Source organism: Vanessa cardui, chromosome 15 (genome assembly GCF_905220365.1).
Source record: "Vanessa cardui chromosome 15, ilVanCard2.1, whole genome shotgun sequence".
In the NCBI taxonomy this organism is placed as follows: domain Eukaryota; kingdom Metazoa; phylum Arthropoda; class Insecta; order Lepidoptera; family Nymphalidae; genus Vanessa; species Vanessa cardui.
In genome coordinates, this window is record NC_061137.1 from 3,346,041 (window position 1) to 3,418,129 (window position 72,089).

A 72,089-nucleotide genomic window follows, 5' to 3' on the forward strand; every position below is an offset into this window, starting at 1 on the left:
TAATTGAATTAACAAAACAATACACGCAATTTTAATAATGGAATACATTGTTAAGCTTGTTCATAAAAAGGCAAACAAATATTACAAAGTGAACGGCAAAAAGTTCGAAAGAGATTTTCTACCCCGTAGCTAGTTTTTGAGTCAAACTGCGTGCACATACAAAAGCGTGCTTGCTTTGAAGGGAACTCAAACTCGGTAAAAAAACCTCGTCGAGTTTGCATTCAAAGTAAACAGCTATCTGACGTCCGACGCAGTTTTAGCCTTAAAAAAAACTTATTCGATAGGTAATATTTGTGGTTATGGAGTTGATTTAAAAATATATATATCGAAAAATAAATGGAATATTTCGTATTTCAAATTTCAATGTTAATAAAAATGTACGTATATGTTTTTTTTTTTTATTTTGATACGTATTCGATAAAAGACAGAACATGAAACACAATTACGTAGGATTCCGGAGCACTTGTTGTGTATGAGTTAAAAAAATGCAGCACCGAATCATGAAATAAATTGAATTTATTGTAGCACTTCTCAACTAAACATTAACAATATTCTATGAGAACTGACATTGTAACTCACTCGCAAATTATGAAAAGGAACTACCAGAGTTACGCTTTTTTATTCCCTTGACTGATAAAAAAATAATAACTCTAGCCAACGTCTCATATCACTAATAATATTTCACGATCGTTTAGGTTCCGATACAACTAGTATCGAATTTGTTTTTCCTCGTCCTTTCGAGGAGAAGGTTTGAAATATATTACACCACGCTGTTCCATAGCGGGTTGGTGGAATAATTGTAAACTTCTGAACAATCGTGCTTATTTCCTAACTTTCCGTGATCTTCGGTTGATATTACAACATTTAAGATTTCTTATGTAATCGTTTTGTCCATTTTAATTATTTCATGACCAATTAAAATAATTTAAGGGTCCATAATTTTTCTGATGATATTCGAATTTTAAAATATCTGTTGCGTCCAAGTATTGAGCAATTGTGTCTATAACTCACTGACCAATTTTTTACGAATTTTAGACCACGTTTTAAGAGGCCGAAATTTATCATTTAGTTCGCCTAATAGATGAAGCTAAATTTACCCAATAATATTTTTAAAATACTAAGCGTACATTTCCTGTCGAAATAGTAGTCATGTTAGTGAAATAAAAACCTAGAATCTCATAATGTGATTAACGGGATACAGAAAGGATTCAGAAGTACATACACAATACCAATCCTTTGTTATAAAATATAATTATTTAATCCATTATGTATAAAATTTCATACTATCCTCTATTTCTATCGGATTGCATATCAGTATTGTTGCAATATAGTCCTTATTTGTATTGTGATAAGAGTTATAAATATTAAAGGATTAATCATTGATTCTTGTTGGGAGTTTTCTATATCTGATTGTATTTGTCGGTTCATATTAGTTCAGGCGACCATTATTGGGATAGGGTTGTTTTTGACTAGTCTTTGGGCTGTTATATTATCTGTATTTGAATTTTGTTACAAATATATAAATTTTTCTCGTTTATTTAATTCGTTTCTTTAACATTTTTGAACGTTAATAGAATACAAATTTCACACCATAGTTTGGGTAGGTTTTGATGATTTAGATATTTATTGAAGGATAAATACTTAGAAACTAGATTTAGGCATTGTTTGAAATTAATGTTTGCTTGATTTTAAAACCTCGAATTCGTAGTCCTTCCAATATACAATAAATGAATCAGTAAGATCTAATAAGGAATAAATAATTTAGCTCATTAATTTGCAAAATGTATAAAATTACTAATTACAAACAATATAAGATCCTATTAAAAATTAAAACCTTTATTAATGAGATATAATATAAAATAACATTGAGTATAGTTCAATAAAACGTATTATATTTATTTTATTACAACGCGCGTCCGACGATGGGAATGTATAGAAGATTTTTTCTAATAATCTCTTTATGGTAAATGGAACCAAATACCATGACCCCTATTCTCCTATTGCACTAGACATTTCAAACAATTTTGAATCTTATCTCCTTGCAATAGTGGTTATACAACTGTTCCTTTGTATTGCTACAATATGGACTTATTACCATAATTTCATAACGAAGGGTGCAGGGATTGTAATATAACACGTATTTTGATTTTTTTATAGTCTATTCAACAATGAGGATTCTCATTTCGCATTGAGTAGTTATAATGAAATCAGTGTATATATTGAGATATTAAATAATGAATCGAAAAGTAAAATATGTTTTGTTGACCCTACTTTTTCATTATAATGATACGGTCAGTGGACAGGAACCTTTTGCTTGAACTTTGATTAATTATTAAAATAACACAAGCCATCCATTGTCACGTTCTATGACCTAAAGTCCTATATTTTTTACATATTGTGTTCATTTTTAATGATTCAACTACATTGGGAAACTTAATGAGTCGTAATTAATGAAAAACATTTGTTTGCTTCTCTAATTAAAGGTTATTTGAAATGAAATTGTTTGTGTTTTATTTATTTAAGAATATATGGCCAATTGGACCACTTAATAGTAAGTGGTCAGTGGCTCTTTGATATTGGTGCTGTAGAGTATATTAACGATGGCTTATCCTATCACTGCGTTGCCAACCAAGGGAACTGAGGTTCTATAACTCTATAATATTACGAGGTTCACTTCAGACCGAAATAGCTAATATTGATACAAGGTAATGCTGTATAATAATTTTTGAATGAATGGAACAAGTCCAGATCAGTCTGTACGAAGCCCTTACATTAATACTTTTAAATAATAAGGACTAAAGAGTTTTTATTTATATTTTTTAATAAAATTTGTTTTTTTATTATTTTTTTTGACAATTCATCAGCCAGTATTATTCCCGGAGGAATAATTTTGACACAATAGGAATACTTACGTCACAATATTACCTACAACAATGTTATGTATATTCACAATTACATTAATCATTTCAATAGAATGATAATTAATCATTGTTTAAACACGAGAAATAAGCTTGTAATGCCGTATTTCCGACTCCACGAAGTCAATAAATCCTTCCAAGGTATTTGTCTCTTGTACTTTAGACATTTTTAAGTTTTCTTATTCATAAATTCAAATCGTTTATTAAATATCATAATTAAATAAAAAAAAACCTTTATGTAAACTTAATTTTTTTGTTGGTCATAATGTTGTAAATCCTCAAATCTTGTGAAACTAGGTGTTCTGAGTACAATTTACATTAGGACAGTATAAAAGGTATACCTCCTTTAAATTTGATTCAATTCTATAAACGTCAATTCAAAAGTGCTTATAATAGTCTGATATTGAACATGGCTCTATTACTAACTTGATTTTAATATTTTATCTCGATTTCAATAATTTAGTTATTCAAATTTAATAGAGTATAAATTAGTTGTAATATAATACGTCAATATTAGGCCTATGCCTACAAAAATGTTAGTCAAGTATACTCCTTCAAATCTGTATGTCGCAAGATTTTTATTTTGAAGTTCAAACCGTTCGAAGTGTAAAATTTTCGAAGAATAACTCGCAAAAAAACGCATTGTTGCAATCCGTTAGCTGATTTTAGTATATAATTCCGTCTCCATACAGGTTAATTTTCTTTCCATTGAATTAAGACCGAATAAATGTTATTTATTTGTCTTAGAATAATGTAAGTTTCGTTCTGCATAAAAATAATTGTTATTTTTGTTTTTTTGAATGAATTCTTTACTTGTGTAAAAATAATATTTATATGATGTTTTTAACGTGTAGTCGTAGTTTCAGGGAATATGACCTTTAGAAATATCTAAATACTGCAACATAAGGCCAATCAAATTTATACATACAAACTATTCCATAGTCGAGTGGTGTCTATACCGGTTTTCATGAGTTCGCCACTCCGACGTCTGCGGGTCTCCGGGTTTGATTCCCGGCAGAGTTGATGTAGGTTATCATTAGTTTGCCACGGTAACATGCGTGAGCGATCCTGTGGCGCCCGCCGAGGGACGTTAAGGGTACCGCTGGTTTATTAGTGGGTATACCCGGTGGATCTGGGCGCACTCGGCGTTCAGGAAACCGGGGAGTCCCACACACACGTTTTCACAAGCGTTTTTGTTACTTCTGGTTTTCCATAATACAAAGCTACTTACATTGGGATCAGAGTAATGTATGTGATATTGTCTCATATTTTATATTTATTTATTTAAGATGAGACTATTGTCTTTTGTTTTGTTTGTTTTTACATACCTAAATAAATTTCAGTTTCAAATTTTTAGATAAAACTCTATCACAGGTCAGCCATTTTGTGGAAAACATTTAAAAATATCTACATATAATATAAATATCCGTCAATCGATTTAAAAGAATTAAGAGTACCTATTTAAATAGAGAAGGCGACATTATACATTTTTTTTATAGATTACCACCGATTCTATAAACTTTACTCATGATTTTTTTAAATTATTTTAGTAACTCGCACGTGTCTTCATTTGACCTCTATCACGATACACTTTGTATGTTTTACAATACATAACATTAAAATATTTTTTTATTATGTAGGTAGGTTGACTCTCCCGATAGTAGTGGTTACCGAGGCCCATAGACTAAGGCGCTATAAGTAACATTCTTTACATGGCCCATGTCCCCAATCTTGGAAACTAAGAAGTTATATCTCGTGTACCTGTAATAACACTGCCTAGTAATAAAAATGGTCTAAAATAATTCAACTTACTTGTTACCATGTTATTAGTTTAGAGAAACTGCTACAAAAACATAATAAAATGCTAAACCACATAAAAGGAAGCTCAAATGGAACTATTTACGACTAAAATAGTTAGTCAAATAATGAAAATAGTTTATATTCAAACTTCACAATTTGCTTTAAATTATAAAGCTAGTTTAAAGCCTGGGGATACATTCTGTACCGAAGATGTTGCTTGCATGATTAAGATTAATATTTACAAGAATTATTTACAATAAATAAGCGTCATATTATAATATAAAGCTATAACTAATGCAGCTTCATCCTCTTGGGTGATGATGACTTCCAACTCATTAACAGAATCCTACATATCGATATTTATATTTCCAACATATGTACAATAGGAAAAATTTCAATACAAACTTTTTTCATATAAAGTTAATTTTTCATAAATACTTTTTAGTACTCAACAACTTTCGATAACTTCGAAAAAATAAACTAACCAAACTTACTTCTGTATTAATAATAGTCACCCATTTCGCTCAGTATTAATAAAATTTTGGTAACGACTTATTTTTATGTACAAAAAATCAAATTTGTGTTACGTAAAAAATCACTAAAAATTATTTATCCATAACAGAACTAAACCCACAAAACAAAATTTTGAGTATAAAGATAATAAGCACATTCTTAGTCCAAGAGACAATTATGGTAAAATTAATAATTATTACTTATAATTCGGATATTTTATCAAAAAGATTATTATTTATTTAACATCAAATACACGAAAATTCGCTAAGTATATTTTGACGTAAGATATCAAATTATAATAAAAGCAATAAAACAGGTAATGCTATTAAATTAATATATGAGTAAGTAAAGTGTAAAGTCAACAAACAAACATACAATAGAAACATACCGTTCTAAATTTAAATATTAATAACGTTGTATGAGAATGATAATTATTAAATTCTTAAACTTACTTAAAACTCAACAAGAGTATCATAAAATATTTTACCTGAGTACTTGTTAAATTCAACAATGGCGTTAAAGTTTTGTTTTTCGGCTTTTGTCTTATGCATTTACGACTTTTTATTACTCAGTTGAAAGAAAGTTGAGTGTGTACCCGTGTTTTATTGTGTGCTCCAAATTATTGTGTAGCACTTCTCAAGTGCATATTTCAAGACTACACTTTGCATTGTTGTCTCTGTGTATTTTCTTTTATACTTTAAAAGTAAGTCCATTAAACCTCTCTCGAATATTTTATGCTTGATATTTTGCGTGAAATTACGAAGAAATTGCTTAAAATTAATTTTGGACGTTAGTTTAACATGAAGATATTAAAACGATTTTTTACTATAACAAAATAAGTATATCATGAGTAAAGATTTATTTGATTGTAATAGATAAATTCTTAATCTGTAGAACCCAATATCCAATAATAACATTTTATTTTATTTCAGTAACTATAAGACTTACAGTTACAACCTGAAATAACTGCGAATAAATCCGCGGGTACATTTTGTATATGTATATATATATATTTTTAAATATTTGACAACATCACGTACATTACTCTGATCCCAATGTAAAGCAAAAGCTAAAGCACTTGTGATATGAAAAATCAGAAGTAACGACGGTACCACTAACACCCAGACCCAAGATAACATAGAAAACTAATATCTACATCGACTCGGCCTGGAATCGAACCCGGGACCTCGGAGTGGCGTACCCATGAAAACCGGTGTACTCACCAGTCGACCACGGAGGTCGTCAAATAAAAACGTACAATGCTGAAATAAATTACTTGTAATCGTAATATGCGTTATTTGTAACACGAAATAAGATCTGATTAAAAAACATATTACGTAAAAAATAATTGCCTTATAACTTTATAATTTGAGACATGAGAACGGCCTGGGGCGTGCAGTAATTGCGGTAATGCGAAGGTAACTTTGAATAAGGCTTGGTTACATTACTTTATTATTATGTATCTATCAAAACAATTTTTTTTTAATACAAGCGACGCAATGTACCTACATCCAAAAACAATTTGTATTTGTAAAGTATTTTATATTATTCATTGATTGTTATAAATCATATTATTGTGATACAATTGAGGTCACAGACACGGATCCTTCTATGGTAAGATAGAATAACGGTCTTCATGTAAAGTACATTTCTTGATTGTGAAAATTGTTGTTTAGGAGCTATGATGCTACCGACACTTAAATTAAACTTCGAAACCAAGATATAAACGTTGAACTTACACATAACAGTTCTCAGCCAATCTACATATACTAATATTATAAATAGCTATGAAAGTAAGTTTGTTTGGCTGTCCTTCTTTCACTACCAAACCAATGAATCAAATTTGATGAATTTTGGTGTGAAACAAATTTGAACTCCAAGGAAGAACTCAACTTATTTTTTTGCCTGAAAACCAACCAAATAACAACTAGTTTACAATATATTCTTACAGTGGGTGTCAAAAAACTAAAATCAAAATAATTTATAGCGTGCAAAGTCGGGATTATAAACGAGTATTGTTAAATAAAACTACACGGTCAAGTTTAAATAAACTAAACATATTTATTTTCTAATCCATTTGTAATACGTTTGTGATACGAAAGCTTGAGTGAAGTTTGTTTTCGATAGCATTAAACAAACACGTTTATCATCAAACGATGCCGACGAACCAATCGTGTTGAAATCAAAATATTATTCCTTAATATCAAAATAGACAGGTGACTTCATATTGAGATCATCAATACAGTATTACATAAAACAATAACCATTAAACCTTCGGGGAATCTTATCTGATCTATTTTATCGAAACGAGGGTAAGTCCAATGTAAATTAAAAATAAATAAGGTAAAATTGTTCGCAGCTGCGATCATACTTTGGCTACGATAAATAAATAAGGTTTGATTCGTTTCAAAGATAATTAATTAATATTTTTACAAATGTTTTCTGTTCGTAAATAAATATTCATTTGATTGATCTATTAGATAAATTAAATGTTAACAAATTATATCTTTACATTTATTAAACGAATGCCGATTATATAATTAATAAAAAATCAAAATAGTTATCGATATTTTGTGCAATTGTAATCATTATTATAGTATGCTTCGATTAATTATAAGTAAACGATGTACGAGAGGGCCTAGCGATTAGAACATGTACATAATAACCGATGATTGCGGGTTCAAACCCAAGCAAGCATCTCTGAATTTCCATGTGCTTTATATATAATTCGCCTCGCAGTCGGCGTTGAAGGAAAATAACGGAAGTGAGAAAACCTAATTCTATGATATTTAATTTCAAACTTATAGAAGACCAACTACGTTGGGCATATTATGGTGCACAAATGTGTGCGTTATCACAGATGCACTTTTTATTCCATAACTCTCATAATCCGATACGACCAGAAAGGGTTCAGGCGCCGGACCAACGACTTTACGTGTAAACATTTTTCCAGACTTCAAATTGTTATTGAGAACCGGAGAACCTAAAACCTTGGCTTCGAAAGAATTTAACCCAGAACTTCGAGATCAGTAACCTTCTATCAAGTTATTAGAGCAACGAAGCAATCAGTCAAATATAAAAAAATAATACATCCAAAAATCGTTCTTATATCTAAGAATCAACTTGCTTCACGCATGCTTTAAAAAAAATTGGTTACGATAATAAAAAAACCGTTGACAAGGTAATAATTATCTCCAAAAAATATCAAATTTGGAAAGAAAAAAAAAATATATAACAAAAAATAACCATTTCCGTTATGCGCTCTGACTCATCCCATCTACATAACCTTCGTTCTGTAAATAAAAAAAAAAGGTTGATAAAGGAATATCGTAGCCGCCAGAAAGACACCGTAAAAACTAGTTTAAGCTATCAATTTTGGGGCCACCCTATTGTCCACTCCCTCATTCCTTCGCCCCATCGCTCAGTAAGTCAGTAGTAAACTCGTTCGCGAAACGGGACGAACGTCTACCGAAAACGCGGAACTTACGAGCGAAAAGCGTTCGATTTACCATTGGAACTTTTACGCGGACTTGCTATTCGCTAATTGTGATTATACAGTGCGTGCCTAAAGGAGTTTGCAACTTTTAATGTTACGGTAAGTTTATTATTTCGGTTCTCCTTAAGGTTGTTAGGAAGTTTAGCGATTTCGTGTGTTCAGCGTTTCTGTACTTTTGTTATCAAACTTCGTTTCCATGTATGGATGTTTTCAGATAATTTTGGAATATAACAACAAAATTTACGACGAGTGTTCTATATTCTTGTAATCATTATAATATAGCACAATAATGGGCTCGAAGTTCGGTTCACATTGAATTATTAATTCAAAAAACATGTTGTATTAAATATTATTGTTGAAATAATTAATAAGATGAGTTTTAATATAAATTAACGAAACAATTGAAAGTCTAGAAAATAAAATTAGAGAATATCTGCTTTAATGTTATATTTTTTATATTTTAAATTCAAAAACGAATTATAAAAGTTATAAATTTTAGCATAAAACAAAGCTTAGTGTTTTTCTTGATATCTCGTAAATATATTAAATATTTATTTTAGTTTTAAGCAATGATTTAAATTTAGAATCTCTTTATCAAACATATTTAATTATTTGAATAAAATCCTTATTATATATTAATTCAAGGATATTCTTACGATTAATTTTACATCATTATTCCACGATATTATATAAAGTAAAACTGTCACCCGTTTGAATGTACGTAGAATCTATTTACTTAAAAGACACGGAGTACATTTTTAGTAACAATAATACAATATAAAATATAGCATAACAATTTTTTTGACCCATTTTTTTTTCTGTAATAATGTTTTAAAATTAATTTTATATGTTATTAACGTAGGCGTATCGTAATCGTAGCATAGTAACCGTTTATGGTTAATTATTATCAATTTATACATACTAGCTATCCGTCCGGCTCTACACGTATACAATAAGGATTTTTATAGAACATTATAACTGTAAAAACCTTATTAAAAATGTAATGTAATCTACATATATTATAAACGTTTCTTGTATCACTATGTTTATTAATGAAAAAGACATTAAAATCTGTTGCGTAGCTTAAAAGATCTGAATGCAAACAAAGGGAAACGACATTGTTTTAATATATATTCAATCTGACTGTACACAAGCCTCTTATGAATTTGTATATACAAGATTTATTCTTCGAATCATAATATTTAATATCCGAAAATTTACCGTTAGCAATATTCATGAAACGTAAGTGATTTGAGAGCTTTTGACGTTTTTATTACAAAAACCCTTAAGAAATCTATCAAAGAATCAGATTTAGTTATATTGAAATATAAAACGTTAAATTTACATAATAAATTTTGGATACGAAAAACTCAAATGTTATATGATTTTCGACGATTTTTCATACCACATCCGCAATAAATTGCTTCGTTTATTTTACATTTATGGTTCATTTTCGTATTATGTAACGTATTTCGACATTTAAAATTAAACTTGAATATTATTACTTTTTATATCACAGTGGCAGATATTATATAACCGCGAGAAGTAAAGATAAACTTCAAAAGCAAAGTTTTGGAATTCGTTATGTCAATACATCTTCTTGTCGAGTTTTTTGATGAGAATCGTAAGTCTACTTTTTATTCATAAATATTGAGTACCTATTACATTTAAAGTATTGCAAAGAAACATTTCAGGCTAAATAGTGAGACGCACTCCGTTTTATAATTAGTAAGTTTTATAATAGTCTTATTTTAGAAATCGGTGAATCTAAGGATAAATGTAAGAACCCAATGGTCCGCCAATGTGTGTTCCAGTTAAAGACATAAATAGTATATTCTTGATCGTATAATGTGTGTGGTGTGATGGAGACCTTTTAACATCATGTGACCTCCTTATACCTAACATCCTATATATTGTGATATAGGTAGACGTACAGTCGAATGGGTCACTTGATGGTAAGTGGTCACCACTAGCCATAGACAATAACTGTGTAAGAAATATTAACCATGGAAACTATGATGTTAAGTCTCTTTTGACTGTAGTTACAGTAACTCAACCTTCAAACCGGAACACAACACTTCTGATTACCTACTGTTGTTTGGATGTAGAACATGTCAGATATTCTCAGAGTAGGTTCCAACATATAGAGACAGGTTTGAAGTACAAAAAATAAGCGAATGTTAAATGAAAAATTTTCACTTGCCAATTTATTTTTTATTTAACATTCGCTTATTTTTTGTACTTCTGTCTACTACTACTATCTGTCTTGGATCAAAAAGATGTCACACTCAGCATGAATGGCTTTTTGCGTTCCGAAGTAACGGAGTATAAGTACCAATGTCTGTATTGTAACAATTTTACTTTTTGATGGAAGTCGGTATTGAACCTTGGACCTTGATATTTATAACCCTACACATATATAAACTGCATTGCATTTACATAGTTTTATTACACTAGAAAGATATAAACTTACCCAATCTTTTTAATTATTTTCGAACCTATTCTATAAATATTAATACATTATATATAAAGAACTATTATGAATCTTTTTTTAATTTAAGAGTCTATATGTAGTAAAAAAATATTTTTAAGCTTCCGAAACCGCATGATATTTTCAATTAAAAAAATAAAAATAAACAATCAGCATGAACAAAAATTTATCGAAATATTTTAATTGTTCAATATTCTGTACGCCGTTTGTATTTGTTGAAATAATAAACACAAGCTTCATTGGAAAACCGATTGAATAAAGGATTTACAACATATTCATTTTCATATACTTTCCAATATACGCTTGTGAGGTACATATGAGTTCGTATTTTATTCATTTTGTAATATTAATCGATTTTTTACTATGGATAAATAATCAAATATCGATAAATAAGATTATTTTTTTCTGCGGTTCATAACATTGCATATATTTTCTTATCGCATCTCACTTACTTCATGCAAACCTGTCTCTATATGTTGGAACCTACTCTGAGAATATCTGACATGTTCTACATCCAAACAACAGTAGGTAATCAGAAGTGTTGTGTTCCGGTTTGAAGGTTGAGTTACTGTAACTACAGTCAAAAGAGACTTAACATCATAGTTTCCATGGTTAATATTTCTTACACAGTTATTGTCTATGGCTAGTGGTGACCACTTACCATCAAGTGACCCATTCGACTGTACGTCTACCTATATCACAATATATAGGATGTTAGGTATAAGGAGGTCACATGATGTTAAAAGGTCTCCATCACACCACACACATTATACGATCAAGAATATACTATTTATGTCTTTAACTGGAACACACATTGGCGGACCATTGGGTTCTTACATTTATCCTTAGATTCACCGATTTCTAAAATAAGACTATTATAAAACTTACTAATTATAAAACGGAGTGCGTCTCACTATTTAGCCTGAAATGTTTCTTTGCAATACTTTAAATGTAATAGGTACTCAATATTTATGAATAAAAAGTAGACTTACGATTCTCATCAAAAAACTCGACAAGAAGATGTATTGACATAACGAATTCCAAAACTTTGCTTTTGAAGTTTATCTTTACTTCTCGCGGTTATATAATATCTGCCACTGTGATATAAAAAGTAATAATATTCAAGTTTAATTTTAAATGTCGAAATACGTTACATAATACGAAAATGAACCATAAATGTAAAATAAACGAAGCAATTTATTGCGGATGTGGTATGAAAAATCGTATGGAATAAAAAATGCAATGCAGTTTATATATGTGTAGGGTTATAAATATCAAGGTCCAAGGTTCAATACCGACTTCCATCAAAAAGTAAAATTGTTACAATACAGACATTGGTACTTATACTCCGTTACTTCGGAACGCAAAAAGCCATTCATGCTGAGTGTGACATCTTTTTGATCCAAGACAGATAGTAGTAGTAGACAGAAGTACAAAAAATAAGCGAATGTTAAATGAAAAATTTTCACTTGCCAATTTATTTTTTATAGTTTGGTACACGGGCCTTTGAGCCATCTGATGGTTAGCGATCTTCACTGCATATACATAGTACTGTAACAAATATTAATCATATCTTACGTCATCAATGCGTCTCACTCAGAACACCAAAATATTACGTATTATTGCTAAGCGACAGAATATATGATGAGTACATATACCTACCGAAACAGCCTTGCATAAAACCTTACTTTCCTACCAAAGAGGATTATTAAATAATCATTAGATATGTTTTTAATTCATCTTATGCTCCGATGTCGACAGTAAGTCAATTTATCGGCAATTAAACTTTTACCCTTTCTTATTACTAATATTCTCCACATGTTGCTACACTTTTTTTTAAAAAAAAATTTGTCGAAAAATCCCTACTAATACTATTCATGTGTAAGTGATGTTAGTTTGTCCTTCTTTCCACACAAACGAACAATAGATCAACGTAACTTTTTTTACAAAACGAAAGTTTGTACGTACTTTTTATACCGGAAAAATATACATAGGCGAAATCGTATCTTTTATGAGTATATTAAGCATTTTCAGTACGTATAATAAAATTGGAGTAGGTACCTGTTTGTAGTATTTAAACAACCGATTTTTACTAAGTGCACATGACAACATTTTTTTTTTCATTTTTTGCATGACCGTTTGTAGCGGCTAATCTCTGGAAAGGTAGGACCGATTTTGACGGCCTTTTCACTGGCTTTTTGAGTTCCTTTCGCCGATTCTTCTCAGGTCCGAGGTATTAAATTCCGAACTGCTGGTAGATTTTTGACTAATCAATAAGCAATTGCAAAACAACACCTAAATTTTGAATAAAGATTTTTGACTTTCAATTTCACAGATAGCTCATGTAATAAGGAGAAACTTGACTACTTTTATTTTAGAATTATTTATAAAATAATAATAAAGTCGCGCTGCAATTTTATAATACTGTCCAGTACTGCACGCATCCCACCACTGCCACATAACTACGTTTGAATAACCCAAAAGCTGCCTAATACAGAACAATACATTTTTTTTTAAATCAAACGCTCACGAATTCGCGGGAATAACTAGTCATCTATAAAGTGTTTAGATGAAAATCAGAGCTACCTAAATATTAACATTTTTTGGCAATTTCGTTTTAGATCAGAATATAACCGTCTCAAAAGAAAAATAAAGTTCCATTCATTACGAAATCTCTGGCTGAGAATCATAAGGCACGTCTTATAAATTCTAAGACGCATATTCAACGGCTAATCTACGGCGGGATTTTGAAAAGCCTGCCTCGGTGGCTTCTTCTTATTATTTAGGTAATATTTTTAGTCTTGAATAAAAGTACTTATTTGTAACTATTTTTTTTATACTATCTAGTAATTTTTGTGTCAAATTTTAATGTTAACTAATATGTTGAGTACGTTATAATTCAGAGGCTTCAGCAAAATAAAAAGTCACATGTAGACATGTTGATTTTAAATGTGATCTTTAAATTAAACTGTATTATATACATTGTTTTTTTCTTGTTTATTAAATTTTTATGACATCTAGATCAATAATATTGGTTACCGTTAAAAAAGTATTTCGTATACCAATGGCTGGCTACCAATGGCTATAGATGGCCCAGTGGTTAAAACGTGTGCATCTTAACCGATGATTGCGGGTTCAAATCCAGGCAAGCACCACTATATATATATATATATATATATATATATATATATATATATATATATATGTGTGTGCTTAATTTGTGTTTATCATTCATCTCGTGGCGGTGAAGGAAAACATCGTGAGGAAACCTGCATGTGTCTAATTTCATCGAAATTCTGCCACATGTGCATTCCACTAACCCGCATTGGAACAGCATGGTTAAATATGTTCTAAACCCTCTCCTCAATGGAAGAGAAGGTCTTATCCCAGCAGTGGGAAATTCCAAACCCTCTCCTTAATAGGAGAGGCCTTATCCCAGCAGTGGGAATGGGCTGTTACTTTACTTTACTATACCAATGGACACAAGCCCGTCCCGGTTTTATTGTACATATAGATTTTATCTGTTTCTTACGACTTTGACCGTATTGAATACACAACGCTACATCCAATATCGCTTCGAAATTTAACATTGCTAACCCATAATATAATTAGAATATAAAAAAAACCTTACGACCAATATCGGTTACAGTGACATTTCTTAACATATGAGCGTACTGTCCCAGAGAAATAAATGATAATAAAGCACGAATGTAAATGCAAATACCGTCGCACATGGCACACACACATACAAATATAATATATTACTATTATATACAATAGACAAGAGCAAAGATTGTGAATAAACGGACGCGACACTCGATACATTTTGATACATATTTACTTTTTCTTTAACATGTTTTGAATAGTAAGCATTCTTAATTTTGATCCGACATTGGTGCAGTCGATGTGATATCTAGAAAAAAATATACGATAAAATGGGCCTTTTTATTAAAAGAAAATGGCAGCTTAATACATTATCACCAACTTATAACATTGGCAATTAAATTTATATAAACCTTGGCTTAAAACTCCAATGCTCGGTGATTTACATCTTGAAAACAGAGATGTCTGCTGTGAATGTAACAATACTGACTGACTCACTATTCGATCTGAAACACGACAATACTGATTATTACTACCTATTTGGAAATTAAATTTAAGAGGAGTAATGGGTATTTACCCAAATGGCTGATGAACCGATCTCATTCAACTCACCTAGTAAATAAAAAAAATATTCCATTCCTTATAAGCAAAAGTACTGTTAACACTTGATTTAATGATATAACTGAATGATTTATTTTTTCTATGATAATTTTTAGTAAAGATACTATTTTTAAATTATTTTGCCTTGGTTTTTATATAGTTCGGAATCCTCTGTATATTCCACAGGGGTGTAATTTTCGTAGACACGTAGACTCAAACTTCGTAGCATTTTAGCCTCATTAGCTTATAGGTGTCGCCTAGCTAGTTGACGCGGGATCAATTTAGTATTTCAAGCTTCAAGCTTTAATCTCATAGTTCAAATGTAGTTAATTATAAACTCTAGTCACTTATAAATAAAGTCTATAAACAATTTGCAATCGATAAATTGACTTAGCTGGATTTGATACATGTAAGCTACGATATAAAAAAAATTAAGAATACAGTTCTAATATTAAGAAATGAATTATTAATTTACTTTGGCAACATAAAACTAACCCTATTTGAATTTATAATATATAATTTTAATGTTTACGTAAGCGATTAACAGTCCTTAAATAAATTTCGCAAAAGCAAGTTCAAACTGCGATTAAAACAAGATTGAAAGATTATAATGAGTCGAAACTTCTGATATATAAAATTAACATTTACAATAATTGAATATTAACAATAAAATGCTATGAATTAATTAGTTAACTGTTATCACATTTGCATAATAGTATTATCCGATTAATATCGTTACGTTAAATTTCCGATGTGCCTTAATTATCCCTACCATAAATATGTTATTTGATTTCAAAATGAAATGTAAATAAGCCATATAGACGGTATGGGTTACATTGTTATTTTACGTATATTTGTAATCTGTTATTATATTTTCAATACGTTATTTGTATTTTATTGTTGATTGAAATTTGGTTATATGGCTTTGTACACACTAAGGCGAATAATATTCACAATCGAATATGTATATGTAAGAGAGGTCTAATGATGATCGTACATTAGTAGCTTTGATTTAATATGTAAAATGCGGAATGCTGGCCAACCTGATAGTAAGTCACTAACGCCTATATACATTGGTGCTCTAAACAATATTGACCATTCGCCAATGCCTCACAATCCTTGGGAACTATGATGATGATGTTATTTTTTATTTTTGTTGTCTTTGTAGTTAAAATATCTTTATCGATAAAGCTATAGTTGCTTTTTGTCAGTGTAATCTAAAATAAACTTAACGATGAAAAGTGTGTATGGTAATGAATCCAAGAGCGAATTCAAAGGCCAAAGCGAGTTAGTGTATAAACAACTGACAGATTATCATCCGAAAAATACAGGTTTCCTTGCGATATTATCCTCTAGAATTATGACAAAGAAAGCTCATGAAAATGAAATGGTGCTTGCCCGAATTGTACTCATAATCTTCTGTTAGGCTTTCCCGTTTTCCAACCACATCATCTTCGAAACTTAATGTGCAATAAATATTTATGTTCTTGCTAAACGTTCTTATATACAATAAAAAAACTAGAGATTTAATAACATACTACTCAGTTCCATAATGAGGAATATGAATGTGAGGTAAAGGCATGTACATATGTAGGCGTTGACTCATACATTGCTCACGTAAGTTGTAAAGTTGAATGGGTTACTAACGCTTAGTGTGCTCGGCTATTTCAGCGACTTTAAATCCTTTCAACACTTTTATAGCACACGAAATTTGATAAAAATATATAGCATTCCAAAAGGATTTTAGACAGTAAAGCCTATTACACTGTATCAGAATATATATCTGATGAAAACGCTGGACTGACGGATTTTTTACATTTCGCGTAGAAATTCGCCAGTATTAAAGTCATATAAATTAATTCTTTTTTTTTTAATGGAATCACTATTTATTTTCATGGCAACTTTTTAATCTCTTTGGGCATTGTTAACAATCTGTTGGCCTAATTCCCTGTCCATTTACATATCCTATAAAACAAATTTAGACGAATATTTTCCAGTCACGTGATCCATTACGACTGAGATTACCCAACTACGCACTAGAGATTACAGTGCAAATTTAAATAAAACTAATTATAACGGATGAATCGCGTATATTAATTATTTTTAAACATCCCGACGTTTCGAGCACTTTGCAGTGTTCGTGGTCACGGGTAGACTAAGAGAGTCATCTTAGTCTACCCGTGACCACGAACACTGTAAAGTGCTCGAAACGTCGGGATGTTTAAAAATAATTAATATACGCGATTCATCCGTTATAATTAGTTTTATTTAAATGTGTAATAATCGCGAAAATTTAAGACAACATTACAGTGCAAATGTACACCTGGCATTATATTTTCAAAAATTATCATAATCTAATGGAACTTCAATCCGAAAAAGCATATTATTCGATAAAAGATTTTATAGATGATAAAAAAGCGTTAATTGTTGACTTCCAAGCAGGATATATTAATTTAAATAATTGTATTAACTAACATGACTTTATACTTTTTAAATGTTGAAAAAGAGTAACTACTGAATTTCTTGCCGGTTCTTCTCGGAAGAATCTACTTTCCGAACCGGTGGTAGTTTCACTTAATTGTAAAATGACGATTCAAAAATGCTTGTAAAAGCCTACTTGAATAAAGTTTATTTTGATTAGATTAGATTTGATTTGAAAAAGTCCGAAGTTCGAAGTTCTACTGAGTCGGCTACTGAGAATTGCACAGACCCAATAATATTACATCAGTCTAAACTGTTGTTTGATTTTAGGTCTTAGGGCTCTGCAGCCTTAATTCTTGCGAGTAGTCAGACAGGGCAGTAACATAACATGCATATATCCTATACCATTAACATATCACCTACGTCTGCTATTAAGGAAATTAATTGTAAATACAATATGAAACGCTGAACCACTTGTCTAGTAAGAAGTGGGACCCTTACAGCTTTTACATCCGACTTTACATGGAATAATTACTTTATATTTCACCCTCTTCAATTAAGATATACTCCCTAAGGGTGTGAATATATCATATTGCATTAAAATCGCTTTAGCAGATTAAAAGTGGAAACTTAATAGATGGAACGAGGGTTATCTATTCATTAAAGCATTTGGAACTATATCTATATTGATATAATTGTAGGCTGTAGCCAAATAGGTCTACGATAGACCCAATCGAAACTTATCCAAAACTAGTCGGTCGCCCGCAAAACTTCAACTTCATTCAAAACTTTTCTTATTTCAAATTTTATTTTAATTTCATTACATTGTAAATCGATGAAACCTTTTTTAAATGATTTTTTTTTAAATTTTATGTGTATATTTCTAAAACAAAAGTAGCTTAAAAAGCCTTTCTTTTACATCAGCTACCAGGCAGTGAAAGTCCCATCAAATCGGTCCAGCCGTTCCAGAGACTAGTCAGAACAAACAGACAGACAGACTGACAAAAAATATAAAAAATATATAATGTGTATACATACCTAGATACGAGTATGCATTCAGTAAAAAGCGGTTATTTTAATATTACAAAGAGACGGTCAAATTTTTTGATATGTATACACTATAACTGAGTTTAAATATTGTGGTGTCCTATAATTGAAGGTACTCCCAATTTGTAATCCTGACATTACATTAATAGATTTTAAAAGTATGTATTTGGTGTATATCTTTGTTTGGAGACTTGCAAATTAAATATCTAAATTCCATGTAGATATGTCTTAAAAATATGAAACACACTATATTATTTTACAGAAAGCTTTAAATCATTGACTCTTCACGATATATTTAAACGAACACCCACGTTCGCATTCCAACACAACATAGTATTAAATATATGATACGCTTAAATTACAATATGTATTTGACTCCGCAAATTCTCGCAAACAATGTATTTCCACTGAACACACTCAAAGCTTATATTTATTAAATAGATTAAATTGATCAGCCTTGTATGTGTAGTAATGAGATCATATTAGTAATAAAAAGTACTCTTATTATTATTGCATTAAATTGCCTTTAAAAAAGAACTGTGCTTTGTCTTCAGTAGAATTTATTATCAAGCTGATATGATATGATTATACTTGGTGGTAGGGCTTTGTGCAAGCCCGCTTGGATAGGTACCACCCACTCATCAGTACGCAGTATTCTACCGCTAAACAACAGTATGCAGTATTGTTGTGTTCCGGTTTTGAGCCAGTGTAACTACAGGCAAAAGGGACATAGCATCTTAGTTCCCAAGGTTGGTGGCGCATTGACAATATTTCTTACAGCGTCATTGTCTATGTGTCCGCCAACCTATTCCATAAAAAAATTAAATTTCAAAACTAATATACCTAAGGGAGTTATTGCAAATTCCTGTTTGACGGAAGCATAAAATTTTATTTTATTCTTTTAATTTTGTAAACATTCTTGAGCAACTAAACTTAATCCTTGGAATATATATATATGAAATCACAATGGAACAGAATAATAAATAACCAGTGTTATCATCGTAGGGTGAACATACATTTTTGATATTTGTTTATGAATTTTTTTTTTACTTGAACACAAATATGTGACGTCACTATCACAAGTCCTACTAAATAAACATCTCTATTTCGTCTTCGTATCAAGAGTAGTGTAAACCTTTGTGGAATTTACTTTATTACTTCGAAAATGGAATGTATATAATGTTGATAGGTCTGGAAGCTCAGAAGTGAGTAATTAATTAGTTTAATGCAAGCGAAACCAAGTGTTTAATTCAGTTAATTAATATTCTTAATAGCAATGCCATGCTATGTAAACAGAAGCTCGCTACAAAATCAACAAACGACGCTTCACTTAAAATGATTATGTTTTTACTTTAGCTACAATGTCCGAATGAAAATGTATAGCTATGGGTGGTGTATGGTATCAAAGTTTTGATTAAATTCAGGTGTATTGTGTTATTGTGAAAATTTAACGGCAGACAGTTAAAACTGCATTTAGACTTGTTAATCTGTAAGTGGATTTTGTTTGTTGTTAATAATATTTGTAAGTGTTAAAATGTACTAAATAACATTTTTAACTAATTAACATTCGGGTAACTAATTAACATTTTCATTACATAGTATAAAACAAAGTCGCTTACAGATGTCTGGCCCTATGTTATGCAAGCTTAGATGTTTAAAACTACGAAACGGATTTTGATGAGATTCTCTTAATAGATAGTGTGATTTGAGAGGTAGGTAAGAAGTTATCATCTGATATTGTAAATAAATACATTTTTGCGCTTACATTAAAAACTATGAATTGTATTATATACTGTGAACGTTGGAAAACATTCTGTAGCATATTTAGTATCAGTATTACTCCTGTGCGAAGTAAGGGCGGGTCAGTAATAAGTCAATAAAATGAGACTCTAGATAAATTGAAATTCGAATCGAATAATAAGAACTTAATAAAACGTCGCAACGAACAAACGTTTAAAAATGTAACGATTGATGATGGAACAGTACAGGTAAAATCTTAGAATTCATAGCACATAATACATATAAACTGACTTCCGTAAAATTTATTGAACGCGATAAAACATTTCCGTTTCGCGCGAGCGGTTTTACTATAAAATGTTAGACAATTTTCTGCCTCATTCGGGTTTTTGCCGGCTGAAACCGGATAAAACCGGATAAAACCGGATAAACAAACGCATGAAATACCCACCAATACAAAACGACTATGAAAGCGATCCTGTTCACAGTTATCTAAATGTAAAAAAAAAACTATAAACTATTAGTTTACACCGGTCAAATGGAATTGTTATAATTTAAGCCACGTGAAAGATGAAATTGGAAAATTAAAGCCTTTGAATTTAAGGAATTTTGTTTATTTTACATTCTTTAATAAATTAATTAACTAATGAAGATGCCCCTCCACGTTAAATTAATAACAGACGTGCATTAGTATGAGTGACGCTCGTGCTTACGGTATATCTTAGTGTGCGTGAGACTAAGTAAATACATTTATATTTTTGTAAATTAAATTAAAATTACTATATGACATATTTTGTGTCGTGTACATACAATACACACATTTATAAAGATCCGATGCTCATTCTATGAATATCAGCTCCCATGTAGATCTACGTGAAAGTTTAAAATTAAAATAGAATTTACGATGACATAAGATAGTGTGCGGAAACATGCAGAACTTTGTTTGATTTGGTACCATTCGTACCTAATAGCTTACCACCCGTACAGATATAGATATAGTACGACATAACTTAGAAGTAGCATCGACAAAATTCGCCAAACCGAACAATTTGTAATCAAACTTAAACTTTACTTCAGGACCTAAGTAAATCCTTGAACCATATAATGAAATGAAATGAAATATAACATATGATAAGAAATCAAAGCCTTTATCTTCTCGACTTCTGAAACAATTCTCACTTTTCTCTTTTTACGTTGAGTTTTTATTTTATTTTACGCCAAATAACAAAGATTAAAGTACCGTGGTGTCCCGATATCTAAATTAATTAATAATTGAGACATGACATAGTTCTTACGGTTGGCATCTCATTGGCAATGCAATTACTCTATACTAATATTATAAATGTGAAAGTAACTTTGTCTGTCTGTTGCTCTTTCACGACCAAATCGATGAACAGAATTTATCGAAATTTGTTATGAAGCAAACTTGAACTCCAATAAAGGATATAGGCTACTTTTTTGCCAAACACATGCCAACCAGCCAGTAAAACACGAGCGAAGCTGCGGCCTCTTATACCCGTCCGGATACGAATATCGCTTAAAAAATAGCAAATTTTATATTATCGTCATAAGAATTTGTCCTAGTATGTGTCGAATGCTGAGAGTTTTGGTGGAAAATTTTAAAAGTAATTCCATGAGTTCCTGCGACAAAATCTCCGTCCAATTAGTGTCACCCATTTATTATTACGAGCTTTAGTGAATGCCGCTTTATGTATGTGGGTATTATCTATTAAGATATAGTTGCCTTTCTATGTTATTTAGTTGCAGATTATTAGGACTATTTATATATAAAATACTTATGTCTTGTAGTGAACGATGGATACGGTTATAACCAACATTCACATTTTTATTTATGAAGATTTCTTTTCAATTATTCTTCAGGAAGAGTTGCACATTGGTTGGAATTGGAAAACGTCAATCTGAAATAAATATAAAAATTCGAAATTTATAATTTATCTCGAGCTCGTCGGTCTAGATAACAAAATGTCACATGTGCATTCATTGGAGCAAATAAGCTCTATATTTGTCTTAATTGAAATAATAATGAATATTTAATAAAGCAGTGTAACATATACCTATACACTATTATTTTACTTTTTATTATGTTATGGTGACAAAAAAGATATTCACTTAAGGAAATCTATTAGTCGTTGGGTAAATATTATCATTTAATTAAATGATATATGCATATAATTTTAATTTATCGACAAATTAATCAGTATTTTTAGCGATCTATAATTTTGGACAGGTATCGATCGGGTCTATGGTACACCTTAGATATTATTCGTATAGATATTTAACATTCATATGTTTTTTTATCAACAAAACTGAATGATTAAGTAAAGTATTTGCTTAAAATCAAAATCGTAATTTCAGAAGTAACATTCTTTTCTTCTTTCATCATTTCATTTCATCTTTCAGTAGGCTTTTACAAATACTTTTGAATCGTCATTTTACAATAAAGTGAAGCTACCACCGGTTCGGAAAGTAGATTCCTCCGAGACGAACCGGCAAGAAACTCAGTAGTTACTCTTTTTTAACATTTGTGGTACCGTCGTTGCTCCTGGTTTACCATAACACAAGTGCTTTAGCTTCTTACATTGGGATCAGAGTAATGTATGTGACGTTGTCCTATATTGAACTATGTAACATTTATAAAATACAGTCATGTTTCATTTCATTTCATCATTAATACAATTAAACGAAGACAATAGCATCCAAATTTTCAAAGTTTGTTGTAGTAAGGTCAACTAACGATACAAATTGGCGCATGAATGATAAATCTGGCAATGATTGTCCTCTCTAGATGCCTGACTATTTTATGTACGGAATTATTTAGAACACCGAAGTAGTGTTTGACGCTAAAGGTTCTCCCGATCCTTACTTCAGACTAATTTAGTAGATGTAAGACAGAAAAAGCTGGTGATATCTCTGACGGTTCTATGAAATTAGCGAAGGTCTTACGGCTTAATGTAAATAATAAAAGCAAGAAGATAGAATTGGCTAGTATAAGTGTATGATAAACAGTGTAATCCACTTATTATATTAACGTGTTGAATTATATGTTCTTGGTTAATTAAAAAAACACTTATAGAAATAAAAATAACCTGCACTATAATTAAATAAATTTTTATTGCCGAGATTGATCGATAAAGCCGAATTCGCCCAGTGGTTAGAACGCGTGCATCTTAATCGATGATTGCGGGTTCAAACCCAGACATACGACTTATTTCAACGAAATTCGCCCACATGTTTATCGACCAACCCGCAGTAGAGCTGTGGTGGAATATGCTCCAAAACTTTTTCTCTAAAGGGAGAAGAGGCCTTAGCCCAGCAGTGGGAAATTAAGAGGCTGTTAATGTTAAACATGATACTATTCTTTTTATTAAATAAAAGTTATGAGCAAGTACAGACTGATAATAAGATACCATGAGGTTGTTACTGATAGCTTTGAAGACGCTGTTACAATCGATCAGTACATAGGCAGACGTAGTTTCAATATTTGTGTAAAATCATTGAAATGAACTGAGGAACGAATATATACCATAAAATACCTATTATTGATATTTAATATATCACAGGTCATTGAACAACTATAAATGAACATCACTTTTACCTACTCTCAATAAACAACGTAAAGTTTTAAATCGAACGAATAAGACCTTTTAATATTCACGACGACTATGTTATTAAATTTCTCAACCAGTAGAGAACAATCCTTTTCAACTTTGATGCAAAAAATAATCATTTAGATTACCCAAGCTAAAGATTAAACAAGCCTTAATTTCTGAAATTGTTCTAGTTTATTTTATGTACTAAGCGATGCGAACGAAACCATAGCTTAAAGTTCGTGTTATCATACAACTGAATCGATCAGCGAAACGTTATTAAACTTTGACTTCATCTGATTCGAATTCATTCGAAGTTTAACAGAAAGGATAAGACCAATTCTCGTTTTCATGTCCACATAATTCCATAAAAGTTCTCCATTATTGTTCGGACGAGTTGATCTCAAAAGTTGAGACAACTTGTTATAAGTTCACCGGTTCGCTTCTAACTCATCGATGGCTACGGATGTGAGGCATAATTCCATATGCACCATTTCAATATCTGACATCACACTGTCAAAAATGAAAGACAAAATTTCCTAGAATTTGAAAACAGTTCATTTTGTATGTTATTGGTAGTAGGGCTTTGTGCAACCGTCTGGATAGGTACCACCCATCAAATATTCTACCGTCAAAAAACAGAGCGTGGTATTTTTGTGTTCCGGTTTGAAGGATCAGTGAGTCAGTGTAACTACAAGCATAAGGGACATAACATCTTAGTTCTCAAGGTCGATGGCGCATTGGCGGTGAAAGGAATGGTTAATGTTTCTTACAGCACCATTGTCTATGGGCGGTGGTGACCACTTACCATCAGGTGCCCCATATGCTAACAAAAGAATAAAAGTAATATAATAAGAGCGATTATTTCGCGAGATATTTGAAGATACAGAAAAGGAATATGTGACAAAGTATTACGTGATACAATTCGGGTGTCGGAAATTTTGTGAGAATTCACAGGTGTAACGATTTAAAAATCAGATCATTGTCTCTAGAGATGATACCGACGAAATTTTGATGCGACATTTTATACATTTTGAATTCACGTTTTTTTATTACAATCGTACGTATTATAAATGTTTTACGTAGATTTGTCCTTCAAAATTATTTCTTTGCTTGAAAATATTTTTAGCTACATATTACATACTTAATATATTTAATTATTTAAAAAAATACCTAAGTAGTATTTTACGTCATAGTGCTATTCTGTAAAATTTAACAAAAGTCTCCCAGTAATCTAAATTTATGGGAATGAAAACATTTTATCACGATAAGCTGGGAAGTGAAAAACGAAGTGAGATCTTGCATAATAGTATTACTGTAAATAAATAAATTGCTTGCTCAGCACACATAAAGGATGTAAAATTTAGTTTGCTTGGTGTTCAGAGCGAAACAATTTACTAAAATTTGAATCTCAACGCAGTTTAAATTAAAGAAGTTTCACCCAAAAGTCTGTAATATTTATGGTTCAAAAATATTCGAAATTTGAAATACTGCCCCAATTATAAAATTTTATACAACAACTTCAAATGATAACAGTAAGAAGAAACGAATTGTGTAGCAACATGTTGTTACGCTTCTAGTTGAAAAGAAGTAAGTTTCAAACGAGGAGTGTCTCACGATACGACTCCTACACGAGAACTTCTGATATCAAACTAAGCACTTAAGCCTGGCAAGGAGCCCTCTTTAATTTCCATTTGAGAATTGCAAAATAAAATGGTCCCAGCAATATCTGAGCAGCTAGACATTACATAATAAACTTCCGCGAGTTCCCGCAGTACGCTTTCAAGGATTTTATACGGATACGTCTGATGAGGGCTTTATAATTCTTTCCTGGTCTCCGTTTTGTGAACTTGTTATTCACTTATGCGTTTTATTGACTTCGTAGTTTCTTCATTCATTTCAAAGGTAAAGGATATAAGATTATAGGTAAAAATTAAATGCCAAACAGCGACACAGTATTATTCTCTTCCATTTTGAAAGGTATATGTATCGTTGTAACTACAGTCACAAGGGACATCATAGTTCTCAAGGTTGGTAGAACGTTTACGATTGTCAGTATTTCTATGGGCAAGGGTTACCCTGATATAGCACATGTCATAGGTAGAATAAGGATCACACCAAATTAAAAAAATCAACACCATTGACATTATAGTGTTAATTTTGTAACATAATGAAGTAATCATTACCATTGGTACATAGATTAATTATTTGATTAATATATATTATATAATTGAAACTCCAACTAAATATTTTACTAACTCAAAAATTTATTAATAACACCCTTAAAACAAACCATCTATAAGTATAAGCCAACATTTTTTTTTAAGTTGAGAAAAATGTTTAAATCACTGAAATAAAACTAGTTATAACGGATTTGAATCGCGTTTATTAATTATTTTTGGCATCCCGACATTTTGACAAATGTCTATCAAACCGCATTGGAGTGGCGTGTCGGAATAAGCTCCAAATCACCTCTAGTAAGAGGAAGACTGAATTCAACAATAAGACATTTACTTAACATACCTATATAATGTTGAGTAAATAGGTACTAATTACATGTTTTGATCACACCTTTACGTGGATATTTCCATTTGATGGTCTGATCTTAAAACACACACAGACTCTATTTATCCAATGAAGAACAAGAAATAATATGTTTAATATATTTTACTTTTAGGCTATTCCTTTATCTGTGAAAAGTTCTTCAGATATTTGCCGAATGAACACGGCCGCTAGATAGCTTCGTAAATACAGGGTTTTCCTTCTATTTGTTTTGTAAAAACTTAATATTCATCCTTGCTTTAGTTATTTTTTTATACATCGCTAAAATTCAGTTTTATATTCTCTGTGATTGACACATTATACCTTAAAATAAATTTCAAAATTATAAGTAAGTAAAGTAGCAGCCTGTAAATTTCCCACTGTTGAGCTAATGGCCTCCTCCCCCATTAAGGAGAAGGCTTGGAACATATTCCACCATGCTGTTCCAATGCGGGTTGGTGGAATGCACATGTGGCAGAATTTCAATGAAATTAGACTTATGCAGGTTTCCCCACAATGTTTTCCTTCATTGCCGAGCACGAGACGAATTATAAACAAAATTAAGCACATATATATTGGTACTGGGTTTGAACCCGAAATCATCGGTTAAGATGCACGTGCCCTAACCTAACCACTGGGCCATCTCTGTTTTTGGGCCATCTCTGCTGTAATTTCAAATTATAAAAAAAAAACAAATTGAGACATAAGGGTTTTTCAACAAATCAAGGATACATTTTATGACAGTGTATCTATCAACATTAACCAGAAAACGTACCTTAGGAACTAAAATATTCATAATTTTCGATTTTATATTAAATAAATTGCTGGCCAAGTTCACGGCCGTTCACTAACTTTGATAATATATAATATTCTGTTTAGTATCAACACGATGCCTACGTCACTAACGTCTATGAATACAAGGTTGTCCTTGTCCCTTGTGCTAGTAATTGTATTAGATCACATATTCTCATCCGTCTGTATATAATCGTGTTGTCACATGTCACATGTATGTACTTCAGTGTCCGATAGTATATATAAGAACTAGCTATGCCGCGACCTCGTGCGAGTTTCGATTAAATTGAATTTTTGTATATAATTCTAAAATAAAATAGCTTAAGTTACATCATCTACATACATATATACATCACCGTTCCAGAGATTAGCCGGAACAAATAGACTGACAGTCCGACAAAAATTGTAAAATAATATTATTTGGTACATGTACCGTGTTTACATAAATATGAATTTATTAAAAAGGGGTTATTTTAATATTGAAAACAGACACACCAATTTTATTATATTATGTATAGACTTTATGATATTTTGCTTCAACAAATTATGTTAACCAGACCGATTTCGACCACAGCTTATCTCAAGTGTCTCTATAACTAAACCTGCTCTCTCTATTCACTCACTTTTATTATCCAATGGGACGGAAAATTCGACATCACCGGAAAGAGTGCAGGTGCACAACCAACAGTTTTATATACTTTCCAGACTTCAGTCAATTACTGAAAATCTTTCCACAGATACTCAGTTACTTTTTATAGGTCCTTGGGTTTGAAACTTTGAACCAAAACCTCGGAATCTGCCTTATATTTAACATAAATAGTCTCTTTCAAGTCAATACTTATTATTTCAAGTGGGTTTAATTAATTTGTTACTTTCAATTTACTTTTGATTTGATGGTAATAGTCTAGGGTAATATCGACATGCATGCCGTGACAGCGAGCGATCTGTCGCTCTTTTATGATGTCAAGCCCCTTTGAGCTATTACTCTCTTGTTAGTGTTTGCATTGCGTATACTACAAATGATTTGTTACATTATTATTAATTTTATAATAAGAAATATTTTTTAAGTAGTAAACTCTATTACGTTTATATTTTTCATATTTGCCAGGCGTCCTAAGCCACATATTATGTTATTTACCCGACGAAATAAATGTAAATTTACCACTGTTGGGCTAAGGCCTCCTCTCCCATTAAGGAGAGGGTTCGGAACGTATTCCACCAAGCTATTCTAATGCGGGTTGGTGGAATGCACGTGTGGCAGAATTTCGATGAAATTAGACACATGCAGGTTTCCTCACGGTGTTTTCCGCCGAGCATGAGATGAATTATAAAAACAAATTAAGCACATATATATATAGTGGTGCTTGCCTGGGTTTGAACCCGAAATCATCAGTTAAGATGCACGCATTTTAACCACTGCGCCATCTCAGCTCCGATACTACAGACGATAATAACTAAAATCAAATTGTTACAAGAACTTATCCGCCCTCACAGAGATAGGTATTAAACTTACGACGCAATCTGTACCCGTTTAAGGCCATCAATCAAATTTTCACGTAAATACTTTACAACTAATTGCCTTAAGTAGAAACTGGATCTTGAACTCCTCAAATTTAACTTAAACTTTGCAAACCTTCCGTTCAGTGATAAAGTCGACTAACATTAATTTTGCAAGACTGGCTAAATGATAAAATACCCTTCAAAATTTACTATGTCCCCAAGTTTATATTGACCACAAATTGAAATTGCTGAAGATTTCAACTTTCAAAATATGCTCGAGTTTATAATTTAGAACGAATAATTAAATAATCATTGAAATATTTGATCACTTTGATGATAAAATGAAATATTAAAGTCACATCATCATCATCATCACATCATCAGTCCACTGCTGAACATAGGCCTCTCCAAGTGCACGCCACTGTGGTCTTTTTCCGGCTACTCGCATCCAGCTATCTAATACTATCGAAAATATTATAGTAATATTTCCGATTAAAACAATTCCACAAGATAATTTTGCTCGGTACTGTTAACAATTCGTATTTGTCTTACGATTAGCGAGCCGGTGTAATCGTTCCTGTTCTACAGATAAATGAAACTTCAAAACTTCAAGAAAACCAACCATTTCGTAAGCAAAACTAATTGTTTCTTGTACAGTAACTGGACATTTACCGTTCAGACAAATTTGAATAGAAATGCTTCAGCTTATCTTGAAATGGGCCGAAGAAATGCTATCAAATAATATTTCTAACATGAAATTGTCCCTTTTCAGCAAATTGTCGATAAAAGTTAATAAGCTATTTGATGAATAATAAAGATGCTTTGTTAAGTGTTAATATATGAATATAAAGTTCAATTCAATGATAGCAGACAAATAAATGTAACTTTGAATAGACGAGATATCATTCGTGGATTTAATATTAATAATATATAGTATTAATTATGGAATCCTGAAAAAAATGAGTTTTGAATGAATTTGAATTTAAATTAAAGTACGGCTTCGCATGAATGCAATACTGATACTAAATATACTACAGAATATACAGAACCGATGATTGCGGGTTCAATCCCAGGTACGACTGAACATTGTAAACAAAAATTTCATGTATAAACTACGATGTAAAATTTCTCAGTGCAATAAAGAGTATTATACGTATATATATATAACATTCTTGTGCTTAATTTGTTTATAATTCATCTCCTGCTCGGCGGTTAAGGAAAACATCGTGAGGAAACCTGCATGTGTCTAATTTCGTAGAAATTCCGCCACATGTGTATTCCACCACGTTCCAGGCCTTCTCCTCAAAGGGAGAGGAGGCTTTGTCCAGCAGTGGGAAATTTACAGCCTGTTGTTGATTGTTGTTGTATATAGTGATAACTTATATTGAAATGTTCGTACTGCATAATATAGCGGAGCTATCGCATAAAATATGTAGATCTAAAGTTCGTTTTTCTTTACTCCTCTCGTCATTGAAACAAGCAAAGTGTTTGTCTTATTTTGGAGACAAGCATTTGTGTTCATAATCCTAGAACAATGATGGATTTGCGATTGTTTTAGCTTACAAAATGACGGGTATTAAATTTTGTGCCGTTATATGGAGACATTAAATTTGTTTTATATTGTGACATGGAATTTGTTTTACGACTTTTGAATATTTGTTTTTCGAATGTTGTTTTCTTAAAAGATTTAGATTGAACACGGTTTTAATAAGAAACAAAAAAGTGACTTGAAAATAAATGAATATTACGAAAATGTTTTTGAATTTCTAAACTAGGCACTTGTTCGTTTGACATTCAATATCTATTGATTTTTTTATAGTATTGAAACGCGCCCAGGATTAAGTCAGGTACATTTTTTTTTAAGCAAGTGTGCAAATATTATTTGGTATTTGTAAGAAAAAAATTCTTAAACATTCATGTAATACAATTGTCAGGTAAAAGGGATTCAGGTAATTTTGCGACTGGTTGGAATTACCGATTCTTTTGTTCAGACAAAAATGGGTTTCGAATTCTTTTAATTTCCGTGACTTGAAGAAGGTTTACAATTTATTGTTTAATATAATATAATGGTTTATTCATAGAACTTATTTTGTATATACATGTATGCAATACTAAGATGGTCCAGTGGTTAGAGCGCGTATATCTTAACCGATAATTGCGGATTCAAACCCTGAATTTCCATAAAGGAAATCGTGAGGAAACCTGCATGTGTTTAACTTCGACAGAATTCCTCCACGTGTGAATCCACCAGCAACGCATAGGAGCTGCGTAGTGGAATATGCTCCTAGCCTTCTTTTTAAAGGAAAGGAGGCCTTAACCCAGCTGTGGGAAATTTACAGACCGTTACTATACTATACTACTATTTATGCAATAGTTGTCACCATATAAACGAAGACCAATAACGTCAGACTTTTATAATTTAAGTTGGTTATGAATGTAAATTTAACTTACATATAGTTTACATCATAAAATCGTCAAGATATTTAATAAAAAAAAACCTATTTAAGCATTACTCTTAACTGCGTAGACAACAAGGATCTTAAGAGATTAATTTCAACGAGAAGGTAGGCTAGGATCGTCTTCAAAGTCTCGAGATCGGCTTACGTAGCACTGGCAAAAAAATATCTAAACTAGTTTTAACCGGTACTAGCATCGTTAGGATTGACATTTAATTACATTATTATGTAACAGAGTTAGTAAGTCCATTGACAAACTAGTTGATTCATATCTGCATACACCGAGTTATTCTGAATTGATTACAGCTTTTGAGTAAAATGTACCTTTTAATTGCATTTTATTAACTTCTACTTTTTTTTTGTTTGAAAACAGACTGTGTAAAGTGTATAAATATTATTTTAAGTCATTGAAATTTGTCTTTGACGACCTCCGTGGTCGAGTATCGTGTACATCGGTTTTCATAGGTTCGATTCCCGGCCGAGTCGATGTAGAAAATTCATTAGTTTTCTATGTTGTCTTGAGTCTGGATGCTTGTGGTACCGTCGTTACTTCTGATTTTCCATAACACGAGCGCTTTAGCTACTTACATTGGGATCAGAGTAATGTATGTGATGTTATCCATTATATATTTATTTATATTTGAGGATCCATTTTTAATGTAGCCCTCAAAGTTTGAGAAGTTACTGATATTTAACTCGTTTCAAATACATTAACTGTCAAGATAGCGTTATAAAGGTTCCCACTTTGTCACGTGGAACCATTCCTTGAAGGTTTCTCACAGCTTCAATTCCTTTTATTCCTTTTAGACTTACAATGAGATAAACCCTTCAGTTTGTAAAGATTCTTGCAATTTGGTTAACCATGGTGTCAATCTGTTAACCAAAACAAAATAATATAATATAAGTGATGTCTAAGCGGAATTCGTAATTTGTTCTTCTAATAGCAAAGATGAAAGGATATTTTGATCCCTCGCCAACTCATTCTGCTTGAATTCCGCGGCGTAGAAAGTTTATGAAAAAATTCCATGTCTTATGAAAAATATAACGTTTAGAATGTTTGGCTGTGACGTCATTTATACCGCGGTCATGTATACTTGACTTTGACAAAGTTCTATCCTTATTTTTTTAAGAACAAACTGTAGTACAAAATGGTACCTTCTTCTTGTAATTAATTCAATTGATGCAATAAAATCAATCTACAGGGGCATGGTGAAGTGTTCTCCTTGTGAAGATAAATATTTCGATTGTTCCACTATACCGCTCCATAGTGAGTTATTGTATATTACAGAGAATTATTCTGAGAGTAAGACATTAAAAAAACAAATGAAAAATCAGTAACATTATAATTTCCCTAATAAGAACCCATGATTCAGTTTAAATCTACGTAATTTGCGATTTGTTTTCTGTACATAACGCCTTATATTAAATTCAACAGTGTAACACGAGGAGTCAAAAATGCTTTCATGAGCCTACTTGAATAAAGAATATTCTGATTTTAGTATTAATACAATGGTCTATCCATATACATACAAATATAAAATATTAACATATTATAATTGTTGTCATGAAAAAAATAAACACTTTTTAAATAAGGTTTCTGATTTCTAATCGAAACTATAAATTATTATTATTTAATTATTAATTAAACTTCAATACAGAACTTTTCTACTGTATAATTTAATTATAATACGAAGATTTCCCATTGTATTCAAATCAATACTCAATTTAAAATTAGCAAGCATTTTCATTAAACGAAATTCAGACATCAGCTCGCTGAAATCAGTGTATTGATTGATACTATTTTAGTATAGACAAAAACAGATGTATGATGAAAGATGTTGATTTTGAACAGGCAGTGTAGAACGAAGGCTTATCTATACTGATATTATAAATGTGAAGGTAACTCTGACTGATTGTCTGTATATCCATTACTCTTTCACGACCTAACCAATGAATCGAATTTGATGAAATTTGTTGTGAAGCAAGCTTGACTTCCAAGGACATAGATTACTTTTTTTTCCTAACTCATGACAACCAATCCCCTAAAACGCGAACGATAACTAGTTTATACTAAAATATAGCCTATAAAACATTATAGATGGTATTGAAATTCTTTCATTAAGAGATTGAGATAATGATCTTCTAAAATAGTCTTATTTAGCATGAATATTTTTATTTCATATTATTTTCTAAAATAATTCAATCCATACAGTAAATTTAAAAACTATTGATTTAGGTTTTTATTTATAAGATTTCAGATTTAACCTTTAAATTATGAATATTGTTGAATAAAAAATTTTAAAATAACTAAATTAATATATGACATCTAGTTGTTTTTGAAAGATAAACTAAAATTTTGTTATAATTACACATATAAACAATCTTTCATCATGTTTAAGCAGAATGGATGGATTTCGTCCCACTATGTAAATTTATTGTAGAAAGGCAAATTTATATACAAGGCATACGGTTATTGTCAAAACAACTACCCATTTTTTTCTATATAATCTGTAGTCCAAACTGAACATATAAAAGATTTGAAATTAAGAACTATAAAATTTTTATCTGTAATAAAAAATAAAAAATTGTCTTATCATGTAATTATATGAAATTAGATATACACAAATGGCCAATAAATACTTGTTAAATAAAGTATCCTAAGAAATCGCGCAATGTAGACAGACGGCAGAGGGCATTTGTAAATTCCCATCAACCCTCTCAGAACCACTTTAGGGTGTTTGGAATAACTTGAATATTTTAGATCTTCTAATTGAAATGCATGCCCGATTCCAGCTACTGTTTTATTCAATAATGTAAAATGTTTATCTAGTAAGTACATTAAATACTACAAAATGTAATCTTGTTCAATGCTCCTTAATAAGTTTAATAAAAGGGAACACTAAATAAGTAAAAAAGGGTAGAAAAAATGTGGAAGAAAAAGAAAAGATATCCATTAGCAATAGGTTAATAAAATATTCCCTAATTCGTCGTAAATATTCAAGTCACTCACAATGACATAATATTTATGCCTTTGAAAAATTCTGTCTAAAGAGACAAAGTAACAACGGAGACGTTCCGAAACAACTCGATAAAAAGTGGCTCCATTTTACCTGCACGAACTTTATCTACAATCGTAAAATTGTCTCTTCAAACATCTTCAAAGAGAGATCAAACTTCGGCGTCTAAAGGCAAAGCTACAAAGACATTTCAATATTAAAATCTATACATACTTTTCCTTTAAGAATTACGAAATGAAACACAATGGAGACAAAGAAGACAAAATGACCACTCTCAAAGAATCTGGACGTTTTGAAGAAATTAAAAGACCTATAGTCAAAAGTACAAAAAGATTTGTATTATAAAAACGTGACAAAAGTTTTTTAATTAAAACTCAAATCGTGAGGGCTAGAAAAATTCAATACAATAGTAATTTAGGGTAACAAAGGATCCTATTCCATCCGGCCTAGTTGCTTGATGAGATCGTTACTATAAAACAAATGACTTTCTACTTATAGTAAATTATAATATAACCTTCTTAGACTTAAACTTTTTTAAAGACAATTACAATAACACGTAAAGACTTTTTTGCATACAAACAAAAAATCATGATCAATCGTGTTTTAAACTTACATATTAAGTTTTGATCTTGAGAAACATTGAAATATTTGGTCTGATATTTATAAAAAAATATATTTATAAAAATAGATTACTATTCACGATTTGTCTTCGTTATATCGAGATAACTTTTTGAATTGTTTGACTAAATTATAATTCATCTCGTTGTCTATACATTATCCAACTGAAAGCACTTAATCAAGCTAGAGCTACATAAAAGGTTATTTTGCCTAAGGAAATACTAAGCCCAGCAGCTGATCAGCAGGACCTTTATTGGCTAAATACTTGTACGTTGTTACATATGATTTAGTTTTCAAATGAAAAAAAATCATTTTTATTTAAAGTCGATGAACTGCAATCGAAAGCAGTTCAGAAAATGTATACTAAAGCGCCACTCCTTAATAAGTAACATCAGTTTTCAACCGACTTCAAAAAGGAGGAGGTTATCAATTCGTCTGTATTTTTTTTTTTTTTTTTTTTTTTTTTTTTTTTATGTTTGTTACCTCATAACTTTTTACCGGGTGGACCGATTTTGATAATTTTTTTTTTGTTTGAAAGGTAGTGCTTCCCGTGGGGTCCCATTTTTTTTAATTTTTTTTCCGATGATGGTATCCATATGAAAACGACATACGTCTTAAATTTGCATTATGTATATGCGCGACAAATAGGTGAATAACTGAAAATCACGTTAACCAATTTTGATAATTCTTTTTTTATTATAAAATATATACTTCAACGGTAATTTGGTGAAAGTTTGGTAAGGTTCTGAGCACAGGATCCATGACAAAGTAGCGGAACGGAAGGGAGCGGAACAATTCTGAGGAGCGCGATAGCGATATTCAGTCGAATCTTTTATTTATAGGTTATTTGGATATTTGAGTCACCTTCCGTAACGTGGGTATGTTTATGTAATTATCATAGTCGAATATTATAATCAACTAGCTACCCACCCCGGCTTCGCATGGGTGCAATACTGATACTAAATATACTACAGAATTTGTTTATTTACGACGTCACATCGCAAACTTCTAAAATTATCAGTGTTTCTTTACTATATTGTTCATGTATTATATACACAAACATTCCTCTTGAATCACACTATCTTTCAAAAAAATCGCATCAAAATCCGTTGCATAGATTTAAAGATATAGGGACAGAGAAAGCGACTTTGTTTTATACTATGTAGTGATGGAACTCCTATAAGGCTCACAGTTAGGGTGCGATATGGTGCAGAATTTCTCACTATCTTTAATCAATTTTGTATATGTGATGTGATGTCATATGATGTACGAAATATAGTTGGTCTTTTTCAAAGTTTTTTTGCTGAGTTCGATTACAGCTCTTTCGAGGGATCCTTGTGGTTTACGCCGCATGACGTATTAAATCCGCATTTTCGAAAGTCTATTTTTGCTTTATTCGCAAGTTTCCTTTGAAATTGTCCTCGAAGTAGTTTCTGACTCATATAAACGGAACGCTTAATCTATCCATATTAAAAAAAAAATAGTTAGTCAACATCAGCTTCACTTAAAATCAAAAAATAAATAAAATTTTAACAAAAAGAAAAACCGACTTCAAACAAAACACTATTTTAAAACAAATGAATATCACGAAAAAGTAATAAAAATAATTGCGTATTCAACATATTTTTTAGAGTCTTCCTAAGTTAAATGAAATGAAAAATATTAGACTACTTAAAAGTCGATTAACGATTATATCATGTAGTTATAATTATTGTTATATTTGGAGTCGGTGTCAGCCACTAAAACCCTACAGTATATCTATCAAAAAACAATACGAGAATACTTTAACAAACATGTTTTTTACAAATTACTTTTTACACAATAATATACTGGATCAATCAAGGGGCTCGTATCGCTTCTTTCTTTTGATTGTTGGGGCAAGGGCACCGTGGCTGACACCGGCTCCAAATATACCAATAACTATAACTACATGATATAATCGTTAATCGACTTTTAAGTGGTCTAATATTTTTCATTTCATTTAACTTAGGAAGACTCTAAAAAATATGTTGAATACGCAATTATTTTTATTACTTTTTCGTGCATATTCATTTGTTTTAAAATAGTGTTTTGTTTGAAGTCGGTTTTTCTTTTTGTTAAAATTTTATTTATCAAAGAACTTCAATAAGGTCACTACGCTTATTTACTTCGACATGAAAGTCGATAGAAGTTGACTTTTCAAGCCGATCTGTTAGCTTTTGTTTGATCCCCAACGAGGTATTGACTCGATAAACAGTTATAGACACTCAAAGCAAACGAGGGTATTGAATGAGTCATACACACGATACGACGTTAGAAACTCCACACCCCACAAATTAGCTAAGTGCACCGGTTTTTGAACCACAATATCAATGACATAGAACCATGTGTCACTGACACTTCACGAACTCAATTAAATTATGTAACCAAATATTTTTATACCACAACGCGACAAGGTAATAAAATATACATATGGGTTATATTTAGGTTGATAAATGTTAAGAGCTATTTAATTCCGGTGTACCGTAATAAAACGCAATAAGCCTTTTGGTGGATAATTAACATTTAATGGACACTGTAATAAAACATATTCATAGACAATGTTTTAGACTTTCATAATGACATCGGCGTTGATACTAGTATTGTATTATGGCTCATTTCAATGTTGGTATATTTTACGGCTTTATTACAAAAATCATCTATTAGTGAAAATAAAATTTAATTGAAATTAAATTTTATTTAAGCAAATTAAATTTTAATTAAGATAAAATAATTGACGCTCTTAATAATAAAAAATAAACCAAAATTTTGGAAATCACGACTTTAATTTAAATTTTTTAATTAAACTTTAATTTAAATTTCGCCTATAAACGTACATAACAATTTTGGTTCAATAAATTGTTACTTAGCAGTTCCAATGTAGTGCATGGACGCATTAGTCGATTGATCAGGCGCTATTTACTTAAACAAAACAATCCGTACGATTTATTTGCTTATTCCAATAATACAACCAACTTACCGTGTATAATACGACTTCTTTTTTAAATTTCAATATACGTAGTATGTTATACTAATAATGCAGATATGTCGTTTTGCAAGTAATACCGCTGAATGTAACTATTACTAGGGTAAAACTGACTTCATTTCAATTTAAAGTAATGAAGATTTTTTCTTTCAAAACTTTCTCCGTGTCAATAAAGACATCTAAAATGAACTCAACGATGAAAGGGGTATAACTATTTTTGTATATCAAAAGCAATATCGTTTAAATGAATTTTTTCTTTGTTACAGATTACTCTACTAAAAAAGCTAGGGAATATGGAGACCGTCATTCAATATTTACTTCTGGCTCTTGCGCTGACCTCAGTGCAAATATCCTTTACTGAAAGCCGTCTAAATGAAAAACGTAGAGATAAAACTGAAAGGAGATATCATGCTGTGCAGGCTAAGGATAATATGTGCGAAATAACAAACAGAGAATCGAAAGTACACTGCTATTGTGAAAACACAGCCATAAAAACCGCTACACGAGCGGACTGCTGGGTTTTTAATGGAGGTATAGACGAAACCGATCCAATCTGGACGAGTTTTAGTTCGCAGCCGTATCTTGAAAGATTAACATTCAACGTAAGGTCAGACGGTGCACTCAAATTCATTCCTTTACAAGTAATCCATCGTTTAAAGAAATTGCAGAAGCTATTCATTCATTACGCGACATTAAATAAAATCGAGAAGAAGACATTCGCAAACATATCCACAGTTAGAGAAATAACATTGATGAATGATAAAATAATGGAATTGGATTTTTCCTCATTCTCAAATCTACCGGCACTCGTTAATTTAACGATAAAAGGAAACAAAGTTACTGAAATACAGCGGGATGTTTTTGTGGATTTACCAAATCTCAGATACCTAGATTTGTCAGCTAACGCCATCAGTGTTACTCATGATGGATGTTTCGAACATTTAAACGTTCTTAACGATTTAGTCCTTGAAGCAAATTTAATTTCTGTATTAACTAGAGATACCTTTAAAGGTCTAGGTAATTTAACGAGATTGGATTTGAGATCGAATAAATTGTCAATGATTGGAGATTTGACATTTTCAGAACTGTGGAATTTAAACGAACTCCTTTTAGACAATAACGAATTGAAATATTTATCTGAAAGGGCCTTTGATGGACTGGCTTTACTTCAGAAATTATCTATGACTGGAAATCAATTGCAATCCATTAACGAGGGACTATTGGAAGGCGTAAGAGGACTGGAGTTATTAGATTTGAGAAATAATGAAATTGAATTATTAACTTACGAAACTGTTAAACCAATTCTTGAAAATTTGAAGATGAAAACGTCGGTCTTATATTTAAGCGGTAAGTCAGAATCAGCAAATATATTATATACATATTTACAATTTTATATTTATTTATTCATCAATAATTTTTACCATTTATTGTAAAAAATATTCTATGAACTTACCTTAATTCCTATGACGGTTTAATGGTCAACGATGTCTATGATAAATATTTATCAAGAAATATCTTTATCACACTGTCAAACGAAGTTAGGACGATGAGACGTTTTGTATGTTTTTTAAAAGATAAGCCGTCTCGAAGTCATTATTTATTTTGTATAAAAGAATAAATAAAATATTAGATAGAACTAAATATAAAAAGTTGTATCTTTACATTGCTATAAATTATCAAAACTTTTTATAAAACACTTAAAGTATGTCATACGATATTTAAATTTAATACGTATTTTAAATCTCATTTATAACAAATCATTCAGAATTTAATATTACAAATATTATTTTCGTTGTCACAAACGTGTTATTTAAGATTTAATAACACACCGTGATTGCTTAGGACACACTCGCAGAAAGATAAATAACTATATTTTGTGCAAACAATGCCACATTCCCTACGGGGTTCTAATCCCCTACCAAAGAGCAAAAGTACCCTTCGAACGTTAAGGACAATTAATGAGTGTAACAGCTCCCTTTAGCGAGTCAACAATGGCATAATAACACGATTTAGGCACAATGAAATATGTATTATTAAAAATCAACAAACATAACGGGCGTGTTCTCATGATAATTTTATTATCGACTTTTGTTGACCGTTGATATCCGTACGTTGGATAAAGCCGGAGTGTTTTTTTTCCACATTAGGCCCCGGATTATTATTCATGTGAGCTTATTGAAGGATTTAGACTATATCGTTGATAGTAATATATAATATTTTTTATTAGAAAGTTCAGATAAAAATGTAAGTGCTATTCTAATTTTCGTTTTTTTTTTTAACAGGTAATCAATTAAACTGCGATTGTCGTTTATCATGGATTCAACTATTGCGCAATGAAACTAAAAGTGAACCTCTAAGGATAGCACTCGACGAAGTAACATGTATTCCTAATACTGCTAAAAACGTGGGTGCTTCAAACGATTTGAATGGAGATATAGTACAAGATGAAAAATCTATTAAAACTGAAAACTTATTCGAACTGGAATCTAGCAGTGACGTTTTCCAACAAGACGGCAATGATGAAGAACTGTATGGAGAAAGTAATCCATCTTATAAATTTGAAGCAACTTTAAAACCAATCCCTAATCAAATTGCATTAGTTGATATACCGACAGAATCATTGCCTTGTCCGGGAGAGCTAATGCAGAACGGAGAAGATTCTTTAATGCTTTCGTCGAAAGATGAAAGTTATTGGCAGCCAAATTCCAGTTTGAAGATATTATCAAGTTTGTCGTTAGTGCTTACGTTAGTAATAATAAGTTTATTCCATTAAGAACAAAATATTAATTAGAATGGATTTCTAAGGACTTGATTCTTAAAACATCTCGTTGTGTTGCTTATTCGAATAAATAAAGAAGACTGGTTAAGGATATGTAATTAAATTATTATATAGAAGACAATTATTTCGATGGTAATGATGAACTGAATCGCGTGATGGTAAAACGAATTTAGGGCTTACATATGTAACATTATATTTCGTAATCGGAAATAATGAACTATGTTGATTTAAATAATGAAAGCGATAAAGGCATTAAATGTTTCAGTTTTATATTGTGAATGAAATATGAATCGGTAAAAAGTTTGTAATGAAAAAAAAAATATATTAATTTTAAAAGCCTTTTTGTATATATTGAATCGAATATTTGTGAAAAGTACTTGTGTGGATTTGTGCACATTATAGTTCTGGTAGTTTCGGTAGCCAACTATTGATATTTTCAATATTCGAAACCACATTTGGCATCGTTTCAAAGATACGAAAAACTTTCAAATAGTAATGTCATGATATAAAATTTATTTTTAACTTTGTAGAAAATTCTCTTTTAGATTAAAACAAATGTCAAATATACGTTTTTATTTTAGAGGTTCAAATATACCAAATAACCATTAACACATAGCTGAATACGATTTCAATTTTTTACAACCAGAAAATTAAAAAAAAAAATAAACAGATTTTTAAAGTTGGTTTGACAACTAACGCGCATTTCAAGTTAATAACCTTCTAATTTGTAAAATTATCTGCAAAGAGATATTCTCTCACCATTTTAAAAATACATAATAATTATAAAAAAATTCATGGACAGTAAATTTTCTCAACTTGCAATTACTACTAAATATTTTATAAGTGGAATCAAGTAAACGTTTATGTGTGCGTTCTACACACACAAAGACATCATCGTAATGTTAATAAGCCAATGCAACATGTAGCATAACTAAACTGCATCCATAAAATATTTGACAAAAGAATAATCGTGGGGTACCTCAATACAGATTTTTTGTCTGTACAGGATCATAGGAACCTTAGAATGATTGATCGCCATAAAACGTGTCGTAGTGACTATTGTCAACATTTCTATGGGCCACACCGCATATTTTTTGTCCTTGAACAAACCAGCTTATAAAATACTTTATACCCCGTGACCAAAGCAATTAAAACTACATGTAACTGTATAATTTAAGTGACAAGAAAATTATTATGACCTCTTTGGTTCCATTCGAAATTTAAAAAGCCGAAGGTTGTGAGGAAGCGTTTCGAAAAATAACATTCTCTTCTAGTTTAGTGTATTGTGATATAATTAGTGCTCCTAATTTATAAAGAGTGTTGATTATAGTCCAGTCAAATTACGAAATGAATAAACATGAGCGAACACAGTTTGGGCATTTTGAGGATCGAAAGGGGGGTGCACCCTGAGCTTAAATTCCAATTTGAGGGGCTGTAGTGAGGTCAGCTCAAGGTCATTTCGACCGAAACGCGTTTAATTCGATATCTCGAGAATGATCACTGTTAGCCAAAAAATTATAGAGACCTTTTCTTTTCCAAATTAAATTTACCAACTTTTTTATTTAAAACTTTTTTTTCTAACATTAATATTTTTCAACTTATGACTCCCGCAAGGCAAAAATTTCATTTTTTTTCCTATTTTTCGTCGTTTTCTCCCCAACCATTGGATTTTATTGAATTTTACCGATCATCAACGTAAAGATCTTTTAATTATGAACAATTTTGTTCTTAAACTTTTTTCTGTAGTGTCAATACCTTCGTAGTTATATATCATTTTACCGAGCGAAATCCGCGCCACTGTCGCAATATAAAAAGGTCAATCGATGAAACTATTTAAAAATAGGGTATTTAATTTGGGTAAATTTTTCGGTTAATTTGGGTAAGAAGTAAATTAACAATTAAAACTGTTTCACACATTTATTGATAAAAAAAATAGGTTATAAAATTCGGAAAGTTAAGCACCCGAGGTCGATGGAAGTGATTCGTGAATATTAAAGGCCCTGGCGGTATCGGGGCATACGTCGTCCTCGTCCATTACGTCAAGATCATCATCGTCGGTAATCTTGGCCATATTGGAACAATAGTTCTCTTGGCAATTATTGCAAATAACTGAGCAAAAGAGGCCGGCCTTTCTGCATCCGCACGCTTTGCCGCAGTTGGTTTTGCATTTGCACGCAATCGATCTCAGTAAATTATCCGGAGCTGGTTGCAATGACATCGTTATTGGCTCCAATCCACGGGGGGTGCGACGCCAGCCCCACTCCTCGGGTTCCAGATAATTTTCCAGCCAGTATTGTACTTGGTAGAAACACCTCAGCGAGTGAAAAAATGCCGCATCAGAGGTAGGAGGAAGGGATTCTAATTTAACCCTCCCACTGCCTGCCATTTTTTTATATCCCTTATATCGGAGCTCGTTGAGATTTGTACAATTCGTGTCACCCGCCTTGCGATACAAATTCAAAATGAATTGTTCGCCGTTTGAAGCGATAGTTGTTTTATCTGCTTTGTCTTGCAGAAAAACTTCAGTTAACGAAACCAAATCCGGAGATTTTTTCAATGCGGTCATTGTTTTCAGCTTGCCTAGGTTGAATGGTGCCGACGTTGTGTCGCAACCACTAATGGCGTGCAAAAATAATAGGTTTTTTGCGGCATTCGGCCCATATATCGGTTTGAGGCAGTGTGGGCTATATGTAGCGTCCGTCGATTTGCCTCGGCCAGGTTTTCTCAAGAAAATGTTGTTGCACGCGCCGGCTGTTGCAGTCAGCAAAACCAGCAAATCCACGTCCTCACCAATAACAACCGCAGCACTATACTCCTGCGAAATTCTCTTAGCCGTACTGATAATTAGACCATCCGCATCCTCTACGGCTTGCTCCACCTCTATGTCTGATTTGATGAGAACCGTTTTCAGTAGTGAGATGAATCTGGTCTTATTGCTCTCGTTGCCTAAAAACTTATCTTGAGTTGCGGTGACGGTCATATTGTCGGTGAAAATTATATCCACACATGGCTTCAACTGGGATCGGCGCAGTCGTTCGGCAGATTTGGTGCCAAAGTTGGAAATATCTTCGGGATAGCCATCGAATACAATTACTACGTCTGTACCGTAGTGTTTTTTTGTGTATGCTACGTATTTCTGGCATATATCGGAGTAGGTAACGTTGCTGCCCCACACAACCCTGTGTAGAAGAAATCCACCGTCAATAATGAATTTTGGGTTCGGCCCTAAGTCCGGAGGTGTTTTTAACGGCAGGAAGCAATCATACAACGTAGATTTTGTGCCGTGGCGCATTCCTTCCTGTGTGAATAACGACATCGGATAAGGTGCCAGCTCGTGTTTTAAGATTTCTTTTAATTCCGTTGGCAAATTTTCAGACAGAGTCATTCGTTGGAATAATAACAGCGGCTGAACTGGAACAACTGGCGCATTGTCATCCACGCGGATGCTGTTGGTAATTGCAGCTAATGGAAGGACTTTTTTTTTTCGTTGAAACTTGTACGTCGCGAATGGTCTTCCGATCATCTCGTTCAACATTTTCGCGCCAACTTCATCGCAAAGATGACAGTTGATTGTCGAGTCGCCGATGGCACCAGTACTTAGTGACCGCAAGTTGCATGCCTCGATGAAAGGTTGGCGCTCACTCAACCAGTTGTCCAGTTTTTCTGAGTCGCTGTTATCTCGCACAATGCGCGACGGTCTAGCATCAACATGCTGCTCAGTAGTTGCGCTGAATACGCCGCAAAAATTTTCGACTTCGTCACAAACGTGTAGCATTGAGATCATTCCTAGAATCCATCTGGATGTTGTGTGAGAGTTTATCCCACGTCCTTGCGTTAGTCCACCAGCTACTTTCATAGGTCGATTTAATCTTTGCTCAATTACCATGTCGGACATAATTCCTGACCACGACTTGTCCGTAAAGTGCATCGTAAAGAAGCCATTAACAAAATCTTGCAGCTCGAAATCAAGAAATTTATCTTGCAAATCCATCATTCTCTGCAGATATATATGTGCTGCTTTTGCGTACAAGAAATGGCCACTAGCGTGGAAATATGGCAACATTTTTTGGATGGTGTCAAGATGCAAGTTCCAATTTCCCGATCTTTCGGCTTCAATGAAGTTTTTCATGAGCGTAACCATACGAAAGTATTGTATCCAAAGTCTTCCGGTCGGGCTCAGCTCTTCAAGTACTTTCAGTTGATTTTCGAATTTCTTATACGCGGCTTCAACAACAGGATTCTCGGCTTCTGCGAGGATGTAGGATCGTTCGGGCCCGGATAAAATCGAATCAAGTTCTTCTCGCTCTTCTTCCGTAAATTCGCTCTCCATGCTGTCAATTATCATCTTGGCTAGCGATTGGTGAACCAGTGTGTGTCCTCTGACAGCCCGAGAATATGCATGTCCAGACAAAATATGGACGACGCTGTTACCAGCGTATATCGTCTGTAGAAGCTCTGTCAGGCCACTGCCATCCATAATGTTTCCTATTGAGCCTAAGAAGGACATCAATAAATGAAACCCGCCCAAACGGAGGACTATTTTACCGACAGGTGAAGTCGAATCAACGCCAGATATAATATCGTGAGCTTTCATGAAAAGCGGAAGGTCGAAAGTGACAACACATCCTTTTTGCCCGGCATCTTTGCATTTTTCGGTAGCCAAACGTAACGCGGTATAAATAGTGTCTTCTTTGGACGGAGGAGCATCGATGACTGGTAATGGAATCACCCTCGTTTTCTTGAATGATCTTTCAGCTATCACTTGCTGCATGAAGCCATTCCATCCACCAATATCGGGTCGAACAGTCCACTTGCCATACAACCATAAAAAGTCGGCAAGCGTTGGAGAAATCGTCAGATTTATCGGACGAATGGAATTGATGTTGAGGGCACAAAGTTCATTCGGGCCACAACGGTTTTCGTATGTCTCGATAGGGATGTGTCCGAACTTTGCTATCTCCGCCGCAGTTAATTTCGTAGATTTCCGCGAGGCAGGTGCTTCGTAAGAGACGGCTTCGCAAGGAGTAACGCACTGTATACCCCCCATTACATGAAAAGTATTGTGGCCATCAATTGTATTAACATTGAAATCGGAATTATCGAAGACAAACTGGGAAAAACCATATACCCCGATTTTTGGAGAATGATTCTGGATACAGCATGATTCAAATAATAACACTTCATTGTAGGAAGAGCAAAATCCAAAAGCTGACAGTATGTCGATGAGATGTTTTGACGCAAATTTCCTGTACAGAAATGTTGCAACTCCCAATTGCAGGGGAGAATGAAATCGGCGAGGTCGAACTGCAGTCATGATGGCATGTGCGATGGTAGTGCAGATAGTTTCCCACTTATTGGTCGTTGAACACTTGTATTTCATTATTAAAGTGCGAAGAAAAACTTTGAGCGATTGTGGAATTGTCGACTCAATATTTTTCATGAAATCGTCGATCGGAGGAAATTCGTCTTGCAGCAAAAGGCCTCGAATATCTTCTAGTATTATTCCTGCTGCTTCTTCGACAACACGTGATCTCTCTTCTGCTGGATTTCCTTTTTTCGCCTTATAAAACGAATCGCTCAAAATTTTCGCACCTGCATTCGTTAAGCAAATAAATGTGCCAAGACGTGGTCGTTCGAATATCACGATATTATCGCGGTACTTGTTTATTAAGTACTTTTTTATGGTACGGAAGTCTACTTCTTCAGCACCCTCGATTTGGTGGGTTATGTCGGAAAGTTTAAATTGACAATCATCATCATTCGATAGCATGTAATTGTATATTGCGTCGACAATGTCTTCGATATTTTCACAACTGCGTCTTCTTTTTACTCCCCTTTTCGGTTTAACTTTTAAATCGAGCCAGCATTTGTGATGGTATCTTGCGCCAGCACCAACATCATCAGAAACTTCTCGTATACGCGCACTCACCGACTGTGACACTTGATCATTTCGGCCCTCCAATATCGACAATATGGATTTTTTCACCGCTGAAAATGATTTTACCGAACTTATACGAATTCGTTGTTTGAGGCGAACGCGTTGGTTCGTTTCTTGAACGTTTTCCGGAATCTTTTCGGTGCAAATAAAGCACGAGTTTTTGAAATCGAATTCCTCTTCATGTGGCACGGGTAAAGGTGTCGGTGTCCGCGATGACGACGAAGAGTCTGACGACAGACTTCGCCGTACAACAGCCGCCGCAGCTCTCTCGTCTCCATAATGTCTTTGACACGAAGAATGCACCCTAATAAATAATTAATACCAGGAGTAAATACTGGAAAATTTTGTGATGATGAAAAGTAATTTTTATAACGGTCAAAAAATAATGAATATTACCTTATACTCGATAGAGAGGTTAACATGCGCTCATGTTCCTTATTTCCCCTTATCACGCTGGCTTTTATAAGTGTTTGTATCCGTTTTTTTTGCACCGTTATAACTTCTCCTTCACTCAACGTTTTGCTGCATATAAAGCAATGTTCCATTTTTATTTTTTACAGCAGCACAACATTCTAAAACCGAAAATACACGATTTTTGATCCTCACTGCGTAGAAGCCAAGAAAACACTGAACAACTGAACGGTTATGCTCACTTCCACTCCCCTTTACCCCGACCCTTTCTTAGGCTAAAAATAGATTTCATGGGACGAGGGTTACCCCAGGTATAAAAATCGAGGACAGATGTTCCTTACTTGCACTAATACACGCAACAGTGTGTCTGTGGATACACGTTGCGACAATGGCGCGGAATTCGCTCGGTAAAATGATATATAACTACGAAAGTATTGGCACTACAGAAAAAAGTTTAAGAACAAAATTGTTCATAATTAAAAGATCTTTACGTTGATGATCGGTAAAATTCAATAAAATCCAATGGTTGGGGAGAAAACGACGAAAAATAGGAAAAAAAATGAAATTTTTGCCTTGCGGGAGTCATAAGTTGAAAAATATTAATGTTAGAAAAAAAAGTTTTAAATAAAAAAGTTGGTAAATTTAATTTGGAAAAGAAAAGGTCTCTATAATTTTTTGGCTAACAGTGATCATTCTCGAGATATCGAATTAAACGCGTTTCGGTCGAAATGACCTTGAGCTGACCTCACTACAGCCCCTCAAATTGGAATTTAAGCTCAGGGTGCACCCCCCTTTCAATCCTCAAAATGCCCAAACTGTGTTCGCTCATGTTTATTTAACCCGTTTTTAGCCGTAATTTGACTGGACTATTATGTAGATAAGACATACTTGTACATATACTATAACATTAGTCATATTGCTTTTTTGTGTGTATATGAAGACGCTGGTTTACGATTGTGTGTATTTTAATAAATATATTTAGTATTGTATAAACTGAGATATTTTTACATTTTATTTTTTATCTATTTTTAATATCAATGTTTTTTAAATATGGAACACTGTGTTGTGAATTTGGTTTCGTATTGATCATTTAACAAATCGATTCAACATTTTTGTTTCACTCTTAAGGTTTCTGGAAAATGTTACTAAAAACGTTGCTATAGTAACTATAAACTTACTTGATGTGAGTTAATGATTTCGATACATTCTGTATATACTGGTAACAATACGAAGCGAGTACTTCCCAATATTTATAGAGCATTCCTCGACAAGTGATGTAAGTAAAATTCGAGTCATTGTTTATTTATGCAAACCAATCATTGGACCACTTGTTGGCACGCGGTCACCAACACTTATAGACGGTGATGCCATAAGAAATATTAAATATTCCTTGCAAAACCAATGTACCATCAACTGTGAGAACTAAGATGTTATGTGCTTTTTGTCAGTAGATACACTGGCTCACTCACTCGTGATGATAAAACAATACTAAGTATTCCTATTTTGTGGTATAATATGTGAGTGAGTAGGTATTTACTCTGACTCACACTAAAAATTTACGGCCTACAATGACACATAAGTTTAAATGTGATTACTGTTTGTTCTTTACACAATATCTTTGAAATTTATTTTCTGTTCTATTTTCAAATATTTTATTAAATCAAAATTAGCCAATAGCCATCATTCATTCGCAGGATTCTATTTTTAAAAATACCTAAAATGAAACCATAATTTAAATGTATAAAACAATTATTTTAGTGCGAATTCACATAAATTTATTGTTAGTTATAACAATAAACGATGATACGATTTAAATTAATATTCTGTGTTCATTTTTAATTATAATTAATAAATATTATATTTTATAAGTATGCCTGGTTATATTGTTTAAATATAAGCTTTCAGTGATTGTAAAAAGTTTGGATTGTATTGTAAAATAAGGGGTAATAAAATTTTGAAAATAAATGTTTTTTTTTATTATTATTTTAATATACATTCCACTCACACAATACTTATAAATAAATTTATGAAATTTAAAATTACATTGGATACAAAATTAGCTCTTTTTTGTAATGAGGTAATTATACTTAAATAAGTACTAATCTGATAAATATGGACGAGAAAATATTTTCACATATGTACCAACTATCGAGAATCAGCTTGTAACGTCGAATCTGTCTTTCTGTTGGCTTACTAATTTACAGTCATATTGCTGAAACGATTTTGATGATATTTATTTGACCGACAACGACAACCAAACCCTAAATCACAAGCGGAGCTGCGGGCAACCACTAAATATTAATAAATACAAATTATTTTATTGTATCAGTGTTACGAAGATATTTTTATCTTGATTATATATTTTGCGATATATTTATCGACGAATAACATGTTATTTCAAGCCCAGACCTTCACATTAACAACACATGAAAAGGATAAAATAACAAAGAGGGAGTTCTGTAGCGAAATATATATATTTTAACGATTACCGAGAATGAATTATTATTGTAAAACAAATAATATTGTCGTGGATATTTTATTAATATTTTTGCGATAATAATATCATAATATATTATCCCACATACATAAAATTTAAAACCAACACACACATGCTTGCTCCAATTTGCAATTATCAAGAAATAATACTGTTCATTTAGTTGGCATATGAATTGATTTATTTTAGAACAGCACTGCTCTGTACTACATAACTCTGTAATATCCGGCTTGAAGTATAGACCGATGGAATACTCCTTTCTGGTTAATTATATTTGTGACACACGAATTGCTTTGACTATAATCCTAACAAAAATGATGTACTCAAAAAGTAACCACGAGGAATCGTTTATACAATTAACTTACTCAAGTCATTTAGTTTGTGGAAAATTGTGATTACTAAAATCACTTTCGAATTCGATGATTTATGTTGGAGTACGGTTATATTTTTCATATAAAATGATTCGACTCGAGAATACCACGAATGTTATGTAAGTATACATATATATTAATATTGTAAATGTGGAAGTAAATCTGTCTGTCTGTAGCTTCTTCACGACGAAACCGCTGAACCGAATTTCATGTAATTTGGTATGATGTAAACTTGAACTACAAGAAAGGACATAGACATTCATTTAAATAATTGTATTTAACTAACTTGACTTTGTATTTTTTAAATGTTGAAAAAGAGTATCTGCTGAGTTTCTTGCCGGTTCTTCTCGGTAGAATCTACTTTCCGAACCGGTGGTAACTTCACTTAATTGTAAAATGACAATTCCAAAGTGCTTTTAAATGCCTCCTTGAATAAAGTTTATTTTGATTTTGATTTTTGCTACTTTTGTTACTCGAGAGAAGCTACGACTATTCGTATAGTATAAAATTATCCGAATTTTGTAAAGTTTATGGAAAATCGTCATATTTTTTAGTCTAAGTGTAACAGTTGGATTTCAATCGTATAACCTTTCAAGTTGGGCGGCTTACGTCGTATAGCTAACGTCCTACTGCAGTAGGTTTTCGCACATAAATCAAGATTATCAACCGTGTTACAGTCCAACACAATTCGTCTAATTTGAATGCGCCCTGTCTTGTGTTGGCTTTTGTGGTAAAAGTATTAGGAATATTGCAGCCCTATTCCGATCAAAGAAATAACGCGATTTGCTGATAGTTTTGCTGTATTAAGTTTATAGAAACAGATCTTGAGTAGTACATATGTATATATTATGACATACTCGTATACATCATCTCACTACAAGTATACACTATAATACTGTAATATTCCTTCCATAGTTCCGATAACAGTGTCACCTACATTCCAAACTCAATTTTGTCATGAAGCCATAATAAATAGGTTATTTCAATTAAAAAAAAAACTTTTTAGGGTTTGAATAGACTACACGATGACGATGTTCAAAGTAATTTTAAAAACTAATTTCAATAATACCTTTTTACAATGTAGTGTAGCTGAATTATGGAATTATAATTGGTAAAGGTCACATGAGACAAAGGATACAACAAACAACAACAACAACAACAGCCTGTAAATTCCCACTGCTGGGCTAAAGGCCTCCTCTCCCTTTTTAAGGAGAAGGTTTGGAACATATTCCACCACGCTGTTCCAATGCGGGTTGGTGGAATACACATGTGGCAGAATTTCTATGAAATTTGTCACATGGAGGTTTCCGCACGATGTTTTCCTTCACCGCTGAGCACGAGATGAATTATAAAGACAAATTAAGCACATGAATCAGCGGTGCTTGCCTGGGTTTGAACCCACAATCATCGGTTAAGATGCTCGCGTTCTAGCCACTGGGCCATCTCTGAAAAATTAATTTCAATAATACCTTTTTACAATGTAGTGTAGCTGAATTATGGAATTATAATTGGTAAAGGTCACATGAGACAAAGGATAGCTCGTAGTATATTACGAGAATTTTGAATGAATGTAAGAATGAATGAATGGCAATTATATTTTGCTATAGTGAATAGCAACTGTGGTGTATGATAATGTATGCTTTTGAGTAGAAAGCGTCTTTTACAATTGTCTATGATCGACAGTGACTACTTATCGAGTGTCCCCACCTGGTAGTAAGTGATCGTGGTGATATTATTCGTTCTATTTTTTTTTAATAAGTATGAATTAAATGGAAAAAATATAGTATGAAATCGTTTTATGAAGGGCGGATTTTATGAGAAAAATCCAGCGTCGTTGAAATCGCGTAATCAAAACACTAGAGCATCGGCGTCGCATGCAAATGAGGTCTCGCTTCCCTTATTAAAATCTGTCTAGATTCAACTAAAAATATAACCCTGCTCCCAAAGAAATGAGAATATTTCCTTTATATTCCGTTTAAATGACCGGCGTCTCATCTTACCTGGATTACAGTCTCAAGAAAATCCTCAAAAATAACTAAAGGCACCCAAAGCGTCATTCAGTGTTTACATTTTTTTAAAAAGACCTGAACTAGCCGCATAAATAGAAATATCCTTGGTCCCTTAACATTTTAAAGAGATATTTTATCTCATATCTTCAAAGATGCAAGAAATATTTCAATTTTGTTCATATAAGCTGCTCAATAGCAGTTTATATGAACAAAATTCAAAACAAAAAAAAACCACAGTGGCGTGCACTTGGAGAGGCCTATATCCAGCAGTGGGCGGGTACGGGCTGATGATGATGATGATTATGATGAAACTGCTATTTGAAATTTGTAATACAATACGTCTGTCTATAATTTGTATTTTCGATTTGAACGTAAGAGGAATATTTTCGTTAGTTGTTAAAGATAAGGAATAATTACCATTTAAACTCAAACTCGATACTAAATATATTTTTGTAAACTATAAAAAAATGAGAACTCGTAGTAGTTCTCACTAATCCCCATCATAGCTATTAATGCGATGTTTCGTTGTAACGGTAAATGGTGGCCACCATTATCGTTATTATTCTTTCTTCGAGAAAACTCTGTATCGTAGAGAAAATGAGTTTCGGCATAACACATTTCGTCACCTCGAAGGTATTTTCCGAGCATATTCCGACTCATTCATTCCTGATTGGGTTACTTACGGGTCTTTTGAAGATGTTTCCTTTGGCGTAAATGATTCTACGACGCTTTTGTAACTGCTTATACATGGTCTGGGAAATCGTTTGAAATATAATTCTGAATATCTGCGAATACTATATTAGCTTAACATTTTAAGTATTCAATTTCTGAACGATTTTTTTACGGCGTAAGTGGAATTGAGAAAATATTTTCGTAGCGATATTTTTGAAATATAAATAAAATAATAGTCATATTACGTTATAACAAGGATTGTTTGATGTACATAGGGAATATTGTTATATTAATGTTGTTAAAATTTATACTTATATTAGAAATGTGAAAATATCTCTGCAGATGTATGTCTGTCTGTTTGTCTGTCGTTCTTTCACTCAAATCACAAAAACAAACACACTTGATCTTCAAGGAAGGACATAGGCTACTTTTTTGCCTGACACATGCTTAAATAAATATGGTCTTATCATGATAGCTAATTGTTTCAAGATCATAAGTTAAATTAGTTTACTTGGTGATAGGTATCGAACCAAGCAATAAAACATTGTTGTGTTATGTAACGATATGAGTCGAGATGGCCCAATGGTTAGAACGAGTGCATCATAACCGATGATTGCGGGTTCAAACCAGGCAAGCACCGCTGATTCATGTGCTTAATTTGTCTTTATAATTAATCTCGTGCTCAGCGGTGAAGGAAAACATCGTGCGGAAACCTCCATGTGACAAATTTCATAGAAATTCTGCCACATGTGTATTCCACCAACCCGCATTGGAACAGCGTGGTGGAATATGTTCCAAGACATCTCCTCAAAGGGAGAGAAGGCCTTTAGCCCAGCAGTGGGAATTTACAGGCTGTTGTTGTTGATGTTTTTTATGTAACGGTTTCAAGGGTAAGTCAGCTTTACTATAAGTAAATGGAACATAACATCTAATGACGAGATTAGTGTTACATTGGCGATGGAAGAATTGATTAATATTTTTCATAACGTCATTGTATATGTGAGGTGGTACCAATATGCCATCAGATGGTGTCCATTTACCATCGATACCATTAAAAAAACTGTAAATATTTTATAATAATGCTGCATTATTACTTAGTGATAGCTTCAATTATATCCTACTACCTATTTTTACTTTGCATGGGTAAAATTAGCTTTTTCGTAACCGAATAAAATTCTTTAAATAATGAATAAAGGGCATAAATTTATCAAGTCAAGATTATGCCTGACATATTACACTATATTTTTTCATGCCGTTCTTTAAATCTTTTGAAAAATCGTTTCTTTTCCCCTTTCTTTAGACATATAAATGGCTACTGTTGGTCTACAAATCTAACAGACAAAGTTTTCTTATATCTGTAGAAGTTTTAGCAGTATTCTCTCGGATAGCGTCTGGACCAACGTCGTCGGTTATATAATAAGTCATATCTCAGAAATATACATGTACTTATTTTATACAAATTTGAACTTGAACTAGTTACCATATAAATCTTGACCGCGTGGAATGGTGGCAAGAATGCTAGTAGAATTTCCAAAAATATTGCATAATAGTATCTATAATAAACATATCTGGAACCACGAAATACATAATAACAGGAATGATAACCTCTTAAGGTAGCCTTCATCTGTAAATAGTTTGTTAGAACATTTTTAGACATGCTTCCTCGGATGCTTCGTCGGATTGTTAATGGATTATTTTTTTCTATGATATGCCTTCTCACTATTATCAAAAGTGCCTTTTTGTACTATGAGAAAATTGTTATCATCCGTTTGAAAGGCCTAGGTTATGTGACATCAATTTGATAATGTAATTATTTACCTCATGAGCTATTTACGTCTTGATGCAGGAAGATGGTTTGATAATAATTAGAGACGAATGTAATGGACTGGAGTAATGTGGAAAATAAAGAGACGAGATACGCGAAGTTTCAACTGAAACAAATTTGTAAATCGAATGGTAAAAGAGTCAAATGAGAAGAACACGTTTGATAAAAGAGTACCCTAGGGTTGATATAGTAATATCAACCCTTAGGTACTTCTTGAAGTTTATAAATGTAATAGTTCTATAACAAGAACGAAATAGAGTTAATCTATTGAATCAAAGTTTCAATATATTAATGGGATATGGGACAGGAAAATTGCTGTCGATCATATTTTACTTGACATCTAACTATAGAAAACTGAATCCAAGTTCTAATTTAAGATAAGACAGTTTTAAAGGCTTTTGAAGGTGACTTTGAGGTATCTACGTCGTGTATTGAAAAACAACGATAGTGATTTTCTATAGCTCCAAAACAAAATCGTCCTCAAACATAATCTAATAACAGTAACTGATTAAAATAACAAAACAAGAATTAAATTTTCGGAACCCATCATAAACAAGTCAACGTGGTATATCTTGTTAAAATTTTAACAAGCTTTTAAGATGAAGTAATTTGTTTAATAATAAATATTGGAAATGAACGCCTAACCATGGATACTAAAACATTATTTTCCTTAATAGGCTTACCTATTTATTCCTTGAAGTAATAAATAAGTCAATTATTAATATTTAAAAAAAGAAAAAGAAGTGTCAAGTGTCCGAAATTGACAACTTTGAATTCGATTTCGGAATCTTGTACAACGAAGTCGATAACTTTTGTTTACTTAGGATTTTAAGAGGTAAAAAATCAACTCCATGCCAGAATATATATTAATTTTGTCGTACGCTATGTGAATATCTAATGAGCAGTATCTATAGAACTCATAATAGTTTAAAAAACTTCACCGACATTTTATTTCTTTCATTATTTCATTCATCATTTTTAGAAAGAGAGGCCACTTGTATACCAAAACCTATTAAGGAACCTAAACCAAATATGTTATAAGAACATAAGTATAATTGTAGTAACGGAAACATTATACTGTATTAAGCTTAGAAATAAAAGACAAATTAGATATTTAGCTAATATGATGGCAGAGGGTAGTATCACTATTAGAAACGACGGTTATCAATGCAGAATGTTTTAAAGGAACAACTAAAAACAGAAAGGCGCAACGTGGCCAAGAATTCAACTTCGACCAAGGTATTTCGAAGATTTTGGGACGTTTCAGTTTTGAGAGAAGCCCAGGATCTGTCATCTTGGATGTTCTTAGGGGTTTACCCAATAGTTGACGTCTTTCAGCTGATAGGATGATGTCGATTTTTGATACCGACTACATTTTTTAAATTCTTGGACAGATACATTTATTTATTCCATAAAAGAAAGTATTAAAGATTCATTGGTTTGCTAAAAATGTTTTAGCCTATTTATCAACAGACTCAGTGACATTTTTAAATTCGTCAGCTATAAAACGTTTATACGATTCAATTAATGTATTCAGTTGATTAAAACGCTCCTCGGAATGGTCTATAAAAGACTTCGTATCTGTTTAAATCTGACTGTGAAATAGCTAAATTATTTTTAAGTCACATTCGATATTTGTTTCCTGCTATAAATATTTTGGTTAAATTACAGCTTGGATTTTGGACAGAGTATTTTATATAGTATGCCGAAGTGTATAGTTTTACTAATATATTAGTTTATCCAGCCTTTCACATTAACTTAGAGCAGTGATCAAATTTTTTTCCATTATGAGATTAATGAAGGACTAACTAAGCCTTCAAACAATACTAGCTCCATTTATATTCTCTTAAAAACTCATAAGTGCCGTTACCATAATTTACATCTTCTACTGCAATCCAATGTATTCACATTTATTGCCACTGACTACATATATAACCTTACATATTTGGTCACAAATAACCTAAAACAAAGACAGCTTGTGATACCATGAGACAATTTTCTTTCAAATCTAATATTTATATCATTTATATAATGATGGATCTTTAGAAGAAAAGCAGCATGATACAACTACACTTTTTTTTAAAATAAGTAAATTTAAGTAGTTCATCAGAATGAAGTAGTTATATTTCTAATAATCATAAAGAGGTAACTCAGCTTTGATGTTTAGGCTTTCTGATGGTAATTTTTTTAAATATATTATAGGGTATTAGGTATTAAGAAGAATAATCTCTGAAGCAAACGTTGAACCAAAAAATTACGAGAAACGAAATATGTTTGGAGCTAAATGAATTAGTGAATAGTTGTACGAGATGGACTGGCATGACCCAAGTAAAGGGAAAAAGGAATATATCGGTTATAATGGTTTGATGATATGAAAATGTAGCCAAGATGCCTTCAATGTTGGAAAATAGTTTAATATATATTACCAGTGTTGCAAATGTCCATGGGAGGCGATTATCACTTTCGATCAGATGAGCCTATTGCTCGTTAATTAATATTTGTCAAATAATTTATTTACAGAACCTGTATAAAGTTAATATGGGCAATATAATACGATATTTAATAATGCCAAAAATTTGAAAAATGATAAGGACACAACAATTTTTACATCAATTAAAAGAATACAAAAAATATGAAATACTTTTAATACATATAAAGTCATGTAAATGAATGAAAATTTATTTATATTTCAAAAATAAAAATCATAAAGCGATCTTTTTAATATTTACTTTATTTTTCAATCACGAACTCATTTCAATGGCTTCCTTTTGATTATACAATATTAAACTCATATTACACCATTATTAGATATGGCTGACTAATTAAAACAGGGATTAACTGACGCCATTTTAGTATACTCAAATCAATTAAAATTATATAATATACCAGGAATTGCTGTTTCGAAGCGTACATTTGCCTATAGGTATTCGATTCACTTATAAGTTGAAACACGATTATTGTGGTGCATAAATAAAATTTTAACAAAAAGAAAAACCGACTTCAAACAAAACACTATTTTAAAACAAATGAATATGCACGAAAAAGTAATAAAAATAATTGCGTATTCAACATATTTTTAGAGTCTTCCTAAGTTAAATGAAATGAAAAATATTAGACTACTTAAAAGTCGATTAACGATTATATCATGTAGTTATAGTTATTGGTATATATATGGAGCCGGTGTCAGCCCCGATGCCCTTGCCCCAACAATCAAAAGAAAGAAGCGATACGAGCCCCTTGATTGATCCAGTATATTATTGTGTAAAAGGTAATTTGTAAAAAACATATTTGTTAAAGTATTCTCGTATTGTTTTTTGATAGATATACTGTAGGGTTTTATTGGCTGACACCGATTTTCATATGAAATCGCAGTTCACTTTTTGAAAATGACAGTATTCTTATAATATTAGCAAACTATCACTAAAATTCGCATCAAAGACTGTTTAACTGTTTTAGATAATACTCGGAACAGATCGATACGCCCTCAGGCGATTTCATTTGTTTCAGTATCACGTAATCATTAATTCACACTTATTAATTTAATATTATTTTGATATAAGTAACATGCATGTAATTAATTTCAAACGGCGTTAAACTTTTCAATACAAGTCATATGACAGACATATTGCGTCCACCTAATTTGAATTTGAATTAATTACACGAGTAAAGAACAGTTCTGTACACATGAATTTATACTGCAGGAAATATATATAATCAAAAGGTTGACTTATCTATGAGATCTAGGAAATTATGTTTATATCGGCAGTACTTGGTCACAGGCCTTTCTGATTAGGTATAACCCAGACAAAAAGGACATAACTTCTTGCTTATTCTCTCCAAGGTTGGTGGCGCATTGGTGATGCAAGGAATGATTACTATTTACACTTACCATAAGATGATCCATGTTCCAGTCCGCCTACTTATTTGTCATAATTAGCGACATTTATTAATATAAGAAAATATCATATTAAAACGCAATAGCTGGGCAGATTATTAAGACAAAATTAGTTTTTTTTTTTCAAACAAAACAATTTGCAAAGTTTACATTAAACTGGCAGATCACGGATAGCGTTTTAATACAAGTTTATGTCTGAAACGCCTTAAGCTGCAACATTTTATGTAATTTAGAAGAAAACTGAACTTAAGATATCTTCCAAGAACGAAATAAATTATACGAAACTAGTACTTTTCAATCCAAACAGTTCTCGTCCGGTGCATCTTTGAACCTTTGAGTGATTTAAACTGAGATGGTTTTATACTAATCCAGTTATCCAATTAAAGACTAGCGTATCTGATGTTTTATAAAATATTGAGTCGCAGAATTTATATCAAGCTTCCCGTCTCGTCTGATTATATGTAGAGTATAAGAGTTAACATTGAACGATTAATTTTTTTATTCGATTAACAATCGAATGATTAATTCGGAACACAAAGATAAAACAGAAAAAAATATATGTACAATAGATATCATAGGAAACCCGATTGGAACAAAGGCATACCGACAGTAAAAAATGTTATTAAGAATCACTCAGCTAAAATAAAAAAGAATTAAAATTAATAATATTATAAATAAAGACAATAGAAAGAGATAGAGAAATGAAGAAAGAGTAAGAGCACTTTTTCCTTACGTGACAGTTTCTGGTAGTTCGGTATAATGTAAGCCGTCTAAAAGAATTGTTCTAAAGTTCCTTCGTTTGATTTAAATAGTACATTCTCTTCCAACTTAACTGTATAATACACAGTGAATACATAACTATGTATATAAAATGGACTTACTACTCCAGATTAGTATTTTTGCTCCAGTTTATATATAGTGGAAATGCGTCCCTTTCCTTACGACAGACCTGTGCTTCGCATTTGTGATTGACCCAGGGAATTCTACTAATTAATCGCCTCCTTCATTAAAACTATTAATTTAATTCTATTCTTTTCTTAATGTTTTTTACTATTGCCAAGAGAGGTTACAATTTGGTAATGTAAAGTAGAAAAATCAAAGGCAATTGATGTATATAAATATATTATAGAGAGGAAATAGTCTAATGATCTGATGGTACGGTAATTCGATACGACGGGCGGAGTCCAGGTGCCAGACCAAAGTTCAACGGTTTGACGTCTGGCCACTGACAACTAATTGAATAATTTTTTGCTTAGCATAGGCTTCGAACTCAGAATAGCCGCGAGACAATCAGTATAATGTACCATAGATGACAAAAGTAACCTTGTATTGAAACTCTTACTTCTTAAATATAAGCAAAATGTAATTTGATTGCTTATGAATCAAAATATGATTTATTCAAGTAGGTCAAAAAATAACTTTTAAATCGTCTACATTGAAATCTACCATCGGTACAGAACGTAGATTCAATCGAGAAGAACTTAGTATTTACTATTCTATTCCATTGTTTAAATTATAGAGTTTGTGGCTATCAAATACAATTAAATAATTACATAAGGTAAAAAACAAAGTCGCTTACCGCTATCTGTCCCTATGTATGCTTAGATCTTTAAAATGACACAACGGATTTTTTTTTTCAATAAATATATTGATTCAAGCAATCGTGCGAAGCCTATATAGTATTTACCTAGAAATCTTTATGTTCATACATTTCATTAATATACTCTTGTATTCAGTAATACGAGTATACCTATCTCATTTATGAATATCATTATTTGACACTCGAAAAAAGTGAAATAAAATGTAATAAGAGAGATGACTTATGATCGTCAATCATTCAATTTTTAAATCTTTTATAAACAATAATAATAATAATTTTAATAATTGGTGGGCTAAGTTAAACAAAAACCGTGGAATATTAATATAGAAATTATGACGCGCCCGGAAGGACGTATTGACTTTATGAAGCCGGAAACTAAAGTTATTTTACCTTTATTCGTATTAAATTATTTATTATGTTACAGGTAGTTAATATGTGTTAATTTATTGCGGTCTAACCTCAACACGTAAATTATAAAATGGTGGGATTTCAAAACATTATTAAAGGACACGGGAAAAGTTTGCTTAAACAAATATGGACGAGCTAGCACCTCAGATTCACACGCTGTGAACTTGTTAATAAGGTGTCCAATGAAACTGCGGGTCACTACTTGTTAGAACTACCTAATACATCCTTTACTTTTAACTTTTTTTAAATCACTCGAGCTAGAAATTTATTAGTATCCTATCATAGACGACCTCCGTAGTCGAGTAATGTGTACACCAGTTTTCATGGGTGCGCCCGCGCCGTTCCGTGGTTCCGATTTCGATTCCCTGCCGAGTCGATGTAGATAAGGAGAATTAAATTTCTATGTTATTTTGGGTCTGAATGTTTGTGGTACCGTCGTCACTTCTGATTTTCAATAACACTTGTTTTAGCTACTTACATTGGGTTCAGAGTAATGTATATGATGTTGTTCAATAGTTAATTATTATTATTTATTTCTATACAATCGTCAAACGTCAGAAATATATGTCGTTACTGTGAATACAAATGGTCGTATCTAAAAATTGTATTTTTATCGAATTATTGCTAAATTTTTTTCATCTTTGGTAACAAGGAAATTATCTTTAGATTAATAAAATATTATTAAAACGATATTAAGATTTAAAAATAGAATGATTGAAAGTCGTAAAGCATATCTCTTATTACATTTTATTTTTTAATTTAATTTCATATTAAAAATGATTACATAAATGTTGCCAATTTATTAAGTAATAATAATGTTTTCAAATCTTCTCCTCACAGGAAGAGGAGGCCTTAACCCAGCAGTGGGAAATTTACTGTTGGAAAGGAGTGGGAAATTAATGTAAAAATGTAATGTAATAATGTTTTATTTTTGACGAAGTAGATATTAGACAGTATTAGGACATTACGGGGGATTATATCATTGTTTTATACATAATTCTAAAATAAAACTAAAAGACTAAATTATTCATTATGACATCAGCTTCCAGTGAAAGTCCCGGCAAAATTAGTCTACCGATTCCAGAGATTAACCGGAACATACAGACAGTAAACAGACAAAAATTGTAAAAAATATATATTTTGATTTATGTAACGTGAATACATACATGCATTAAGTAAAAAGCGGTTATTTTAATATAAAAAAATATACTCCAATTTTATTATATGTATAGAAATAATTTTGATAAAACTTGGAAACGAAGGTATTACTATATTAGCAATATAAGATATATAGATATGTTTTATAGAACGTCAAGAAACCGTTATACTGTATGGATATTCTATATCCCTTGTTAGCGTAATTACACTAGCTTAGTTACCTTTCAACTCGCACAATACAATACCAAGTATTTGGTGATAAAACTGACTACTACAAAGTCCTATTATTGATATCGATATTAGTCAAAAGTAGTTGCATTTCTTAGACACATCTATGTCAAACAATACTACAAATAATATCAATTAACTGAAATTGTTTAAAAACTAAAAAAACACGTTTTTAGCACGCACTAAAAATTAGAAAATATTTTTTTCGTACAGACTGTATCGTTCGACAGCAAACCCTTTCATTTGATACCCATATCATGAGGGTGTATTTGAAATAACCTGTCCGCCATCTTGGACGTCCGCCATATTGGATTTATGTCAGGTGACTATTTTTTCGTATTCCTGAAAGCAAACCCTTTCATTTGATATCCATGTCATGGGTGTGGATTTCAAACAGCTAGTCCGCCATCTTGGTGAGCCCGCCATATTGGATTTGTAATGACGTTTCTTTGCTAGTCATGCATTATCAGAGCGTGTGCAAAATTTAATCCTGATTGAAGACCGAGAATTTGTTCAAATTAATCTTCCAAGATTTTCTTACATATATATTTACAAGTGAAGCTAATAAAAGTGTTTGAAAAGGATCATTTTTGAGGTTCTCGTATTAATATTTTATATAACCTACAAGAACATAAGTTAAAACTTCGTAAATATTATCAAAAGATACATCGCTGAACGACGCTGAAGACACAAAAAGCAGGTCACATTATCGCCATATTGTAATATCAATTTCCTTAACATCTAACACGGCTTTCGGAGGAAAATCGAAATAAAATATTGTACACGGAGAAGATATGCGTTTTCGTATTGATATTACTGACATTGTAAGGTCTGGTTGTACGTCCGTTGGGAACGGGAAGGTTCGGTAAGTTACTTGTGGATACTGACTACTTACTTATATATTTTATTATAACCTAGATACATACAACATATATATATACAATGATATGGCTCAGTGAAGTCAATTCAGACAACTAAATCTGTCAAGTGCTTAATTTATCTTGCTCTCATTTATGACAGTACTAGCCGTCCGTTCCGACTTCGCACGGGTCGGCATAAGCTTTTTTAAAATATTTTTACATACTATTTATATATTATTTTGTTGCGTTTTTCGACATATTTTAACTGTCTCTCTATGGAATAAATAAATTAAAAATGTCAACTTATTTACACCAAAACCTCAACACATTATATATAAACGTTCCTTATGAATATATCTGTCTATTAGTAAAACAGCATGACAATCCGCTCAGTAGTTTTGGAGTTTATCGCAAACATAATCACTTTGTCTTATATCATGTAGTGATGCGGTATAGTAATAATCATTTACATTTATATCTAGTTATGTATCGATCTACATTTGACCATTGGTTAATATAGCCGAACCTTTCACTCAAACGGAGAGACTAAAGGACTTAGCGCAATGAAATATTCAGTTCGTATACAATTTTTGACTGCAGTATTCTAAGTTTATGGAACAAAGTTTCTTATCCTACATTATACTTCACTTGGCGTATGAATGCAAGATAAAACAAGGTTAAGAGTTCATCACTATACTTTAATAGTTTGGATTTTATTATTTAATAATACAAATCGTCTTACACACTCAACCTTTTTTTTAACTTACTTCAAAAAAAGGTAATCAACTCAAGTGGATTTTATTGTTCAAATTATTTTTTTATTTACTTAAACTTATCTAATATTATTGTGATTTTATCTCATTTAATATAGTATACAAACCCGATTTCGTTCTAATTAAATCACCTACATCACCTATTTTTATTATATATCTATAACGCATTAACATTTCAATATAGATTACTGGATAGATAGACACTATTTTTCATTCTTTTTTACGAATATATATTTAGCAATTGCATATATATATATATATATATATATATATATATATATATATATATATATATTGATAATTTAGGTATAAATGAACCAGACCTTTGTATATGTCCATAAATGTTTTTAACAGCATTCGCCCCGTAATTTACAAACAATTCCTGGAAGATCTGTAGATCTTTCCGAAACGTCAAAAAGTCGTTTAAAATTAAATTAACTTAATTATTAAGTATAACTTTTCTAGAAATTTGTAATTGATAAAGTTTTTTATAAATTCCTAACTTTAATTACGAGTCTTTTGACCTTTGGAAAGAGAGTTTCTATAAATTAACAAATTTGTGAGAAATTACATTGATATAGAATAGGTTTTAATATTTGGGCACATTAGTTGCAAAATCTGAACGCACATATCATGACAACTTAGCATAGATCAACAAAACTAAAATAGTTCTCGTATTTTAAGACAGTTTGAACATAAACAAACACACGTTCAATGCAGAGCGAGCGTCCAAGACGCCTCGTAAATGGCGGCGGTGCGGCTAAGAAAAACCTAGATTTCTCTGCCGTGTGGAAGCGTTAATGCCGATTTGATATATTGAATAAAAGTTAAAATTATATTTTTATGATGCCTATTGAAAATACAATGCGATGGTGTACCTACTTAATACGGAGACTCTTTGATCATGTACCGCTCTGAAGAAATAAATTCGATCACATCACAGCCTTACGTCACTTCGACTTTTAGTTTCTTAAACGTACCGGTATGATGATAGTTTTCATACGGGGTGTTAAACGCCCCATACCGCACGTATGGAAAGTCAAATAAATCGTCCCCAGCCGCCGTCACATAACGTAAATTACTCTGCAATCATTCGACTTCTGTAATTACAGTTCACCGTGTAAATTACAAGTAATATTTAATGCCATAAACGCTTCACTCGAGTAAAATTTCATTTATACCTTATTTTATAGCGTTCGTACCTATGTTATTTATCTCTTTTTTTTTAATTTCCGATTATTAACACATTGGTTTTTTAAAGAAGAAACGAATATTAAGTCTATATTAAAGAGTAGATTTGCAATTGCTTTTAAAAAAATATATAAGCTAATGTACAATCGGGGTAAGAAAAGATTCGTCACCTTAAGATCTATTTTCGTGTGGTCAATGTGAGCGATAATCTGCGTTACTGATCGAGAATGACATTTTGCGTCGCAATGATTTGCTGTTTAAATTCAAAAGGTACTAAGAGTTAAAGAATTGACAAAGGAATGAATTTGAAAACTGACGAAGGTTTTGTTACGCTTACTGTACATAAAATATGTATATAATATGTATGTATATGTTTTTTTAATTTAAATTTATATATGTATGTTCATATATACTTATTATGAATTCTTTATTAATTACCGCCTTCATGTTTTCCTGATTGACCTAAAGATTGACTGGAAGAGAATGCCTTTAGGCGTTGAGTCCGCCTTTTGTCTCATAACGTTTGTGGTAATCAATAAAGTATGTTAAAAAAAAACTAATACTTATATACAGCTCATTTTGGAGATGGTTTTGCTATTTCAATGCATGTATCAAATTAATTGTAGTTGGGAATACAGTACAGTAGATATTTTACGTTGAGTCCGTGGTCGTATGGTCATAAAGTTAAAGACAAATCAACTTTGAAAGCTTACAAGCTTGCAAATGACTTCTATCTATCATTAAATAGGAATTAATACATGTACCATTAGATCAGCGTGATGGAATAATCCAAAATGTTCTCTACCTTACAGACAATACTCAGTTTTTAATTAAAAAACTATTGAGTCGAATGTAACGAAAAATTAATCAAGTTCATTATGCAATTATGCATTGGGTGAAAATGGTCCGAATTTTTTTAAAAACTATATTGTACGAGACAAGAGTATCGATCTTGTATATAATACATACACATAGATATGATTCGATATTAATATAATTAAACTTTTTATACTTACTTCAAACAAAAGACACTTATAAAATGTATGTCCTTTTGAAAAGGTACGAATGACAAATTATTATGTTATTTTCTCAACATATGTTAATAAATTTATCAATTGCATAATGCATAAGTAAATAACGAATGTATTTATTAGATTGTTTGTTACGTCCTTTTTAATTTTAAATTATTTCCTATTTACTAACAAATTTATGGACCAAAATTGTCCGAAATAAAACATTTTTATTTATTTTTATTCATTTATTTAAAGACAATAATAAAAAGAAAAAAAATACAGTGTGTTTCCAAGAAGACGACAAGCTAGAAGTGTAGCGAAGATCAGCTGATTTTAAATAAAAATATAAAATATAAAATGTATAAATGTAAAATTAAAAAGGCACGGGCAATTGTGAGCCCTTGGATGTTGCAAATTAAATATATAAAAAGATAAGAAAAAATAATAAAAAAGACAAGAAAATAAGGGAGCATATTTAAAAAAATAAGAAAACTTATGGACCTCAACATTTCTTATGTAACCGTATGACGTTTAACGTAACTGTCTATTGTTTTACAGTTGCCGCGATTAATGGAAAGCAAGTGACGGAAATATTCCTTGCAACAGATGAATTTGATAAAAAAATAAATTAATAATTTCTTAAACACATTTCACTGTTGCAAATGCTATGCAATATCAATAAATAATACACAACGATATTAAGTGTTTATAGTATTCATCATAGAAATAGATATTTTTCATAATGTTTTCACAAGTTTTACGTCGCCTGTTTCCGAGGTGGAATAAGCACAAAACTTTAATAGTAAAACTAAGAAACTCATGTATCATAAGAATATAATTTTGGAATAGATTTTTTTCCCAATTAATTGTACCAATTACACTGTAATTTCCACCTACCACCTACTTTTAAATAAAATTATTGTTTATTTTACTCCAACTTAACGCATAAAAATTTTTTTAAGAGAGTCAACACATTTGTAATACTGCATTAACAAAAGCGGACGAAATGTCAACAATATCAAATGTACACAATAACTTTTTGGGACACAATGATTCAATACAAAATAAATTAATTATAGGCATCACGCTTACGTGTTATATTTTGCTTTTGTATCAAATAAGTTTTGGATAGATTTTTAAATTATAACTTTAATTTATCCACTTATGTGTTATCGAGTCGAGATGGCCCAGTGGTTAGAACGCGTGCATCTTAAACGATGATTGCGGATTCAAACCCAGGCAAGCACCGCTGATTCATGTGCTTAATTCGTCTTTATAATTCATCTTGTACTCATCGGTGAAGGAAAACATCGTGAGGAAACCTGCATGTGACAAATTTCATAGAAATTCTGCCACATGTGTATTCCACCAACCCGCATTGGAACAGCGTGGTGGAATATGTTCTAAACCTTCTCCTCAAAGCGAGAGGAGGCCTTTAGCCCAGCAGTGGGAATTTACAGGCTGTTGTTGTTGTTGTTGTCATGTGTAATCTGTATTACAAAGTCATTCTTTAATCAATACAAATTCAAAAGCATTTGGAAATTGTTAAGTCGCCCGATTGTTTTTAATAGAAATGTTTTAATGCGTACAACTTCCATCGCATAACCAAATCGAAATTCCAATTTCGATTATTAATTTAATCGAAAACACAAAAATCATACTATTAAAAAAATCCGAAACTATATCAAAATATTTTTATAATTTTTCGCACACGAATTCACCTCCGACAATATTGTTACAATAGTCCACCCCGCTATTGTTGGGAGGCTATTGTTGTTGACTCAATATAATATTGCCACAATACAAGAATAATCTGCTACCGTATTTTTTACCGAATGTGGGAATCGAATTACAGTTATTATTATTGCATTTGATGTGATTAAGATTTGACAGAAAAATAAGTACGCATTAATTATTATGTTAGGGTAATATAAAATGTTAAGTTATTTTAAAAACAGCCTAATTTAAATTTGAAGTTAAACTATAGAGTAAGAATTCTATAATAATATTGTGAAATAAGAACATTTTCACGGTCGAAGAAAATATCGCACAGAAGGTTGAATTGGAATTTTGTAATTTTTTTCGGTACTATCTACGTACTGAACTGGTGTTAGCTGTATGTTCGTATAATTCTATAAAATGATTATTCAAAAGTGTTTGCAAAAGCCACTTTGACTCGAGAGCGAAAAACATATTTGATTTGCAGTACATAAATATTATCTTGCTGCTTAATTTGATTATTAATTTGAACGTAAACTTCACCAAAACCGCTTTTAATGTAGCATAAATAAAGTTCTAAATTTAAATTTTCATTTTAGATTAATAACTCAGTAATATATTTTTTTTTATTGATATTTCATTAATAATTTCAATGATTTTAAAGAAAAAGATATTATACGTCAATAATGTATCCGATGCATTTTCATTTTAAACATCGTGAAAGAATTAAAATACAATATAATTAAAAACATAATAATAATACTTATTAACACGAAAATTCACGAACATTATAACTTACCAAGCGTATAAAAGTAACATAGACATTTTGCATAAAACCCGATGTTAAATAAAGTAATAAAACTGCAACTTGCACAGTCAAGATGTAGATGTATGGTATAACAGTTTTTATTACGATGTGGCATCGTTTGTTTTTCTTTACACGGTGTTGTTGCACGCAACAAGTACCCTCTCGGATAATAAAGTGCGGGATAAATGGAAACTTTGCAGCGAATTCAAAACATCGTCCCTCCACTACGGTCAGACCGTTTGAATCATTGTCTGATATTGTTAACTATAAAACGGCTTGCGTTTGCTTAGATTTATGTTTTTTTACAGAGGAACAATGTTGTTACGATGTTTATTTTGCTTCTTTAAGCTGACTTATTCGCAAGATTATAATTAGTAACTATAGTACTACTAATAAATAGACAAAGAGTGTTTTCAAGAGGTTTTTATGTATAAAAAATGGTGTACGTGTTGTTTTTTTTTTGAGGAGTTCCATCTTCTGGGGCAAAATCATTGCCAATGTTTGCCAAGATTTTGATTAAAATGCATAAAATGTATAGCCACCATAATACAACCGACATGTAAAATTTACAACGTCGTAGGAAGGTTGTAATTCAATGTGCAAAATTGGTCCTAAACATATTAACACTTTAAATACAATTTGGAATTATGAATTTGTTATTAATGACTATCTATTTTAAATGTGAAAATAACTCTGTCTGTCTGTGGCCAGACCACTAAAACAAGCCGACGTAATTTGATTTGAAGCTAGTTCGAACTCAAAGAAAGGACACAGGCCACTTTTTTATGCCTCAAACTTGACAACCAACCCAATAAAACGCGAGTGATACCACTATTACTATGAAAATGTTTCTATTTAATTAACTTAAATGAATACTTCGCAGTGTATTTAATTAAGTATACAGATTCCACCGTAATTATTTATCGAAAAGTGTTCGACATGTCATGGAGCGCGCGTGATTCGGCAAAATTATTTCGACGGACTATTTTTCGGGTCCTCTACGATCGTGGGAATCGTATTCTCTCCGAAACACGTCGATAATTTATCGATAAATTATGAAAATAACGAAAACATCATTACGTTGATTTTGTACGTTTTCCTGTTATTTTTAGAATTTAAGTCCGCCAATTGCCGGTCGAGATCTTCTGAAGATACATACCACGCTCAATCACTAGGGACATGAAATTTCCACAATGGAATCCTCAACCACGAAAAGCATTTTTTCATTTACTTGTCCATATTTTACCGTACTATAATTTGGTAGTTGATTATGATGCATGTTCTTTGAGTTTGTTTACATTCAAAAGAGGCACATATTGCATTTTGCAATTATTTTAACCAATTTCACAAATAGATATCATTTTTACAAATATTTCAGAGATTGCGCCATGCGACAAAAATGCCTGATGAATGTATCTTTTTTTCTTTACCAGAGCAGGAATTATTGTTTTTTTTTTTTATTTTAAAACTGAAAGCTCATATTGTAGTTTTGCTCTTTTTTTAATCTCTATCTCTAATCCCGCTCTGTCGCCACTGAGCCATATCAGTTGCAATTTATGTATGTACAAAGGTAAAAAATAAAAGCGATACGCAAAAGGTTATTGAACATTTAGTACTGTTATTCAGAAGGATATACATATTCTATTTTTAAAGTTATAACGCTCTTTTACCTTATTGGTAACTTTGATAAATAATTTCATCTCGATAAGAATGTAGAACCGAAGATTCTTGGTTAGAATTCTGGCCAGTATAAATTGCAAGGTTCGCCTGTGATTCGGAAATTACCGTACAGCCTGGTCCTAAGTTACTGTTGAGTTACTGAACACTACCTGCGTTGGAGACATTTATCGTTGTCTTCCGTTGACAAATAAATCTTATTCGATATTTTTTTTACTAAACATATTATTAACAGTACAATATATCATTTTTCGCTTAACTGAATACGAGTTCCATCAATAACAATCGTGCAAGGGTAAAATATAAAATGTAAATAATTTGTACTGCATTGTGTTACATTTTTAAGAGACAGTCAATGTAATTGGGATAGGAATGAAAAATAATTAAAGAAGAAGTTTTAAACTCTCGTTTTATTCCCAATAGTAATTCAGTATTATCAAGTACATCAAAAACTAAGAAAATATATTGTTATTATTAATATCATAGGTAGCCGGACTGAAAAGGGGCCATCTGATGATGAGAAGTCATCTCTACTTGCTTATATCACACCAAGCCCGGGGCACAAAGAAGTTACTTTTTCTTGTAGTTACACGGGCTAAATCACGCTCCAAACCGAAACACAAATGATTTGGTGGTAGAATGTATAAAGTAGGTAGCAAATGTCCAGGTGGGCTTGCAACGAGTAAATTAATTAATAAATATGATTAATATAAGCATGACACTTTTATATATATATATATATTGACCCATAAATAAGTAGTTTGTCAAAATCTGGAAAAAGTCCAAACATTTATACGAAATAACATAAAATCTGGACACTTTGAGACCTAACTTCTTCCACAACTTTGTAAGTATATTTAGCCTCGAAAACATTTGTAAAGATAGCATGTTGTATGTGTCTCTCGTAGCTAGTTGAAACGTAGTTCTTCTAACTATCATACTATGAAAGCGGCTTAAATTTCTTTGAACTTTTGTTATCGTAAAACTTTTAAATATAATTCGTCTTTTTATGTTTATTAAGAAAATAATTATTTCCATTAAACTTATTAATATGAAATATTCACTTTTTATGAAGCAAAATTTTTGATTTTACTCGGTAGCAGGGCTTTGTGCTTGTCAGTCTGGGTAGGGACCACTCACTTCTCGAATTCTACCGCCAAACAATAGTACTCATTATTGTTGAAGAGTAAGTGAGCCAGTGTAACTATAGTTACAAGGGACATAACTTATTTCTATTATCTCGTTGGTGGCCCATTGGCAATATAAGGAATGGTTAATATTTTTTTACAGCGTCTTTGTCTATGGGTGCTAGTAACCATAAACCATGATAGTGTAGGGTGCATGGACTATTTAATTGCTGGAAAGCTGTTTCAACTATTTGACAGTAAAATGACCCGATCTTTTACCAGCGAAATGAATAAGGTTGTAATGTTTTTGTAGTAATTCTGCACTATAATTCCAAGATTCATATATTTCAATTGCAAATATATGCGCTTGGGGTATCTCGAAAAACATTTATAGAAAATAAAAATAAGTCCGAGATGGTTTCACCCACCGGGGGGTTCTGTACCAAATAATAACAGGTTTTTAATTTTTACTTAAATGGCTGTACATTTATTACGGGAACATGTTGATAATTGTATCAGTAATATAATGTCTTTGCTAGTTATTTGAACACCAAAGAGGTATTAGCACTTTTTTTTTCTTCACATTAATTTATTTTATCTTTCTCGTTTGACGGCTGAACGAAGAATACAAGCATTGATTTTATATTTGGCACGATTATAACGGGAAATATCAGTACGTTACTCTCATCTCGCAAAACTTAATGTATATTGAAATAATCCGCCTCATTATTGTTAATGTGGACAAGATAATTTAATATGACTATAACAGTTTTATAATGATCGGGACAGCAAAAAGTAAAGAAATTATTACATGAAAATATCTCATTGTTATATCTTTTATAAAGGCATATTAAACAGTATTTGGCCCAATAGTTAAAGCCTGTACATTTTAACCGATGATTGCAAGTCCAAACTCAGGCAAGCATCACTAAATTTTCATGTGCTTCATTTGTGTTCATAATTTATCTTGT

At 31.8% G+C, this 72,089-nt stretch overlaps 1 protein-coding gene across 1 annotated transcript; it reads left to right on the forward strand.

Annotated features, from left to right (window-relative positions):
* The first annotated feature begins 8,688 nt into the window (after positions 1-8,688).
* Positions 8,689-42,263, forward strand: LOC124535562 (connectin-like). The gene is made up of 3 exons (XM_047111809.1): positions 8,689-8,826; positions 38,429-39,509; positions 40,445-42,263. Exons 2-3 carry the CDS (start codon positions 38,456-38,458, stop codon positions 40,933-40,935), a joined length of 1,545 nt encoding a protein of 514 aa, XP_046967765.1. The 5' UTR covers positions 8,689-8,826; positions 38,429-38,455; the 3' UTR covers positions 40,936-42,263.
* Positions 42,264-72,089: the final 29,826 nt, after the last annotated feature.

Bases quoted from the DNA above. Each gene is read 5' to 3' on its own strand.
- LOC124535562 (XM_047111809.1), top strand. From the start codon at position 38,456: ATGGAGACCGTCATTCAATATTTACTTCTGGCTCTTGCGCTGACCTCA. The intron at 39,510-40,444 runs GTAAGTCAGAAT...TTTTTTTAACAG, and splicing joins GTCGGTCTTATATTTAAGCG to GTAATCAATTAAACTGCGAT.